The following is a 72,089-nucleotide window of genomic DNA, read 5'->3' on the forward strand; positions in this document are numbered from 1 at the left end:
ATGCGACCATGGGCGCCGGGAATAGGAAGGGGGTGAAGTAGTCCAGCGCTGGGCCGATTGGTACTCTTATTCTGCGCACACACTGGACAGGCAGCAACAAAACCCCGAGTATCCTCGGCCATGGCAGGCCACCAAAAACGTCTGCGAAGAAACGCCATAGTCCGAGCCCGCCAGGGTGACAAGCCATCTTGCTGGCGTGGGACCATTTGAGGACAGCAGGACGAACCGACTCAGGCACAAACAACCGACCGGGTGGACCGTTACCGGGACCGGGCTGAGTCGAGGCGCCAGCACCTCCTCCTCAATCTTCCACATAACTGCTCCCACGACGCAGTTCCGGGGAGAATAGTCTCGGTCTTGGACCCACTCTCCTCCGTCTTGGAGAACATCCGGGACAAGGCGTCACGCCCTTGCCGTTCTTAGATCCAGGTCGAACGTCAGGGGCAAACTTGAATCGCTCCGAAAAACAACGCCCACCTGGCCTGACGGGAGTTGAGACGTTTAGCCGATTGCACGTAAGCAAGATTCTTGTGATCAGTCCAGACAATAAACGGTTGCTCCGCCCCTCCAACCAGTGGCGCCACTCCTCCAAGGCAAGTTTCACCGCGAGAAGCTCCGGTTACCCACATCGTAATTCCTCTCTGCAGGCGGGCGACGAGGTAGTAGGCGCAGGGATGGAGTTTACTGTCCGTGGAGCATCGCTGCGACAGGATGGCGCCAACTCCCACATCAGACGCGTCCACTTCAACGACGAACTGACGGGCCGTGTCCGGTTGAGAGAGAGAATCGGTGCGTTGGTGAATCGCCTCTTCAAATCCAGAAAGCGCTCGATCCGCCTCCGGATTCCACTTGAAGGTCCTGATACTGGAAGTCAAGGCAGTTAATGGAGGCGGCCACACGGCTGTAATCCCGGATGAATCTGCGGTAGAAATTCGCAAACCCCAAAAATCTCTGGAGTTGCAATCTCGTACCGGGCTGGGCCCATTCCAGAACCGCTCTAACCTTCTCCTGATCCATCCTAATCTCACCCCTGGAGATGATGTACCCGAGAAAGGATGTAGTGTGGGCGTGAAGCTCGCACTTCTCGGCCTTCACGAACAGGCGATTCTCCAACAATCGCTGCAGAACCTGCCGGACATGCTGGGACGTGGTCGGAAGGTTCCTTCGAGAAGATCAGAATGTCATCCAGGTAAACAAACACGAAGAGACCGATCATATCTCTCAGGACGTCGTTCACCATACTCTGGAATACCGCTGGAGCATTGGTCAGTCAAACGGCATCACCTGATACTCGAAGTGACCCATCGGTGTATTGAAACCCGTCAACCACTCGTCCCCTCTCTGATCCGGACCAGGTGATACGCATTGCGTAGGTCTAGTTTGGTGAACACCGTAGCACCCTGTAAGGAGTCGAAGGCAGAACTCATCAAGGGCAGGGGATACTTGTTCTTGACCGTGATGTCATTCAACCCCCGATAATCAATACACGGTCGAAGAGAGCCATCCTTCTTTCCCACAAAGAAGAATCCTGCCCCCCAGGGGTGAAGACGAGGGACTAACGAGACCAGCAGCTAGGGACTCCTTGATGTAGGTCTCCAACGCCCTCACGTTCAGGTCGGGAGATACTGTATAACCTTCCCTTGGGGTAGACAGCTCCAGGAACCAGGTTGATGGCACAATCATATAGTCGGTGGGGAGGAAGTGACAGAGCCTTCTGCTTACTGAAAACTTCCCCAAATCGTGATATGTCTCGGGAACCAGAGACAAATCTGGGGGTTTAGCCTCAATCACCTGACTGGGAACCGAATGGGGGCAGGCAGTCTTGAGACAGTTAGCATGACAATCAAGGCTCCAACTCGTTACCTTGCCCGTCACCCAATCGACGTGGGATTGTGTTCCTTCAGCCAGGGGTATCCAAGGACCAGAGGGACATGGGAAGGCGGCAGAATGAAAAAATGAAATCATCTCAGAATGATTCCCCGACAACCGCATCTTAACCGGTTCAGTCCTCATCGTGATACGTGCCAGACTACTGCCCGTTCAGAGTGGTCGCTTCAATGGCTTCCGGCAATTGCTCCTTGGAAAGCCCCAGCTGTTCCACCAACTCGGCATCAAGAAGCTTCCGTCGGCACCTGAATCGAGTAAAGCGTTAAGCGCTAAGCTCTGATTCCTGTTCACAAGGGTAGCCGGGAAGCGGGTCTGACAGAGGTACTGAGAGGTTGAAACTGGCTCGCTAAAAGTCCTCCCAACTTTAGCGAGCCGGGCAGTTTGACGACCGCCGGGAACAAGTGGAGATGTAATGTCCCGAGCGACCACAGTAGAGGCAGCAGTTGGTCTTACGTCTATGTTGACGCTCCTCCTTGGTTAACCCGTGCCGCCCCCACTTGCATGGGTTCAGAATCGGGAGAGGTCCTCTCCACTAATCCTTAGTGGTGGAGAATGATCGACGTGTTCTGGTCCACCACCCGACCCGACTGGGAACTGAGAAGCTGATCGATTGGACGGACCCCATTGCTTCTCCCTCCTTCGGCTCTCGGACTCGATTATCCACCCGAATAGACAAGGCTACCAAGCTGTCCAGGTCACTAGGCTCCGGATAGGAGATCAACTCATCCTTGAGCTGCTCCGACAGGCCCTGGTAAAAGGCCGCTTGCAAAGACTCCTCGTTCCACCCACTCTCCACAGCCAACGTCTTGAACTCGATCACGAAGTCGGCCACGCTGCGGAGTTCCTTGGTGAAGAGAAAACAGACGCCTAGCTGCGTCCCTCCCTCGGACGGAATGGTCGAAGAGCTTCCTCATCTCGGCCGTGAACCCCTGGTATGAAGCCACATGCAGGGATCCTGTCGTTCCCAAACGGCTGAAGCCCACTCCAGCGCCGACCACGCAGCAACTCAATCAAAAAGGCTATCCTAGCCTTGTCAGTGGCATAAGAGTAGGGCTGTAGATCGAACACTAATCCACACTGCATAAGGAAGGAACGGCATCTTCCCAGCTCCCCCTCATATTTATCCGGCGTCGGAACCTTGGGCTCACGGAGGGACACAACTTCAGAAGCGGCAGGCGAGATGGGTGAAACCGGTAGTGGGTCCTCCACCGGACACTGGCGTTGGTTCTGGACCTCCGTCAGGCCGGTAGAAAGGTTCCGAACTGACAACGCGATCTCCTGTAGTACCATGCTATGACGGCCCAACATCTTCTCCTGCTGGGTAATGGCATGGCGAACAGAGTCCAGGTCCGCTGGGTTCATATTTGGCCGGATCGTTCTGTCACAGTTCCCTCAGCCAGAACCCAGAAGCAGACCAGGACAAGGAGAGTTGAACGAAGGTGAGGGTTTATTTAGATACAACAAAAGGTGCAGAATAATCCAGGGACAGAGCGGGCGGCGTGGATGAGTAGTTGGGGGTGCAGCACTAGGTCCAGTGATGGCTCGGCAGCCGCCGACCATCAGGCAGAGGTGGGGTGAAGGTTCCGGACGTGTGACTGCAGGTGGAACAAAAACGGAGGTAAGGACACAAAAAACTCAACAAAGTACAAAACAACAAAACTCACGCTAGAAACTCTAAACTGATACACAGAACACCTACTGTTCATGGCTAACGATCCGGCAGGAACTGGATGTTTGGCCAGAGCCTAAAAAGGGTGATGATGAGGGCCAGGTGTGCAGATCGCTGACGGGATGCAGGTGCGGAAAACCAGAGAGCTCCCCGGAGCGTTCCCGAACCCTCGGGAAACTGGAGACTACGAACCCAAAACACTGGTCACCAGACAGGACCCGACTCAGACTGCCGGGATCGTTACACCATCATTTGCCCAGAAGCAAAAAGAAGGGACACTACACTGTTCATGGAGGAACACATTGTTAACCTTTGTGATTTTGTTTATTCAAAATACATATTTCACCCAGAGGTGACACATAATTGTGAATCATACATAATGGAAAGGGAAAATACAGTGGCTTTGTAGCACGATGAACCACTAGCAAAGGCTATGGGACCTCATGTTTTATGAGGCCTTCCTAAACCTCTCTCTTTCTCCCTCTCTTTGAGAAAAAATATTGCCTATCAATTGAAAGATTAGGCTATTACAAGGATTTAGCAAAGTTGTAAAAGGGGCAAAAGGACAAAATAACCATCAAAGATAAAATACCAAAATATAAACCACAACTAAGCCACATAATGAGGCCCACTTGATTTTAGGATACGTCATTTTCTTCTCTTGGATCAATTGTTTAACCACTATGGACATGACACACTAGGCTACAACCGAGAAGTCCTAGCCTCCCACCACCCAAATTGGAGTGTCTAAAAATAGAACGCACTGTCACAACTGTTGTGCCGCATGCATGGGGTCCGACCCATAGTGAATGAATCACTGCCATATCATCCCTTACGGCCAATCCTGACTCCTCCCGTTATCCACATAGATTAGAAAATAGTCTATGATTGTAGTTATGACATGGGTGTCTACGACGGGTGTGACGTAGTCCCATGGTCCCTTCATATACCCCGCTCTTGCCCACCTCACACCATTCAAGTTTAACTGACTCTCATACAGAACTCACTGAACTACAGTGCGTGAAACCATCTGCTACTCTACTCACCTGCTATAGAACGAACTGAACTGAAGCATCATTTCAACAACAAAAAAAAGCGACATTCTTCTCTGAGCCTATCTCTTAAGAAGCAGCGACTACATTTGTCAAGCCACAGCCAATTAAAAACCATTAGCCGGCCGCGGTGCAGCAGCAAGGGCTGTAATTCGGACCATTTAATTCATCATTGTCCTAACAAGAAGTGGTTCTTCACAATTTAGTCCAAAAAGTATCCAGGGAACGTTTTTTTAAACTCCTCTCTCCAAATTTTGAACTTTTACCACAGCAAGAGTGCGCGCGCGCTTGGAATCGACCGGCTAAACCTTTTTGCAGATAATTTCACACATCCGTCTGACTTTCGGTATAAAAAGGCACACACGGAAACCGCCAGCATGTCAAGCAATAATACACATTACTACGACGACAGCCATCCACCACAGTACTACCAGGGCACCGACAACTTTGAAGGGGACGAGGAAGACGAGATGCCGGCTACAGAGAAGGACCTTGCCGAGGATGCGCCATGGAAGAAAATACAACAGAACACTTTTACCAGGTGGTGCAACGAGCACCTCAAGTGCATCAACAAGAGCATCCCCGACTTGCAAAAGGATTTAGGCGACGGTTTAAAGCTTATCGGGCTTCTGGAAGTTCTGAGCCAGAAGAAGATGTACAGAAAGCACCACAATAGACCCAATTTCAGACAGATGAAACTGGAAAATGTGTCTGTGGCTCTTGAATTCTTGGACAGGGAACACATCAAGTTGGTGTCTATTGGTAAGTGATAATTGAGCTTTTGGGGCAATGTTTTATTTATTATTATTCATCTTTGAGAGAGAGGGAGAGAGAGGGGCTGAGAGGGAGAGGAGGAGAGGGAGTTCAACCAAACTCTGCTGCGTAATCTGGACAGAGGGAATAACAGAACAGAACAACACGTGCCTCTATTTATTTTAACAAAATATATCAAAATAATAGCTTTTTTACTGATTCATAAATCAATTTTCTTTAGGTTACAATATAGACTATACAGCAATGAATTTATTAATTATTAATTAATCAATGGATATACATGAATTATAGACTGTCAGCGTCATTTCAGAAAATATTTGTACTTCACATAATACTCAGTAGAGTAATAATATGTGTTTACACAATAGTGGATCTTAGATTGACGACCACATATTATTGAGAGACCGATTTGAAACATTCAGCAAAGTGACTCAGCCTGAGTCTAAACATCCATCCATACTACAGTATTATGGCACCTCTGTAAATCCAGTTTGCAGTAGAGGTGCCTGGGTAAAATCGCTGAGGAAGCCAAGCCAAGCCAGTAAAAAAGCCATATTATGTTGTGATAATTAAGTTGTTTGCTCTATAACCCATTCGTTCATACGCCACCGTGAAATACAATAAGACCTAGACAACAAAAAGACAGCAGTCACACAGTGACAACAGCACATACGTTTGTTTCATCTCAAAACCGGAGAGCAACATCTGTCCGGTGAAGTCCATAAAGCAAATATTCCATGTAACAAACAGTTATATCACCTGCAGCATGGTGAAGGAAGATTTTGAACCACAGAGTTACCGCAAGTCAGCACGTAGACAACAGGAGCACTGCCTCCGGTATTCCAGCACCATTTCAACTTAAACATTTAAACATAATCAAATCAACAACACTATACATGCTTAGTTTAATACACTGAAAACAAACTTAAAGATACCAAAAACAATTTAGTCCAATCAATGTTGCTAAATATCATGTGGCTGTCCATGGCACTGATTTCTGTGTGTGTGTGTGTGTGTGTGTGTGTGTGTGCGTGCACGTGAAAGTAAAACAAAACGGTCTACGGCTCTGTCATACAGCTAAAATGCTTGCTAGCCTAAATTCCTTGCATGGGCAACAATGAACCAGCTAAGTTAGCTAGCTAGTTAACGTGAGCCTACTAAGCTACATCTAATAAGCTACATATTGAACTTCAATCATCTCAGGCCAGTGGCACAACATATTAATTTATGGTTTGATCAGAATCGCCATTAAAATCATTGGCCTGTACAGAGAATTAAGTCATCCATGGCTTAGGAAATTGACTTTAAGGACTGGACTGTAAGTGGAAGCAATGAAGTGGGGGGCGGCAGGTAGCTTAGTGGTTAAGAGCGTTGTGCCAGTAACCGAAAGGTCGCTGGTTCTATCCCAGAGCCGACTAGGTGAAAAATCTGTCGATGTGCCCTTGAGCAAGGCACTTAACCCTACTTTCTCCTGTAAGTCGCTCTGGATAAGAGCGTCTGCTAAATGACTAAAATGTAATGTAAATGAAAGAGCTGATTTAGCAAGCTAGCTACTGCAGGACATCAACACAAGCTGACCAGAAACAGACAAGTTTTTCTGAAAATTATATTTAGCTTAGGAAGTGATTTGATTGGTGTGAAGCCAAATCCAAACTGGCCTCCCTTGGGGGGCGTTAAGCTGCATCAGGATAACCCACAGTTGAGCTCAGCTCAAAGCTGATTGGCTAATTATTTTATAAAAATGTTTATCAAGGGAGGCCAAATGCTTGCTGGCATCAATCAATAAAATGCTACGGCGGTAACATGTTATACTCTTTTGGTCCAGACAGCATCAGATACATGGGCTACACATACTAAGACAGAGGGGAGCTGTTTCCCTCGCTCGGATGATTTCTCCAGTGAGATTCAGCCACTTGCGAATTTACGGAAAATTATATAAAAACACAGAGAGAGACAATATATAAATTTAAAATTTTTTATTTTGTAAAACATTTTTTATTGGTCAAATATTTGGGGGGGCCTGGCTTCCCTTGGCATCCATGAATACACACCACTGCCCGTTTGTCAGGTGCTCTACTGATGCATGACTTTCACAAAGTGGGCATGGGTCAGTCATCTCTCTGGAAACTCTTACAGCAGAGGTGCCATTGAGATCACTGCCCCATGTCAGGGCCAAGACTGAAGCCATCCATCCTGGACTCTCAAGGTTGCAAATGTTTTACTCAAACTACTGTGGTAGGCAGTGGCAGGCCATCGCTCTGGGCTCTGGAAATTCAGCAGGACCATGTTAATGAGAATGACACACAACGATGCTGTGCACGCGTTCACAGACAGACACACACAACACACACACCCCTATCACTCTGCACACACTCCACACCTCATAATCACACTCACTAAAGGTCAGAGGAGTGAAGCCAAAGGCTAGAGGGACAGGAAATGGGTTTATGTCGACAGCCACTAACTCTACGGCCTGCTTAACACTAAAGTAGCCTGCTGGTCCCAGATCAGTTAGGGCTGTATAGCCAAATCCTATGGTCATTATTTTGTATATCAGAGGAATTATGAGAAAGATGATAGGAGTTGGCTATAATGCAAAACTGATCTAGGACCAGGCTAGCTTAACAGTGGGTGCATGGCCAGAATCCTCCTGGGATAGTGTGGAGGTTATGAGGTGAGGTTTAGGCTGGCTGAATGCAGAGAGGTAGCTAAACCCTGGGATGAGTGATTGAGGCATAGATGCTGAACCTTGGACTCTGTGGACCCTGGACTCCCTTAGCAGCAGCCACTAGATAGACATAGACACATACAGTACTTCAAGTGGGCAGAGCTGGTTGCAATAATGTCATTTTATACTGGACAGGTTGTGTACTGGTAGAATAAGCAAGGGACACACTTAGCAGTAGCTTTAGATAAACAGTTATCTCGGTTAACCCAGAGCTAAAATCTTGCGTAACGGGACTATGAGAAGAAACGGGACTATAAGAAGCCTAGCTAGCGTTTTCCAGCCTCACATTTCACTTAGTAGAAGGGTTATTAAACCCATGACATTGATGACTGATTACTCTCCCCACAAGGCCCAGTGAAATTCCCAGTGTAACCGTCGCTTTGAGCGTGTGGTTGTAAAGGGCACGGCATGTGTGTCGTGATGCCCAGGGGGACTCTCTATGGAGAGCGACGGACCTCATGCCTCTGGAATGTCCCAGCATCCTGCAGTATAGTGTCAGCAAAGAGGTTAGGGGTCATTCACACAATGCCCACCTCGAAGTGAGTGTGTTGGGGAGTGACAGGCGGAGAAGGTGTCCATACTTGCGACCTTGTCAGCTTGACAGAAACGGGACACGATAACAGCAGCGCTGTCATTCCTCTCCTGACGTCTGCCTCTTGAGACTTGATGCAGCAGCACCAAGCCCCGGGTGAACAGTGAACACAAGCCTTTAAATAACGTTTCTGTGTTGTCACAGCAACCTACAGATACTAAATGAATTGATACTGAGCACGTCACTGGCACACACTTTTTGCCAGATGACTGTTTGACCACATGGCACACGGCTGTCCATAAAACCTGATATGGCAGTATTAAAACCACATCAAGCCATGCAACCCCTCCACCACACCACACCACATGCCACAAAACACCACCACTGGCGTATGCCAGTCTGTATAATGGGCCTTATTAAATAGTCATTAAGCAGAGTAGAATAAATAATCATAGACTCAGAAATAAACAACTCACATGACCAGCCTCTCCACTTGCTATTGCCTACTAATTGTCTACTGATTGGTTGATGATATCATTGGAAACACTTACACTGAGTATACCAAACATTAGGAACACCTTCCTAATATTCAGTTGCCCTCAGAACAGCCTCAATTCATCGGGGGATGGACACTACAAGGTGTCGAACGCATTCCACAGGGATGCTGGCCCATGTTGACTCCAATGCTGTGTCAAGTTGGCTGGATGTCCTTTGGGTGGTGAACCATTCTCGATACACATGGGAAACTGTTGAGCTTGAAAAACCCAGCAGCGGTGCAGTTCTTCACACAAACCAGTGCGCCTGGCACCTACTACCATACCCAGTTCAAAGGCACTTCAATCTTTTTTTTGCCCATTCACTCCCTGAATGGCACACATACACGGTCCTTAATGTTTTGTATACTCACTGTATCTTCCTCTATCTTGTTTACTACAAAACATAGAAACCTGCCATTTTCACATATATTGATGTTGGGGTGGTGCTGGAGATTATGAATATGAAGTTGAAAAATGTCCCTTATATGTATATGGAATGTATTAGCCTTTTGCACAATGGTTTTGGATACACTTTACTCTCTCCAGTTTATTGTCTACTCTTAATCAAAGTAAGATGTTATTGTTTGGTTTATGTATAGTCTGTGAGTGTGGTTAGTTTTTAAGAGGTACCAAGATAATTGACTATTCTAAGGATACACTGGTTAAGTTTGTTGGCATGATTACTGGTCTCTTTATTGTCCTACTACTTAGTGCATCTTCCTGGATTTATCGCAAACTAAAGGTAACTGATTTTCCAAAGTACTTTCAAAGCAATTGAAATCCAAGTGCTGTTGACTTTGGGAAGGATTCCATATCAACATACTGTATGTCCTCAGCTGTTGAGCTGTTGTTGTCTCTGGTGCCCAACCATGTCCATTGAATCTGTCTGTCTGTATGTGGAATACCAGGGATACTCAGTCACTCTCCTGTTGGAGAGGAGTGTCTGGGGTGGGGTGAGAGAGTGGAAGTCAGGTCAGACTTGATAGATGTGATAGTAAGTCGCTCTGGATAAGAGTGTCTTCTAAATGACTAAAATGTAGATGTAATCTCAAGGCCATTTTGTTTATCTAAAGACTCAGATACCAAACAGTCTATTTGGTCTGAGAAAAAACCATACACGTAACATTGCTTGTTGCCATGATGAATGGGAACCCAAATCTGATCCTAGATCTGTGTTTCTCTCCCCTCCAGACTCCAAGGCCATCGTGGACGGGAACCTGAAGTTGATCCTGGGTCTGATCTGGACTCTGATCTTGCACTACTCCATCTCCATGCCCATGTGGGAGGACGAGGACGATGAGGAGGCCAAGAAACTGACCCCCAAGCAGAGGCTGCTGGGATGGATCCAGAACAAGGTGCCTGAGCTGCCCATCAACAACTTCCACCGAGACTGGAGGGATGGCAAGGCCCTGGGAGCCCTGGTAGACAACTGTGCCCCTGGTTAGTTCATGTGGATTTCTTGTTGCCCGTATATGTCCTCAGGACACACCTCCCTCCCACACACAATATTCTCCCATGGGAACTTTAGTTACTGGTAGGAGAATATCTCTTCATCAGAACACAGTCACATACAAAACATCACAAATGCTCAAGATATCAATTTCTGGTCGAGGCACAAATCCTTGTAACAACTCGCAATGCTCAAGATACCAATTTCAATTTGAGGCAGAAATCCTATGTAACATCTCGCAATGTTAAAGATACCAATTCCAATTTGAGGCAGAAATGTTTGTAACATCTTGGTATGGTCAAGATACTCATTTTTGGTCGAGGCAGAAATTCAGTGTAACATCTCGGTATGCTCAAGAAACCGATTTCCCTAACTGTGCCCCTGGTAAGAACTGACTCCGGAACAGTTTGGTGCTAGTTAATGTGACTAAAGGAGAATGGTAGATCCCTGGTAAGTGCTGTGCCAGGTCATCTCATCTTCCATCAGACACATGGCTGGGAAGTTACTGTGGTGAGATGTCAGGGTCAGCTATGAGTCAGTTGTTGTATTCAATACGGTATCACTTACACAGCCTGGCAGTGGCAGTAGGCCTCGGTGGCCCTGTTTAGCCAGTGGGACAGAGAGAGAGGAATACATTACATTTACATTTTAGTCATTTAGCAGACGCTCTTATCCAGAGCGACTTACAGTTAGTGCATACATTATTTCATTTTTTTCATACCCCCTGTGGGAATCAAACCCACAACCCTGGCGTTGCAAACGCCATGCTCTATCAACTGAGCTACATCCCTGCCGGCCATTCCCTCCCCTACCCTGGACGACGCTGGGCCAATTGCGCGCCGCCCCATGGGTCTCCCGGTCACGGCCAGCTACGACAGAGCCTGGATTCGAACCAGGATCTCTAGTGGCACAGCTAGCACTGCGATGCAGTGCCTTAGACCACTGCGCCACTCGGGAGACGCGTGACAGAGTGACAGAGACAAGGACAGAGCGAGAGGGAGGGAGGGAGAGAGAGAGAAGAGAGAGATTGAAAAATCAACAGAGAGAGAGAGAGAGACAGACAGACAGAGAAAGACAGGAGAGAAAGAGCTCTAGGACGTCCCTGCCAACTGTCCTAGACTAAGTGAAGGAGCTCTCTTCAGACTCCCCACACAACACCCCCAAATTTGGGCACGATTCCTCTTCATCTGTCAAGGGAGATGTGCTTATATGCTTGGCACGTCTTTAAAAAGCAGGCCGTTCTGTGCTAGAGACTGATGGCACGAGGAAAAGCTTTGGAGCAGGAGTGGAGATTCACAGAGATGACTCGTCGACTTGAAACGCCTCCAATTTGACCAGAAGTTACAGCACACTCTGACCCTCTGACATGCAGCTTTAAAAAGTCTCCTTTTTGAGTTATAGAACAGAGAGAGGAGTCTAGAAACACTGTGGTTGAATGTTTACATGACGTGATACAGCGGCTTTCAAACACCTAACTAGCTACAGATGAGACCATACAAGGCCCTTGTTCCTTACTGAACATGTAATAGCATTTAGGAAGTTGACAAATCCTGCCCTGCTCAAATCGTTAAGAGTTAGTTTGTAATGTATCTATACTTTACAGACATAGTTTTGGTACAGCAGGAGAAATCAGGTAGAACAAGAGTCTTCCCCTCCTTTGTTTTAGAAAGTATTTCTCGTGTATGCCTGACAATATTCTTCAGTGTCCAATTGAAATGTAATAGAATTGAAATATCAATATGGGTGGAGGAGGCTGGGCTTAAGTCCAAAGCTGAAATCACCTGCAACTTGAAACATGAATGTTTTACTTTGGCGAAATGTCAGACATTAGTTCCACTGTCGTAATGCATTCCTTTCAGAAGACCCACCCATCCTCCCTCCACCCAACAATTGCTGACTTTTTAATCATAATGTTATTCTCAGTTACGGTGAATAACTATGACATAATGAATGTCCTCAATGTCCAGCGTCAGATCAATGTAATGTAAACGTTGTTTAAACGTCACAGTAACGTTACAGTAACACAGCAGCTCCACGGCGTCAATAATAACGTCATAATAAACTCCTGTTGCGCTCTGGGTTCTTTGAGTCAGTGAACTCACTGCATCGCTAACAGCTAATTAAGCATTAGCAGCACAATGCACGTAAGCACATAGAAATAGAATTACATTGCGGTCCACACATCATAGACCCATTGACTTGAATGGGAATGCTCATTCTAGTAAGTCTATTTCTAGTTGTTAGCCTGTCTGCTTTAGCCCTCAGTGTCCGGCAGGGAAAGTGAAAGGACGTCTGTTGCTTTCGTTGTTTTGAAATCGAAGCACTTCCATTGAGGACTAGCTATACACCTATCTATACAAACTGGAGGAGAGCAGCATGGGTAAATACATGGTCTCACAGGGTGGTAGGGTGTTAGTAGTAATTAGTAGGAGGGTAGTAATGATGATAATCTTAGTTGTTTCTGTAACCAGATAAGACACTGTTATGTAATTGTTAGCGGATGCCATCTTAACCCTGATTCCATTCTAAAACCCCTGTCTCTCCCTCCTTCTTCCCTCTCTACTTCTCTCCTGTCGTTTCCCTCTCTCTCTCCCTGTAGGTCTGTGCCCTGACTGGCAGGCCTGGGACCCTAACCAGCCTGTGGAGAATGCCAGAGAGGCCATGCAGCAGGCTGACGACTGGCTGGGCGTGCCCCAGGTAAGACACACTACTCTGGGGACAACTGTCCACGGAAAGCCCCTTGAGGCTTGTCAGATTTGTAGTTTAACATGTGAAAATGCAAGTTCACATGTGAAAGTAAATCACATGTATAAATCACATTTGCAGTTTCATATGTAAGAAAACTCCACATGTGAAAATCTCACTTTCACATATGGAATTGCATTTTCACATGTAAAAATCACATTTACAGTTTCACATGGAAGAAAACTCAAATGTGGTGGTGAAATAGCGTTATTCTCCTCACACGTGAAAAGGTGGTGTTAACATGTTGCAGTAGCAATGTTATGTAATGCCATTCTGGAAGAAGGTAACTTAGCCTAACTGAGTATAATAATTAAAGTGCTTTAAAAATAATGATTTCTTATTTCTGAGCCATCCATTTGGAGTGTTACTCCTGGCAGGCAAACTCTCTTTTTCATACATTGGTCAGTGACCGTTGGAAGAAGCCCAGTGAAGAGAAGCTAGCGCTCCGTGTCTCCTTATTTACCCTGTTTAACATGTAAAACTAGTGCTGTCAGAGTTAATCAGTTAACTCAAGTTAGCTTTTTGTAATTTAAAGCTAAAAACAACAATGAAACTTTGAGGTTGAGTTTGAGGTTAAAGAAAGTGTGTTTATCAATTTACCTGATTTTGCTAACTGTTACTTTGGACAAAAATAAGAAGTCAATATTCTTGTAATGCTTTTTGTATAAGAAATCTTAAATTAATTGTGATTAATCACAACAAATCCTGCAATGAAGTCAACTTCATTTTTTAATCATTTGACAGCCCTAGTTGACATTAAAATATAAAAATGCACATGTGAAAGTGTAGTGGACATGAGAAGACCTGGGTTCTAATCCCACCAGTTATAAAAGCACACATGAGAAATGTATATTATCACATGTGAAATGTTGGGAAACCACGTCTGTTTTTCAGATGTGAAAGATGTATGTGAAATGTCACACATGTCCGAAAACCACGTGTGTGACTTATGAAAATGTCACCTGATTTTTTTTTTTGTAGATCAAAAAATATATAGGTGACATTTTTATAGGATTTGTTCACACACGGATTCACACGTGTCCGAAAACCACATGTTTTTTCACGTGTCCTATTCACGTGATTTGTCACGTGTTTTTTTGTAAGGGCACATTGTGGAGCTAGTGAATGAAATGTAATGGATGTTTTGGTTAACACAGGGACAATACGTGACAAGGTGTCTTATACTGTCTACTATGTTTCACTTTTACTGTAGATGTATTTCTTTGAGTGTTGAGTAGGTGCATGATTATAGCCTTGCTTATAGATTGAGATGCTGAGGTGTAGATTTGCCAAATTCATTTCCAAGACTGACACTGTCAGATGTACTATTTGAGTGGGTGTTTATCTACTTGTTCACTTGTTTATCTGATACACCGCGTGCATAGTCTCAGTGAAACGGCAATTCGTGACATGGCATCACCCTAGGGTGTATATTGAGCTGGCCTAGGGTGTAGATTGAGCTGGCTTAGGGTGTAGATTGAGCTGGCCTAGGGTGTAGATTGAGCTGGCCTAGGGTGTAGATTGAGCTGGCCTAGGGTGTAGATTGAGCTGGCCTAGGGTGTAGATTGAGCTGGCCTAGGGTGTATATTGAGCTGGCCTAGGGTGTATATTGAGCTGGCCTAGGGTGTATATTGAGCTGGCCTAGGGTGTATATTGAGCTGGCCTAGGGTGTATATTGAGCTGGCCTAGGGTGTATATTGAGCTGGCCTAGGGTGTATATTGAGCTGGCCTAGGGTGTATATTGAGCTGGCCTAGGGTGTATATTGAGCTGGCTTAGGGTGTGTATCATAGTGAGAGAGAGCCTTGGGTGTCATGGATTCCCAGGCCCCAGGCCTAGGGGGCTGAATTCTCCCCGGGCTGAGGGCTGTCTTGTGAGCTGTAGATGAGGTGTGGGAGAGTGCTTGGCTCTGGGCTAAATCATGGTTTACTGAGGCCACAGTCGTTAACCCTGCTGTACTGGGGTCAAGATAGACAGAGAACTTTACACCACACTGTGATATGGCCAACAAACAGGGAGGGAGGGAGAAAGAGGGAGTGGAGGAGGAGGAGGGAGACAATGAAATAGTATAGAAATAGTATCTATGCAATGTGGAAATGTGCCTTCACATTGGTATACAGAACACACAAACAATAGAGAAATCAAATGTATTTTATGCCATTTCTTAAAGACTATTTACAGTAAAGACCAGACAACAACTTTAAGGGTGAATACATATGTGCTTTGATCTATTCTCCCCATGGGGCAAAAGGGTTTAAGTCAAGTAAGACAATTGTGGCTATATTGACCCCTAACCCAGTGTTTCCCAACCTTTTTTTAACCGTGGCACACCTTGATGGGATAAAAAATTCTGCGCCACACCAAAAATTTCCCTATTAATTAATTTAGTGGTAATGACCTCCTTCTCATCAGATCCATACTGCAAATCCTCTATTTTCTGTGACAATTTTTTTTTTACAGATTAAATTGTGTTTATTTGAACTATTGTCATAGTTCTTTACTCATGATGATTAATCTGTGTGTACCTCTTTAAGAGCGTCCGGTGAATCCCCACTAGGAAGATATTTGTTTAGCTCTGGTAAAAAAGGTATTTCGTTTTTAACGGTTTGGGCTACAGACGAGCGGTTTTGTGCATTGGGGTGCAATCACGGACACAAAGCGTTTGTTTTGTTACAGCTAAGCCTAATCAGACTTGCCTGTGCTAATGGTTCTCACAGGCAAAGTAAAATGATAGCCTACAAATGACTTTGCTCATGATGCGCTCCCCTCAAATGATAATGTAACAACAGCCTGAGCGCACCAGACTTGAAACAGCGATACAGACGTAACCATATACCATTCAATGTATTATCTGAGCGGTACTGTTACTCCCAAGTCAAAATTCCATATGCATTCCACAGGAGTGTGAGTGTTCCAAAAAACTATCAAGATCAGGAAACCTTTCGCGGCACTCCTGAGTTCCTCAAGGCACCGGTTAAAAACTACTGCCCTAACCCATGACCTTCTGCTTGTTGACTAGGTAACTAACCTTTCACGCTCTCCTTGTGGCCTAGGTGATCAACCCTGAGGAGATTGTAGATCCGGAAGTGGATGAACAGTCCGTGATGACCTACCTGTCCCAGTTCCCAAAGGCTAAACTGAAGCCTGGCACTCCCCTCAAACCTAAAGGGGTTCAGCTGTACCCCAACAAAGCCAAGGCTTACGGACCAGGTGGGTACCACTGGGATAGGGACCATACTTTAGCACAGTGGTGTGTTGAATCTAGCACTGATTTTGTAGATAAAGAAAATGTTACTTGCGTAAGTCTTGAGGTTGTTTTACCTACTTTATTGAATGCACTGATTGTAAGTTGCTCTGGATAAAAGCATCTCCCCGATGACTAAAATGTAAAGTAATGTAAGTGAATCAGGATCTCTGATAAGCATTATGTATTGTTTCATATACTGCCCATAGACTCAAACACCTCTAACGCTCTATTTTCCACATATTTTTCCTAACTATAAATTCTGCTGGAAATTCGTGGACATTGGACAATAAAGTGATATTCCTCTCTCTCCCATAGGTATTGAGCCCCATGGAAACATGGTTCTGAAGCCAGCAGTGTTCACAGTGGAAACTCTGGAGGCAGGTCAGGCTGAGGTGCTGGTGTATGTCACGGATCCTGAGGGACACACTGAGGAGGCTAAGATTGTGTTCAACAACGACAAGAACAGGACCTACACCGTCATTTACATCCCCAAGGTTGAGGGCGCCCACAAGGTAACTGATCACTACCATCAATGTCCCATGTAGATGTATTTTCCTTAACTTTACATTCTTACTTGACTTGACTTTACTATACACACATCTCATCATCACAATATACTACTAGCCCATTGGAACTCTTTAAAGGAAAACTTAAAGGCCCAATGCAGTCAAAATCAATTGTTTTGTATCATATTGTACAACAGCTGATGAAACTAACACTTTAAAAGTGTGAAAAGATTTGATCAGTGTTATTTCCTGATAGTTGCTGGTTGAAAATACAATCTACACAGGACCTTCTAATCACCAGGTTTGCATGGGCAGGAGGTTTAGATGTCCATGGTGACATCACCATGCAGTAAATTGGTTAATAAACCAATAACAAAGTTCCAAACCTCTGCCAATAACAGCTAGTTTTCAGTTTTTCCCTCCCCACTCACACCACTCCCAGACTGTCTATTTCTGCCCATTTTAATGTAAATCTATTACAGTAAGCTAATGAATGGTTACCCACAAACTATTTGAATTATTATTTTATTTTTTCAGTCTGCATTGGGCTTTTAAAGGAACATTTTACTGGTTCTCTCCTCAGGTGAAAGTGCTGTTTGCTGGGCAGGATATTGATAAGAGCCCCTACACAGTGAAAGTGGCCAAGGCCATAGGTGATCCCAACAAGGTCCAGGCCAGAGGACCAGGGCTGGAAGCTACCAGCAACATGGCCAACAAACCCACCTACTTTGACATCTACACTGCAGGTAAGGAGTGAGGACACACCAGACAAGGAAAACATTAGTAGCAGTGATCAGATGAGTTCCTTGCAAAACTGGTAAAACTAGAGAAGGAATTTACTGAGAGGGCCCAAAACAATGTTCCACGTTTCCTTGTTTTGATCACATGGTTGGTTAACAGTGTTTTGATTGGTGTCTTCCTGTTATCCTGTCTAGGTGCTGGTAATGGTGATGTGAGTGTTGTCATCGTGGACCCTGAGGGGAAGAAAGACACAGTGGAACTGATCTTGGAAAACAAGGGGGACAGTGTTTTCCGTTGCACCTACCGGCCCATGTTGGAGGGCCCCCACACCATCCACGTCCTGTTTGCCGGTCAGGAGATCCCTAAGAGCCCCTTCAAGATTCAAATCGCAGAGGGTGAGTTAGCACTGAGCCAACTGTCACTAACAGTCACCAACTGCCACTACACAAATTACTGTTGTTGACACTACTGTCGCATTGTGTCATTCCGTTGTTGATCTATCACTCTCTAGTTCCACAGTTGTTTCAATCACTCGCCGCAGCCAACATGTCACCACGACGACGACCAGTCAGTGTTATGTTGAAGTTCAACCAACTTCCTGTCTGTGATTTTTAGCTCCTCCCTCTATCGTGGGTCCTCTTCCAGTTCAGATAATACCCCTGTCTGCCTTCACCTCTCCCGGTGGGGAGAAGGGCCCAGAGGGCAAGAAGGGGGGTGTCCCTACCCCCAGAGGCAGACCAAGTTAGTATGGGTTGTCTAGGTTGAGGCCTGCGCCCGTTGTGCCCACTGGTATGCTAGCCGGTCCCCACCATCCCTATGCACAATGTCTTGTGCCCTATGCCATTTGCCCTATATCCTGCAGATGCCCTGTATGCTTCCTGTGACAGGGGAAATGCCATGCCCTCTGAGGGCCAAGAAAGAGTGCCTTGCTTGGGCGGTTGCTGCCTTGCCTGTGGCAGCTTGATGTTGGAGACAGATATCTCATACATCTCTATTATGTAGCGAAGTGAATGTTCTTAACTTGTAGGAAACTTTCCAGGAAAGTGATTTTAGTCTAAGTGAGTCAGTGCTTCCCAGATTGCATTATGAAATGTTTTGGCTTGTTGTGTTTCCTTGATTTTGGGTTAGCGTTCCTAGGTTTCATTGCTTCAAACTATTAAGTATAACCAAGCCTGCAATCAATGTTTCTATTAGACTGAAATGTTGTTAAGTCAGTTGATGCCTGGAAGCTCCATTAATTTGTTCATGCTGCAACCAATACATTATTGTTTTCATATATGTGTATTATACAATGTGAGTGTACTACATTCAGCATTGTGCTATTCCTATACTGCATTGTGTCAAAGTTCAAATCTGGTATCCAATGGAATTGATTGACTGATTATGTTCATTGTCCTTAATGAGGAAATTCATTACAGCATCTTGCCTGCATCATGTTTGCATACGACATTGTATCGTATGTGAATGCTCCTGCCAGCTCCATTTGGTCCTATACTGCTAGGTTAGTCTGTCAATCTGTCAGTCTGTGTACCACTCTCCTTAACCACCCTTTTCCTTCTCTCCAGCCATCAATGCCAACGCGTGTCGTGCCACAGGCCGAGGCCTTCAGCCGAAGGGGGTGAGGGTCAAGGAGGTGGCAGACTTCAAGGTCTTCACCAAGGGAGCCGGCAGTGGAGAGCTCAAGGTCTCAGTGACTGGACCAAGTAGAGCCGAGGAGCCAGTGAAAGTAAAAGATATTGGTGATGGTGTCTATGAATGTGAATATCTTCCTAACCAGACTGGTAAATACACCGTCAACATCACCTGGGGAGGACAGCCCATCCCACACAGGTAAGGGCTTTCAATAAGCTGTTGTAAATGCTTATAAAGGTGTATAAATGCTTATTAATTATAATGCTTTTTAATGTTTTATTAGTGTTTGTTAATGATTAAATACTCATTAATAATAGCATATAAACTATTTATAAAAGTTATCATAATGTGTTACTTTACTACACTTCCCAATGACCAGCACCTACATAGACTACTCCAACATACCCTCCTTTCCTGAGCTGTGTAGTTGTAATCATGACCTGTTTCTGTGTGTTTTTTCCAGCCCCTTCGATGTGGAGGTGAGTGAGGTGGCAGGCCCTCAGAATGTGAGAGCTTGGGGTCCTGGTCTGCTGACCGGCCGGGTGGGCAAGTCAGCTGACTTCGTGGTGGAGGCCATCGGCACGGAAGTGGGAACTCTGGGTAAGCCAGGACATGAGGGACATGGGGCATTATGGGTAATGTAGTTGAACAAGTAGAGTAATGGATTAGATTACAGTAACAAAATCAAACCTCTTTAGTGGAATTTATCTTTACATTTTCTAAGAAAAGGCACACTACTTCTTCATAGTCACAAGTTCAGTTGGTATTCTAACAGGTGCAGAGGAAAATTACCTATATGCCTCTTGAGGATTGGGAGACTAAAGTCAAACGTTCTGTCTCCAGGCTTCTCTATCGAGGGTCCATCCCAGGCTAAGATAGAGTGTGATGATAAGGGTGACGGCTCCTGCAATGTCCGCTATTGGCCCACTGAGCCAGGTGACTACGCTGTCCATGTCATCTGTGATGACGAAGACATCAAGGACAGCCCCTTCATGGCCCACATCCTCTCTGCAACCAATGACTGCTTCCCTGAGAAGGTTATCTCCTCCCACCACTCCAGCCTAGCTCCACCGTTACAGGAGTAGTCTTTATGACACACAAAAACACACTGATGTACAAACAAACACACACACATTTAATCGTACCTCTGTGCACCTCGCATTAAAGTGTACCTCTCTGCTGCAGGTGAAAGCTTTCGGTCCAGGCCTGGAGCCCACTGGGGTCATCATAAACAAACCAGCAGAGTTCACCATCGATGCCCGTGAGGCTGGCAATGGCCATCTGAAGATCTACGCAAAGGATACAGAGGGCGTCACGTTCGACATTAAGATCGCTGATAAGGGAGACGGGACCTTCTTGTGTGTGTACGTCCCCACCAAGCCCATCAAACACACCATCATCATCACCTGGGGAGATGTCAACATGCCCAACAGCCCCTTCAGGGTGAGTAGGACCGACCCACTGGGATCCTGTGTGTTATTAAACCGCAATAGCCCACTGAGCTAAGGGCATTAGGTCAGGGACGGGGAGCCAATGCAAGTCTTCAGGTCTCAGACAAGTTTACACAAGCCCAGCCTCTGTCTGAATAACATTGCGTGTGTCTGTGTGTATAGGTGATTGTTGGAGAGGGCTGCCATCCAGACAAGGTCAAGGTGTATGGTCCAGGAGTGGAGAAGACAGGACTCAAGGCCAACGAGCCCACCTACTTCACTGTGGACTGCGCAGAGGCTGGACAAGGTATGTGTGTTAATAGGAAATACTACTCAAAGTGTTCTTCTGCTTGTTCCTGTAGAAGAACCCTGTAGGGTTCCAGGTATAACCTTTTCACCCTGTTAGAACCTTTTTAAAACCCTTTCTTCCATAGAGAAGGCAGTTGAGCATTGTCTTGCACTTCTGCCAATACCAACCTAACTTTAGTGCCTGCAACTGTAGAAGATCAGAAAGTTATTGATACTGATAGGCACAGTATTATGGGATTTCTTCATAAGTAGATATACAATTAATTACTAATGTGTATCTATTGACCTCCAACAGGAGACATCAGTATTGGGATCAAGTGTTCTCCAGGAGTGGTGGGTCCTGCTGAGGCTGACATCGACTTTGACATCATCAAGAACGACAATGACACCTTCACTGTCAAGTACACCCCCCTCAATGCAGGGAAATACACCATCATGGTGCTGTTCGCTGAAAAGGTGAGACTAAAACTACACTACCCAGGGTCCTTCAGTAGAGAGTTACTGTTACTAGGGACGTCAAACGTTCAGGCTGCTGCACAGACACTATGGAGGCTCTAATCTAGAGCGCCCAGTTAAATTGTGTTTGAGAGCATTTTTAAACTCTCTAAATGGTTAAATCAGTGAGAAATAGATGTCATTGTTGCAATATTTTGTGAGTGGGCAACATATACTATCATCTTAAATTGACATGTTGAATTATTTTGCCAATTACTGTGTATTTTGCGCTTATTTCCCTAATGTGGACATTTTGTGTTACTACCTTACACAACCTTGCATTTTCACCTCATAAAATTGAGTGAAATTACACATCCTTTTTACCTCAGATTGGTCATGTTAGAATAAAAGTTCAGTCATCACGATGACATAAGATTGATTGCTTAAAACAGATCAATATCTTTGGTTTTGTACCTTTGATTTTGTCACATGTGCTGGGATGCGCAGGACTTGGGGCGGTCTCTCTATAAAAGTTGCTGGCCACACACCAATATATGGTTTTGACAGTCAAACGATCAGTTAAATAGCAGCCAACCGTTGTCACTATTGATATCCTATGCCGCGTCGTGATATGTTTAAGTTAACTAACAGAAAAAGTGGTCTGTTCCCCTTTCCATGATGGCAGCCTCCCGAAATCAACATCCGACATTCTAAAATATAGATATAAGCCTTCTACAAGTTCTCATCTAACCAACCATGTATAGGTTATTCCAAGTTTCCGTGTGGCCTTTGAATAGTGTTAGTTTAAACAGCGCAACACCCCAAACGTTTGTCCCCTGTTCTATAGATTTCGGCGTGATATCGATGGAAGTGATTAACAAAAAAAAAGTGTTGTGTTACACTTACCGGGTTGGCGACCCACTTGAATACAAATGCAACACTTCAAAATGTAGCTAGCTGTCTTCTACAAATTGTCCTCTAACTAACCAGTAATGTACACATTATTTCCAGATTCCGTGTGGTTTTTGAGCTGTCTTAGTTTTAACAGGACGTGCAACCTCATCTACCCCCTCTAGCGCAGTTGAACTCAACGTGATATTGACATGACTGATTGACAAATAAGTGTTGCATTTCTCTTTCCGTTTTGGCGATCCCAAATCAAAATGCATCACTCCAAAATGTAGCTGACTGTCGTCTGCAGATTGTTCTCTAACCAGTGATGTAAAAAATATCTCCAGTTTCTATGTTTTTTTTTAGTTGTGTTAGTTTCAGCAACGCGTACAACCTGATTTCCCCCCTGATCGATAGGGTTTTTGGTGCGTGTGCAGTTTATAAGGTGCTCGTTTACAAAAACACAAGTAATATGATTACTATTGTTGCACATGTACTGTATGTGTAGATACTACATTTTATATTTCATTTTTCAATATATCACGAACTGCTTTTGCATATTGGTTATTAATTTGGACATGTTAAAACTTTGACATTGGGCTATTTATCAAAATGTCTTGTCAACAGGAAGTTACGTTTTAGGAATATAAATTGAACTTTCAACATTAATTTCCAATGGTATTGTACTTAAGCAGTTAAAAACTGCTGAATGAGTCCAAAGACGTGCTACTATTGAAGCATTTTGATGATATACCAGAAATTACCAAAACGGGTTTGCCGTGCCTACTGTTACTATGTGGTTTAGCATTAGAACTACACTACCTGTGCTGGGGGATTTTGAAGGAGTCAGGCGCAGGAGGGTAAATCACAGAATAACAGGATTTATTCCGGAATACAGAGTACGCAGTAAAGCGTCAAAACAGTCCAGTGCACAAAACAGGCGCACTGGAACCAACAAGGCAACACAGGGAAAATAACCCGGCGAATACAAAATACAAGGAGCTCCACCGAGCTTCACTATCCTCACAATAAACTATCACACACAAAGACAAGGGGGCAGAGGGAACACTTATACAGGTACTGATGAGGGGATATGAACCAGGTGTGTGTAATAAACAAGACAAAACAAATGGAATGATGAGATGAGGGGCGGCAGTGGCTAGAAGGCCGGTGACGACGAACGACGAAGCCTGCCCGAACAAGGAGAGGAGGCAGCCTCGGAGGAAGTCGTGACACTACCAGTCAAAAGTTTGGACACATCTATTGATGAGACAGCCTATAGGGAGGAGGTCAGAGACCTGGCCATGTGGTGCCAGGATAACAACCTCTCCCTCAATGTGATCAAGACAAAGGAGATGATTGTAGACTACAGGGAAAAAAAAGAGGACTGAGCACGCCCCCATTCTCATCGACGGGGCTGTAATGGAACAGGTTGAGAGCTTCAAGTTCCTTAGTGTCCACATCACCAACAAACTATCATTGTCCAAACACACCAAGACAGTCGTGAAGAGGGCACGACAAAGCCTATTCCCCCTCAGGAGACTGAAAAGATTTGGCATTGGTCCTCAGATCCTCAAAATGTTCTACAGCTGCACCATCGAGAGCATCCTGACTGGTTGCTTCACTGTCTGGTATGGCAACTGCTCGGCCTCCTACCGCAAGGCACTACAGAGGGTAGTGCTTACGGCCCAGTACATCACTGGGTCCAAGATTCCTGCCATCCAGGACCTCTATACCAGGCGGTGTCAGAGGAAGGCCCTAAAATGTGTCAAAGGTTCCAGCTACCCTAGTCATAGACTGTTCTCTCTGCTACCACACTGCGGTACTGGAGCACCAAGTCTAGGTCCAAAAGGCTTCTTAACAGCTTCTACCCCCAAGCCATAGGACTCCTGAACAGCTAATCATGGCTACCTGGACTATTTGCATTGCCCCCCCCCCCCCTCTTTTACGCTGCTGCTACTCTGTTTATTATCTATGCATAGTCACTTTTACTCTACCCACATGCACATATTACCTCAATTACCTCGACTAACCGGTGCCCCCGCACATTGGCTCTGTACCGGTACCCCCTGTATATAGCCTCCCTACTGTTATTTTATTTTACTGCTGCTCTTTAATTATTTGCTATTTTAATTTTTTACTTATCTATTTTTTACGTTGTTTCTTTTCTTAAAACTGCATTGTTGGTTAAGGGCTTGTAAGTAAGCATTTCACTGTAAGGTCTACACCTGTTGTATTCGGCGCATGTGGCAAATAAAATGTGATTTTATTTGATTTTATTTGAATGCCAAAAGTGTGCAAAGCTGTCATCAAGGCAAAGGGTGGCTATTTGAAGAATCTCAAATATAACATATATTTTGATTTGTTTAACACTTTTTTGGTTACTACATGATTCCATATGTGTTTTCATAGTTTTGATGTCTTCATTATTATTCTACAATGTAGAACATAGTAAAAATAAAGAAAAACCCTTGAATGAGTAGGTGTGTCCAAACTTTTGACTGGTACTGTATAATAGTTCTAACTACTACTCCTTAATGGCACAAAAGTTTCCGTAGTTGTGATCTGTATTCGATTAGTTTTTGAGTTTTTATTAAAAAGTGTACAGCAACAAAACCATTCCATATTTGTGTTACAGGAAATCCCCATTAGTCCGTTCAGAGTGAAGGTGGATCCTTCCCATGATGCTGGCAAAGTGAGAGCTGAGGGCCCAGGACTCAACAAGACAGGCGTGGAGGTGGGCACTCCGACCCACTTCACCATCTTCACAAAGGGAGCAGGCAAGGCCAAGCCAGAGGTCCATTTCACAGCAGCAGAACTGAAGGGAGAGGCTGTCAGGGACTTTGAGATCATAGACAACCATGACTACTCCTACACCGTTAAGTACACCACTGTTCAACAGGGTCAGATGACCATCTCCGTCACCCATGGAGGGGACCCCATTCCCAAGAGCCCCTTCAATATTACTGTGGCTCCTCCTGTAGATCTGGGAAAGGTCAAGGTTACAGGACTGGACACCAGTAAGTTCTCAACATTGTACACAGTAACTTTATAACATAAAGCCCAAAATGTAATTAATTTGAAAACTTGATCTTGTTTTCTTATTTTTTTCTCTTCATCTTCGGACCATGTACATCTGACATTGCCCTAGATTATAGCTATATACTGTAGCTAATTCTTATCTGCGATGGTGTTGTCAATAGTTTGAATGAGTAGCTGTTAAAACTGATGAAAAGATGATTTAAACGTGTTTGTTCTTGTTATTTTACAGAGGTGGAAGTCGGCAAGGACCAAGAGTTCTACATCAACACCCAGGGAGCCGGAGGACAGGGCGAGGTGGCTGTCAAGATGACCTCACCCTCTGGCCGACCAATCCCTTACAAGCTGGATTTGGACACAGCCAATGGCGCCCACTCGGTGAAGTACATCCCCCCAGAGGAGGGGCCTTACAAGGTGGACGTCAGCTATGATGGCAACCCCGTCCCTGGATCCCCCTTCGCTGTGGAGGGAGTGATGCCTGCTGACCCATCAAAGGTAAACGTGACCACAACATTTGACCCTATTAGCTTCAGTGGGATCTGTTTTCATGTAAGGCTCATGAAAAGACAGTAACTGTCCGCTGACTGATACTCTGAAATGCAATCTGAACTGAAGCTTAATGAAGCATTATGGATGTTTTTTGTCCTTATGGTCACACAACTGGCATCAACTTCTTCTTGCTTCTTTATGAACATTATGAGTCTCTCTAACATCTATTAACTTTATCCTTCAGGTGCGCGCATACGGCCCAGGCCTGAAGGGAGGCATTGTGGGTAAACCAGCCCTCTTTGCCATTGACACCAAAGGAGCGGGCGCCGGCGGGCTGGGCCTGACTGTGGAGGGACCGTGCGAGGCTAAGATCGAGTGCCAGGACAACGGGGACGGTACCTGCTCAGTGTCCTACCTGCCTACTGAGGCTGGAGAGTATGCCATCAATATCCTGTTTGGAGAGCAGCACATCCCTGGGTCTCCTTTCAAGGCGGCTGTTAAGCCATGCCTGGACCCCAGCAAGGTGAGATGAGATGATGAGATGACAATTTATTGAATATACTTTAAGCCTTCGATATGCCTAGTTATTGATTTATTGATATGCCTATTTGCGATTTACTGATGCACTGTTCATGTATTTAGGCCGATTATATATTTTTTATATTTTCATTTTTTTTTTAAGGATTGTATGACATCACATTTTAGATTGTATGTATGTTTCTGCATATGTAAAAATATCAAATAAATCTAAACCTCAACCTATCCCTAAACCTACAGGTAACAGCCAGTGGTCCAGGCCTAGTGAAAGCCAAGGCAGGGGAACCAGCCTACTTCACAGTGGACTGCACCAGTGCCGGAGAGGCTGAGCTCACCATCGAGATTGTCTCTGAGTCCGGGGCTCAGGCCGAGGTCCACATCCAGAAGACAGCCGAGGGGACCTTCTCTGTCACCTACATCCCTCCTTTCCACGGCACACACACTGTCACCATTAAGTACGGGGGTCATGTGCTTCCCAAGTTCCCTGCGGTCATCCAGGTGGAGCCGGCTGTTGATACCAGCAGAGTGCAGGTCTATGGACCAGGGGTGGAGCCCAGAGGTAAGGAGGAATAGGTGTGGAGTGGTCTATCTCTGCATGCATATTGCCCTAGCCTAGGTAAAGTAGGCAAAGGCTGCTATAGCTAAAGGCCACAAACTATTTAACTATAATTTGGTAAAGGCCTCTACCTAAGACTAGCTAGCTACTATACACAGTAGTTTACGAGCAAAACAAAGCATAGCTTACTGATAAAGGCCATATAGCTAAGGCTACTATAGCATACTGGCAAAAGATACTATAGCTAAAGTCTACTTTAGCTTACTGGAAAAGGTTACTCTACCTAACACTACTGTAGCTAACAATGACATGCTAACAATTACAGTCGCTAACCATTTTCCCTACGATCATCTACGTCTATAGGAGTCATCAAGGAGGTTACCACTCACTTCATTGTGGATGCCCGCAAAATGACCAAGAGCTGCGGTGACCACGTGAAAGCATGCATCATCAACCCTTCAGGCACCAACACGGACACCTACATCACAGACAAGGGAGACGGAACCTTCAGAGTGGAATACACTGCCTATGAGGACGGTAAGAACATGTAGAAGATGACAACTTTTCTGATAGCTTTCTGATAGCTAAAGTTAGGTTGCTTGGTAGGATATGTTTAGTAGCTATCCGGCTCCAAGGACCATAAAGTGACAAAGTAGATGTACACAGCCCATCACGTTACTTGTTCTTTCATTCAGCTTTGTTCAACAAGGAATCCTAGAAAAGAGTGATAGAGAGATAGTATCAACAGGTGTTTGAGCGGAGGGTTCATTTAGGACTAGATAGATAGAGTAGATAGAGAGGGTATAAATACAGAATGAGGCAGAGGAGGTGATCTGAGGGGCTTAGAGAAGGGAGACAGAGAGGGGAGGTGGGTGTTATAAATAGAGTTAGTGCTGGAATAGAACATAACCTCAGGTATGTATGATCTGCTCTGTCCTGCTCTGAGCCTCTTCTCTCAGATACAGGAGTAATGGCTAGCTGGAGGTATTAATAGAAGAAGCCCTGCACAAAAAGCTCTGACTGTGTCTTTGATATATATAACTTAATTGCCCTGCACAGTAAAACCAGCTTGGCCATCATACAAAATCATGTACAGTATATCTGCCATGAAATCACCTGTAATCATGTGTATCTGTCTAGTGAGAGCACACACACACAGCACTGTGATATATTGAAACCCTCTGGTTGGTCTGTCTGTTCCAGGTATGCACCTGATTGAGGTGCTGTATGACGAGGTGGCCGTCCCTAAGAGTCCTTTCAGGGTGTCAGTGGTGGAGGGATGTGACCCCACCCGGGTCAGGGCCTACGGGCCAGGACTGGAGGGAGGACTCATCAACAAACCCAACTGCTTCACCGTCGAGACAAGGTACAATCACGGCCAAGGAAAAGATTGCATACACACATCCTATGTTTCTGAGCAGGTGCTGGGTATCAAATAATATGTTCAGCAAATGCTAAAAAGAGACTGCACGCTGCAATCTATGCTCCCATGTGGTTTATTGGTGACAATGTTTCTAAACATATTTTCTAGTTAAGCACATAAGAACACATGATCACAGGCAAATCATTCACAAATCTAATGTCTTTAAATTCTTCCAATAATGAGAAAGCCTTTCTGACTGTGCCTTCCCTATGAAAGCAATGCAATTGATGTGAAATTACCATTCAAGTTTAACATTGTCTGTGTTCTCTAGGGGTGCTGGTACAGGAGGACTGGGCCTGACCATAGAGGGAACGTCAGAGGCTAAAATGACCTGTAAAGACAACAAAGATGGCAGCTGCAGCGTAGAGTATGTTCCCTTCACACCTGGAGAGTACGACGTCAACATCAACTTCGGAGGACACCCCATTCCAGGTAATGCCTCATACACATACAAGTTCAAGGTTCAAGTTTTATTAGTCGTATGTACAGGATACACATGGTATACATCAAGGATGGGCAACTGATGGGGGTGGGGGCCACAAAACATCTGAACTCATCATGAGGGGCTGCAGTAGCTCGCAGGTCTGCGTACCCACATCCATGTACCCACATCCATGTACCCACATCCATGTACCCACATCCATGTACCCACATCCATACCCCCACATGCAGTCAAAGCCGGCCATAGCCTTTTGGGGCCCCTAAGTAAAAAAAACAACAACATTTTAGAGTGAATTTCCTGCAATTCTATTCATGTTGCCATGAGGCGCAGAGAATATAATTGTTTTTATTTCTTTTTTATAATTTCATGCAATTCTACTAATTTTGCAATGGGGTGGAGAGAATAATTAGCCGTTCAACAGCTAATTTCCTGCAATTCTACTAATTTTGCCATAGGGTGGAGAGAAGTGTTTGTAGTTTTGATTATGATATCTGAGTGAGAGTGACTAACTAAATCATTTGGGGCCTCCCGGTCTGTAATTTTACCATGATTTCTACAAGTTTAGATAGCTGGCTAGACATTGGCTAAATTGAGTGACTGTCAGTGACTAACATAACAATAGAAAAACTGTTGATACACAATCAAATTTCAAAATAGCACCTTGTGTATTCTACTATTCTAACTCTCAACATTAAGTTGAGATCCCGACTGAGTTCCCCCACCTGATTTTTTAAATATAAATACAGTACACTGAACAAAAGTATAAACGCAACATGCAACAATTTAAAAGATTTTACTGAGTCACTGTTCATATAAAGAAATCAGACAATTGAAATAAATAAATTAGGCCCTAATCTATGGATTTCACATGACTGGGAATACAGATATGCATCTGTTGGTCACAGATACCTTTAAAAAAAAGTAGGGGCGTGGATCAGAAAACCAGTCAGTATCTGGTGTGACCACCATTTGCTTCATGCAGCACGACACATCTCCTTCGCATAGACAACTGTTGATTGTGTCCTGTGGAATGTTGTCCGACTCCTCTTCAATAGTTGTGCGAAGTTGCTGGATATTGGTGGGAACTGAAACACGCTGTCGTACACATCGATCCAGAGCATCCCAAACATGCTCAATGGATGACATGTCTGGTGAGTATGCAGACCATGGAAGAACTGGGACATTTTACGCTTCCAGGAATTGTGTACAGATCCTTAGGACATGGGGCCGTGCGTTTCATGCTGAAACATGAGGTGATGGCAGCGGATGAAAGGCATGACAATGGGCCTCAGGATCTCGTCACGGTATCTCTGTGCATTCAAAATGCCATCGATAAAATGCAATTGTGTTCGTTGTCTGTAGCATATACCTGCCCATACCATAACCCCACCGCCACCATGGGGCACTCTGTTCACAACGTTGACAACAGCAAACCGCTCCCCAAACGACGCCATATCTTCTATCTGCCCGGTACAGTTGAAACCGGGATTCATCCGTGAAGAGCACACTTCTCCAGCGTGCCAGTGGCCATGGAAGGTGAGCATTTGCCCACTGAAGTCGGTTACGACGTCGAACTGCTGTCAGGTCAAGACCCTGGTGAGGACGACGAGCACGCGGATCAGCTTCCCTGAGACGGTTACTGACAGTTTGTGCAGAAATTCTTCAGTTGTGCAAACCCACAGTTTCATCGGGTGGCTGGTCTCAGATGATCCCGCAGGTGAAGAAGATGGATGTGGAGGTCCTGGGCTGGCGTGGTTACATGTGGTCTGAGGTTGTAAGGCTGGTTGGACATACTGCCAAATTCTCTAAAACGATGCTGGAGGTGGCTTATGGTAGAGAAATGAACATGACATTTTCTGGCAACAGCTCTGGTGGACATTCCTGCAGTCAGCATGCCAATTGCACATTCACTCAAAACTTGAGACATCTGTGGCATTGTGTTGTGTGACAAAACTGCACATTTTGAGTGGCCTTTTATTGTCCCCAGCACAAGGTGCACCTGTGTAATATCATGCTGTTTAATCAGCTTCTTGATATGCCACACCTGTCAGGTGGATGATTATCTTGGCAAAGGAGAAATGCTCACTAACAGGGATGTAAACAATTTTGTGCGCAAAATGTGAGCGAAATAAGCTTTTTGTGCATATGGCCAATTTCTGGGATCTTTTATTTCAACTCATGTTTCATGGGACCAACACTTTACATGTTGCGTTAATATTTTTGTTCAGTATATATAATTTGTTTTGTGTGTGTAGTTTTGGGAAATTGATCCGCGGGTCTACAAAAGAACGGCCCACGAGTTGCCCATCCATGGTATACACCGTCCAACGAAATGCTTACTTGCAGGTTCCTTCACGACAATGCAACAACAATAATAAATAATAAAAGATAAGACTACTAACATAAAGTGAATGGCTCAGTAGAATAGAATAAACATTTTAGCATAAGTATAATACAGGGAGGAACTATTGATAGTCCAATAATTGATAGTCCCCACATATACGCACATACAGACACATACGCTTACACACTGCATGGAGAAGAAGAAGCAGAATCATCACGAGAATACAAGTTTCAAGTTTATTTGCTATGCATAATAAATACAGTGAAAATCTTACCCGAGCTCTCACGATAAAAACACCATAAAAACACAATATCCAATACTTCTCAATATCTCTCTCTCCTACATTATTATTATTTATTATTATTAATATATTATTATTATTACCTTCATCCCTATCATCCTAATAAAAAAGCTGACCTCTCTGTGACCTCGCTGTGTCTCTCTGTGTGTCTCCTGCAGGCAGTCCGTTCCGCGTGCCAGTGAGGGACGTGGTGGACCCCAGTAAGGTGAAATGTTCAGGCCCAGGGTTGGGTGACGGAGTCAGAGCCCACGTACCTCAGATCTTTACTGTGGATGCTACACAGGCAGGACAGGCAAAACTGGAGGTCCATCTCACAGGACCATCAGGTAAGAGGAACTCTACATACTTTACTCACGCATGCACACGCTCAAGCATAAAAAACACCCATAAACACACACACACATACACATGCATGTTTGCATACACTGACTTATTTGAAGGTAGCTAATCTGTCCTCTTTTCCCCATAGGTTCAGAGCCTGTTGCTGTAAAAAACAATGGTGATGGTACACATACAGTCAATTACACCCCAGTTCAGGATGGCCCTTACACTGTGTCAGTTAAATACGGAGACCAGGAGGTTCCTCGCAGGTGAGACAGACTGGACAAAACTAGATTTACCAGAAACCCTTACTGTAATATCCTCATTTACTTTTCTGTAGGCAATTCATACATTTTCATTAGGGTCATGAAATATTATTGTATTTTTTCCCCCGCTCTCTCTCTCTCTCTCTCCATCCACAGTCCATTCAAGGTGAGATCTCAGCCTGGTCATGATGCCAGTAAGGTGCGTGCCAGCGGTCCAGGTCTGGACAAGTCAGGTGTGCCCGCCAGCCTGCCAGTGGAGTTCACCATCGATGCCCGCGACGCAGGAGAGGGACTGCTCACTGTACAGATACTGGTGAGTACACCCCCCCCACACACACATACACACACCTCACACACATTAACATCCTCTCCCCCTGTAGGATCCTGAAGGCAAGCCAAAGAAGGCTACCATCTATGACAACAGAGATGGGACCTACACAGTGTCCTACGTACCAGACTCCACCGGCCCTTACACCATCATCATCAAGTATGGAGGAGATGAGATCCCCTCCTCTCCCTACCACATCTCAGCCCTGCCCACTGGAGACGCCAGCAAGTGTCTGCTCACTGGTACACTTCTCCTTTTCCCTTCTCTTCTCTTTTATCATTTATTTTCAATAATCTGACCATTTTCTCTCTTCTTATTTCCAGTGTCTATCGGAGGACATGCCCTGGCATCAGGTCTGACTAAGATGCAGGTGCACGAGGAGGCCATCGTCTCTGTGGACGCAAAGGCTGCTGGGAAGGGCAAGGTGACCTGCTCGGTCACGACCCCAGAGGGGGTGGAGCTAGACATGGATGTGCAGGAGAACCGTGATGGAACCTTCGACATCTACTACACCGCTCCAGAACCCGGCAAATATGTCATCACCATCCGCTTCGGAGGACAGCACATACCCAAGAGCCCCTTCCATGTTACGGTGAGTACATGTTAGTAACATAGATTTGTGTGTTAATTAATATATATACTTTATGTGGCGCTGAGCACATATGAACATTTGAGTCATTTCGCAGATGTTCTTACCCAGAGCGACTTACAGTTAGTGCATTCATCTTAAGATTCTGTAGCTAGTTGGGACAACCACATATCACAGTCATAGTAAGTAAATTTTTCCTCAATAAAGGAGGGGAGTGCGACGGGGGGTGCTGATTATTTAAGATACTCTTTCAAGAGGTAGGTTTTCAGAATATGGGTATGGACTCTGCTGTCCTAGCTTCAGGGGGAAGCTGGTTCCAGCATTGGGGTGCCAGGACAGAGAAGAGCTTGGACTGTGAAGAGCAGGAGTTGTCAACCGTGATGGAGAGGTCTTTGAGTGGGCAGGCCTTCCCCGGGAAGAAGAGCAGCTTTGTCTTGTCAAGGTTGAGCTTGAGGTGGTGGGCCGACATCCAAGCTGAGATATCTGCCAGGCACGCAGAGATGCCTGTCGCCACCTGAGTGTCAGAAGGGGGGAAGGAGAAAAGTAGTTGAGTGTCATCCGCATAGCGATGATAGGAGAGACCATGTGAGGATATGACGGAGCTGAGTGACTTGGTGTATAGAGAGAAGAGGAGAGGGCCTAGAACCGAGCCCTGGGGGACACCAGTCGTGAGAGTATGTGGTGCAGACACAGATCCTCTCCACGTCACCTGGTAGGAGCTGCCTGCCAGGTAGGATGCAATCCAAGAGTGTGCAGAGACGCCCAGCCCTGAGAGGGTGGAGAGGAGGATCTGATCTTTCAAGGTGTCGAAGAAAGTGGATAGATCTAGGAGGATGAGAACTGAGGATAGAGATTTAGCTTTGGTAGTGCGGAGAGCCTCCATGACACAGAGAAGAGCAGTCTCGGTTGAGTGACCCGTCTTGAAGACTGACTGGTTAGGGTCAAGAAGGTCGTTCTGAGAGCGATAGTGAGAGAGTTGGTCAGAGACAGCACGCTCAAGTATTTTGGAAAGTTTTTGATGTCAAAGGAGTCGAGTGTTGGTTTCTTAAGGAGGGGAGCGACTCGGGCCATTTTGAAGTCAGAGGGGATGCAGCCAGTGGTCAGGGATGAGTTGATGAGTGAAGTGAGGAATGGGAGAAGGTCTCCAGAGATGGTCTGGAAAAGGGAGGAGGGGGTGGGGTCGAGCGGGCAGGTTGTCGGGCGGCTGGACCTCACTAGTCGCAGGATTTCATCTGGAGAGAGAGGGGAGAAAGAGGTCAAGAAGTAGGGTAGTTCTGTGTGTGGGACCAGTGGACTCAATAGGCTGAGTGAATGAGGAGCGGATGTCGTCAACCTTCTTTTCAAAGTGGTTGACAAAGTTGTCTGCAGTAACGGAGGGTGAGGAGGTGGATAATTAAGGAGGGATGAGAAGGTGGAAAATAGTTTCCTAGGGTAAATTTAGAGTGAAAGAAAGTGGCTTTAACAGCGGATACAGAGGAAGAGAAGGTAGATAGGAGGTAGTGGAAGGATGATAGGTCCTCTGGAATTTTAGTTTTCCTACAATTTTGTTCAGCTGCCCACACCCTGTTCTTTAAGCTTGCAATGAGTCACTCAGCCACGGAGCAGGAGGGGATGGCCGAGCTGGCCGGGAGGAAAGGGGACAGTGCAAGTCATAGGATGCGGAAATGGAGGAGACTAGGGTTGTAGAGGCAGAATCAGGAGACAGGAGGGAGAAGGATTTAGCAGAAGGGAGAGATGATAGGATAGAAGAGGAGAGAGTAGTGGGAGAGAGAGCGAAGATTGCGACGGCGAAAGACCATCTGTCTAGGGGCTGAGTGGCTAGGTTAGGAGGAAAGGGAGACAGGAAAGGAGCTGGGTTGCAGTGAGATTAGTAAGCAAACAGCCTCTAGTAATGATGAGGTCAAGCGTATTGCCTGCCTTGTGAGTGGGAGAAGACTGGGAAAGGGTGAGGTCGAAAAAGGCAAGGAGGGGAAAGAGAGAGTTGGAAAGAATGAATCGAAGGCAGACGTCGGAAGGTTGAAGTCACCAAGTACGAAGAGCGGTGAGCCATCTTCAGGAAATTAGCTTATCAAGGTGTCATGCTCATTGAATAACTCTCTAAGGGCACCTGGTGGGCGATAGATCACAACAATGTTAAGCTTGAGTGGGCAAGTGACAGTTACAGCATGGAAATCAAATGAGGAGATGGACAGGTGAGAGAGGGAGAAAAGAGATAATCTCCAATTAGGAGAAATGAGTAGCCCTGTGCCACCACCGCGACGACCAGATGCTCTCGGACTAAGAAAGAAAACGTAGTCAGATGAAGAGAGAGCAGCTAGTGTTGTCTGGGGTGATCCATGTCTCCAGCAGGGCGGAAAAGTCAAGGGACTGCAAATCGTCAGTTCTAAACGCTGCCAGAGACCAGGAATTCCACATCGGTTGTGCGCACAGGGTACACTCAATTAGAAAGTCTACAGGGAGAGGAGCGAACTGGGATAGAAAATACACACATAGTTGGCAAAGTTACAAAATAAAATAAATGAGATCGTCTGAAAATAACTAGGTAAGATACTCATTTTGTTTTACATTTACATTTTAGTCATTTAGCAGACGCTCTTATCCAGAGCGATTTACAGTTAGTGCATTCATCTTAAGATAGCTAGGTGGGACAACCACATACAGTTGAAGTCGGAAGTTTACATACACTTAGGTTGGAGTCATTAAAACTCATTTTTCAACCACTCCACAAATCTCTTGTTAACAAACTATAGATTTGGCAAGTCGGTTAGGACATCTACTTTGTGCATGACACAAGTAATTTTTCCAACAATTGTTTACAGACAGATTATTTCACTTATAATTCACTGTATCACAATTCCAGTGGGTCAGAAGTTTACAGGTGTACCTGTGGATGTATTTCAAGACCTACCTTCAAACTCAGTGTCTCTTTGCTTGACATCATGGGAAAATCTAAAGAAATCAGCCAAGACCTCAAAAAATATATTGTAGACCTCCACCAGTCTGGTTCATCCTTGGGATCAATTTCCAAACGCCTGAAGGTACCATGTTCATCTGTACAAACAATAGTATGCAAGTATAAACACCATGGGACCACGCAGCCGTCATACCGCTCAGGAAGGAGACGCGTTCTGTCTCCTAGAGATGAACGGACTTTGGTGCGAAAAGTGCAAATCAATCCCAGAACAACAGCAAAGGACCTTGTGAAGATGCTGGAGGAAACAGGTACAAAAGTATCTATATCCACAGTAAAACGAGTCCTATATCAGCATAACCTGAAAGGCCGCTCAGCAAGAAAGAAGCCACTGCTCCAAAACCGCCATAAAAAAGCCAGACTACGGTTTGCAACTGCACATGGGGACAAAGATCGTACTTTTTGGAGAAATGTCCTCTTGTCCGATTAAACAAAAATAGAACTGTTTGGCCATAATGACCATCGTTATGTTTGGAGGAAAAAGGGGCGCTTGCAAGCCGAAGAACACCATCCAAACCGTGAAGCACGGGGGTGGCAGCATCATGCTGTGGGGGTGCTTTGCTGCAGGAGGGATGGTGCACTTCACAAAATAGATGGCATCATGAGGAAGGAAAATTATGTGGATATATTGAAGCAACATCTCAAGACATCAGTCAGGAAGTTAAAGCTTGGTCACAAATGGGTCTTCCAAATGGACAATGACCCCAAGCATACTTCCAAAGTTGTGGGAAAATGGCTTAAGGACAACAAAGTCAAGGTATTGGAGTGGCCATCACAAAGCCCTGACCTCAATCCTATAGAAAATATGTGGGCAGAACTGAAAAGGCGTGTGCGAGCAAGGAGGCCTACAAACCTGACTCAGTTACACCAGCTTTGTCAGGAGGAATGGGCCAAAATTCACCCAACTTATTGTGGGAAGCTTGTGGAAGGCTACCCGAAACGTTTGACTCAAGTTAAACAATTTAAAGGCAATGCTACCAAATACTAATTGAGTGTATGTAAACTTCTGACCCACTGGGAATGTGATAAAAGAAATAAAAGCTGAAATAAATCATTCTCTCTACTATTATTCTGACATTTCACATTCTTAAAATAAAGTGGTGATCCTAACTGACCTAATACAGGTAATTTTTACTAGGATTAAATGTCAGGAATTGTGAAAAACTGAGTTTAAATGTATTTGGCTAAGGTGTATGTAAACTTCCGACTTCAACTGTATAACAGGCATAGAAATACATTTTTCCTCAATAAAGTAGCTATTAATAGAGTCAGAGATAGAAAAGGGGGGTCTGGTGAGAGAGTGGTGTGGAGCATTCTGGGGGACAAAACTAACATTGGGTAATCCTTCACTTAATGTTTTATAACTTGCATTTATCATGTATGAATCTTTATAATGTCTTATAAGGGTGTAACAACATTTTAACTGACTCAAAAAGGCTGCATTAAAGTTCAATTTGTACTTTGTATAGACATAGCTTGCTATAGTTACTCATACATGTATGATATTATATTTTTGCTGACCATCATATTTCTTTATTTGCCCTTTTAGGCAACAAAGGAGCCCGTTGTCCATAGGAAAGGCATGGATCAGTTCCGCCCTCTCAACCTGGTCATCCCATTCACCGTACAGCAGGGACCGATCACAGGTACAGGGACTTTTCCGGAATATTTTCCAAATTTCCCAGGTTTTCCCCCAAAAAAACAGTTAAAGGATTCCCTCTCTGCTTATGCAAGGATGCAAAAATTCCTTCATGATTCCAGGAAATCTCCATCCGGGATTTGGGGGAAACCTTGGAAATGTGGGAAACTTTACAGAATTTGGTCATCCTAACAGACACTCATTAACACATAAAACAGTACACAGGTACAGTTGAAGTCAGAAGTTTACATCTTAGCCAAATACATTTAAACTCAGTTTTTCACAATTCCTGACAATTAATCCTAGTAAAAATTCCCTGTCTTAGGTCAGTTAGGATCACCACTTTATTTTAAGAATGTGAAATGTCAGAATAATAGTAGAGAGAATGATTTATTTCAGCTTTTATTTCTTTCATCACATTCCCAGTGGGTCAGAAGTTTACATACACTCAATTAGTATGTGGTAGCATTGCCTTTAAATTGATAACTTGGGTCAAACGTTTCGGGTAGTCATCCACAAGCTTCCCACATCCTGACACAGCTGGTATAACTGAGTCAGGTTTGTAGGCCTCCTTGCTTGCGCACGCTTTTTCAGTTCTGCCCACACATTTTCTATAGGATTGAGGTCAGGGCTTTGTGATGGCCACTCTAATACCTTGACTTTGTTGTCCTTAAGCCATTTTGCCACAACTTTGGAAGTATGCTTGGGCTCATTGTCCATTTGGAAGACCCATTTGCGACCAAGCTTTAACTTCCTGACTGATGTCTTGAGATGTTGCTTCAATATATCCACATAATTTTCCTTCCTCATGATGCCATCTATTTTGTGAAGTGCACCAGTCCCTCCTGCAGCAAAGCACCCCCACAGCATGATGCTGCCACCCCCGTGCTTCACGGTTGGGATGGTGTTCTTCGGCTTGCAAGTCCCCCTTTTTCCTCCAAACATAACAATGGTCATTATGGCCAAACAGTTCTATCATTGTCTCATCAGACCAGAGGACATTTCTCCAAAAGTACGATCTTTGTCCCCATGTGCAGTTGTAAACCGTAGTCTGGTCCCAAGGATGAACCAGACTGGTGGAGGTTTACAATTGTTTTTTCTGAGGTCTTGGCTGATTTCTTTTGATTTTCCAATGATGTCAAGCAAAGAGGCACTGAGTTTGAAGGTAGGCCTTGAAATACATCCACAGGTACACCACCAATTGACTCAAATGATGTCAATTAGCCTATCAGAAGCTTCTAAAGCCATGACATCATTTTCTGGAATTTTCCAAGCTGTTTAAAGGCACAGTCAACTTAGTGTATGTACATTTCTGACCCACTGGAATTGTGATACAGTGAATTATAAGTGAAATAATCTGTCTGTAAACAATTGTTGGAAAAATTACTTGTGTCATGCACAAAGTAGATGTCCTAACCGACTTGCCAAAACTATAGTTTGTTAACAAGAAATTTGTGGAGTGGTTGAAAAACTAGTTTTAATGACTCCAACCTAAGTGTATGTAAACTTCCGACTTCAACTGTACCTGTAGATAATCTTACTGCTTCAGACACAATGACACACTCACTTCCCTTTCCTGTAATTTCCAGGTGAGGTGCGTATGCCCTCCGGTAAGACGGCCCACCCCCACATCACAGACAACAAGGATGGGACCATCACAGTTAAATTCAACCCTACTGAGAAGGGTCTGCACGAGATGGACATCAAGTATGAAGGAAACCACATCCCAGGTACAGTACACTTCTGTCTGTCAAAACCAGAGGAGAAAACACCTTGTGTTAGCCTGTCTTCAAACTAAACCCAGACTCAATGTAAGCAGTTATGCTCAATTAAGAGACTTTCTTATGTTCATATTTCTACAAATTTTTTCAGCTCAGGTTTTTAAACAGGCATATTTACGTATATGAACGTTAAATAAACATTGATGAACATTGAACAAACTTTTTTCTGTCTGTCCATTCCTCCATTATCTCTCTCCCCCTCACAGGAAGCCCCCTCCAGTTCTATGTGGATGCTATGAACAGTGGTCTGGTGACAGCGTACGGCCCTGGTCTCTGTCACGGCACCGTCAACAAACCTGCCACTTTCACCGTGGTCACCAATAACGTTGGAGAAGGTACTTCCAATAACTATTTATGCAATTCTTTATTCTTATTTCAACCAATACTTTTGTAACACAGTTAATACTTTTTAGTATTGACTTGTATTTTTCCCTCTCTGTCAACAATGACGGGAAAACATTTCTCCATCTAATCCTATGTAGACAGTTGAGTAAAACCCCATCTCTCTCTCTCTCTCTCTCTCTCTCTCTCTCTCTCTCTCTCTCTCTCTCTCTCTCTCTCTCTCTCTCTCTCTCTCTCTCTCTCTCTCTCTCTCACTCTCTCTCACTCACTCACTCACTCACTCACTCACTCACTCACTCACTCTCTCTCCCTCCTACCACCCCTACAGGTGGTCTGTCCCTGGCAGTGGAGGGTCCTTCTAAGGCAGAGATCACCTGTAAAGACAATAAGGGTGGAACCTGTATTGTATCCTACCTGCCCACCTCACCAGGAGACTACAAGATCATCGTCAAGTTTGACAACAAACACATACCCGGCAGCCCCTTCACTGCTAAAATCACTGGTGAGTGGGTCTGGACCAGAACACTCAGGGGTGTACCCACATACAGCCACAATACCACTCATACTTTCGCAGTGAAATCATTGGTACATTGATAAATCATATGTGTTTTAGGGCGCTACATAAAATTATATTTGGGATGGTTAGTAAAGGGTTAGCAAATTATTTGTAAGTGTAAGTAAATGGTCAGTCATTGTGAGTGAATGTTAGTAATTGTTTGTCCATGTTAGTAAATTATTAGTTAATGGTTAGTAAATGGTTTGTAAATGGTTTATAAATGTTATGTAGTTAGTAAATGTTAATAAATGGTTTGTCAATCTATTTTCCATTTCTCTCTATCCAGGTGATGACTCTATCAGGACGTCCCAGCTCAACGTGGGGACAGCAGCAGACTTGTCACTGAAGATCACAGAGTCTGACCTGAGCCTGCTGACGGCTAGTATCAGAGCTCCATCAGGCAATGAAGAGCCCTGTTTGCTCAAGAGACTTCCCAACAGACACATAGGTGAGATACTACCCACTAACCTGGCATGAGGCTGTGATTTTCAATAACATGGCTCTGGTGGGTAGAATAAATGGTTTGGTTTCCTTACTCTGAAGCAAAGTAACCTTTCTCGCCGTGCGAACCATCAGTCTTGGGACTCTCGACAGACGGACAGAGAGCACTGAGTTCAACTTTCTGGAAGCATAAAACGATGACAGCAATGTCAGAATGTGTGAATCCTTTAACTAATCCCTGTTTAAATACTCTGTTCCAATATCTACTTACACACTCCTTTCCTCCATCCCTCCATCCGCAGGTATCTCCTTCACCCCTAAGGAGGTGGGAGAGCACGAGGTGAGCGTGAAGAAGAGCGGTAAGCACGTGACCAACAGCCCTTTCAAGATCCAGGTTGGCCAGTCAGAGATTGGCGAGGCCAATAGGGTCAAGGCTTTTGGTAAAGGACTGGTGGAGGCCCACACCTTCGAAATGGCTGAGTTCTTTGTGGACACTAGGAATGCCGGTAAGGCTGTAGGAGCATGTTAGCCATATTAAAGGAAAGATTCACCCATTTTGAATGTCATAGTTTTTGTGCATCTCTGAGCGATGTTCTGTCGATTCCCAGGGTCATTTCAAGTGTTCAGGTGTATCTGAGCTATTCGATGTTCAAGCAGGCAGAGATACAGCCGGGATGACGAGTTTTGCATCAACATTCAAAATGGGTGTATCTTTCCTTTAAGCTAATCTAACCCATATCTGCTAAAGTTCATAGACAGATACACCCATTGCCTTACATCTTTAGCTCTTTCTGCCCCCCCCCTCTCCTCACTCTCTTTCTCAGGTTATGGTGGTCTGGGGTTGTCGATCGAGGGTCAGAGTAAAGTGGATATTAACTGTGAGGATGTGGAGGATGGGACGTGCAGAGTCAGTTACTGCCCCACAGAGCCAGGCAACTACATCATCAACATCAAGTTCTCTGACAAGCACATCCCAGGTTAGTGTTTCTTTGTCTTACTTCAGTTCTGTAAATGTAAATATGATTTTATGAAAAATGTGTGAAATTAGTAAATTAACTTGGTTTAGGTGAGATTGCATTTCATTATCGAACAACATTGTCAGTCACTGTTACCTGTCATTTTTTTGTTGTTGCACCAATTCCGGTTTCAGACCTCTCATTGGCTGATCCTCTGCCCCTACAGGAAGTCCTTTCACAGTGAAGGTGACAGGAGAAGGAAGGATGAAGGAGAGCATCACCAGGAAGAGAACTGCCCCCTCCATCGCCTCTGTAGGCAGCGCCTGTGGCCTCAACCTCAAAATCCCTGGTGAGCACAGCCTGGTGCGCGATATCTAATGTTAAGGAAGTCTCTGGTTTTTGCTCACCTGAATTAGAATACCTCATGATAAGCTACAGACAGTACTATTTACCAAGAGGTTCCATCTATAGAACGATATGGTATGGCATATAGAAGCAAACCGGATGGACATCATGAAAAGGATCGGAGAGGTTGAGGGTAGAGGAAGTTCAGGAGTAAAAACAAACAAAATAGAATTATTGTAAAATTGACTGTGTCCATAAAATGTATATACAGTGGGGAGAACAAGTATTTGATACACTGCCGATTTTGCAGGTTTTCCTACTTACAAAGCATGTAGAGGTCTGTAATTTTTATCATAGGTACACTTCAACTGTGAGAGACGGAATCTAAAACAAAAATCCAGAAAATCACATTGTATGATTTTTTAGTAATTAATTTGCATTTTATTGCATGACATAAGTATTTGATCACCTACCAACCAGTAAGAATTCCGACTCTCACAGACCTGTTAGTTTTTCTTTAAGAAGCCCTCCTGTTATGTATGTATGTATGTATGTATGTATGTATGTATGTATGTATGTATGTATGTATGTATATATATATTTGCGAGGGAAAAAAACATATGGGGGATTGGAAGTGATGCAGACAATTACATTGATGGAAGTTACAATCTATCTGCAATATTAAAGCTGATCTACCCCCTAAACAAACAAAAAAAGAAAAAAGTGTTTTCATCTATATGTTTCGTAGCTGTCTATTTACCACCACAAACCGATGCTGGCACTAAGACCACATTCAACGAGCTGTATAGGGCCATAAGCAAACAAGAAAATGCACATCCAGAGGCAGCGCTCCTAGTGGCCGGTGATTTTAATGCAGGGAAACTGAAATCAATTTTACCTCATTTTTACCAGCATGTCACCTGTGCAACTAGAGGTGACAACTCTAGATCACCTTTATTCCACACACAGAAACCATAATCAGACCATAACTATATTCTCCTGCTTCCTGCTTACAAGCAAAAACTCAAACAGGAAGTACGAGTGACGCGCTCAATATGGAAGTGGTCTGATGAAGCGGATGCTAAGCTACAGGATTGTTTCGCCAGCACAGATTGGAATATCTTCCGGGATACATCCGATAACATGGAGGAGTTTACCACATCAGTCACCGGCTTTATTAATAAGTGCATCGACGACATAGTCCCCACAGTGACCGTACAGTACGTACATACCCGAACCAGAAGCCATGGATTACAGGCAACATCCGCACTGAGCTAAAGGCTAGAGCTGCCACTTTCAAGGCGCGGGACACTAATCCGGACGCTTATAAGGAATCCCGCTACTACCTCCGACGAGCCATCAAATAGGCAAAGCGTCAATACAAGACTAAGATCGAATCCTACTACGCCGGCTCTGATGCTCGACGGATGTGGCAGGGCTTTTAAACTATCACGGATTACAAAAGGAAATTTAGCTGTGAGCTGCCCAGCGACACAAGCCTACCAGATTAGCTAAATGCCTTCTATGCTCGCTTCGAGGCAAGCAACACTGAGCCATGCATAAGAGCACCAACTGTTCCAGACAACTGTGTGATCTCTCTCTCCATAGCCGATGTGAGTAAGACCTTTAAACAGGTTGACATTCGCAAGACCGCGGGGACAGACAGAATACCAGGCCGCGTACTTAGAGCATGCACTGACCAGCTGGCAAGTGTCTTCACTGACATTTTCAACCTATCCCTGACCCGGTCTGTAATACCAACTTGTTTCAAGCAGAACACCATAGTCCCCGTGCCCAAGAACGCCAAGGTAATCTGCCTAAATGATTATCACCCCGTAACACTCACACATATAGCCATGAAATGTAAGAATGCTGTTCATTGACTACAGCTCAGCATTAAACACCATAGTCCCCTCCAAGCTCATCACCAAGCTCAGGACCCTAGGACTGAACACCTCCCTCTGCAACTGGATGCTGGACTTCCTGACGGGCCGCCCCCCAGGCGGTGAGGGTTGGCAACATGCATCCGCCATGCTGACCATCAACACGGGGGTCCCTCAGGGGTGTGTGCTTAGTCCCCTCCTGTACTCCCTGTTCACCAATGACTGCATGGCCATGCACGACTACAATACCATCATCAAGTTTGCAGATTACACGCCGGTGGTAGCACTGATCATCAACAATGATGAGGCAGCCTATAGGGAGGAGGTCAGAGACCTGGCAGTGGCAGTGTGGTGCCAGAACAACAACTTCTCACTCTACGTTAGCAAGACAAAAGAGCTGATCATGGACTACAGGAAACGGAGGAGCAAGCACGCCCCCATCCACATCGATGGGGCTGAAGTGGAGTGGGTTGAGAGCTTCAAGTTTCTCGGTGTCCAAATCACTAAGGAATTAATATGGTCCACACACACCGACACAGTTGTGAAGATGGCACGACAACGCCTCTTCCCTCTCAGCAGGCTGAAAATATTTGGCATGGGCCCTCAGATCCTCAAAGAGTTCTACAGCTGCACCACTGAGAGCATCTTATAATATAATAATAATATGCCATTTAGCAGACGCTTTTATCCAAAGCGACTTACAGTCATGCGTGCATAAATTTTTTTGTGTATGGGTGGTCCCGGGGATCGAACCCACTACCTTGGCGTTACAAGCGCCGTGCTCTACCAGCTGAGCTACAGAGGACCACAATTGACTGGCTGCATCACCACTTGGTACGGCAACTGCTACAGAGGGTGGTGGGTATAGCCCAGTGCATCACTGGGGCCAAGCTCCCTGCCATCTAGGACCTCTATTTTATTTATATTTTTAATTTTACCTTTATTTAACTAGACAAGTCAGTTAAGAACAAATTCTTATTTACAATGACGGCCTACACCGCCCTATGGGACTCCCAGTCACGGCCGGTTGTGATACAGCCTGGAATCGAACCAGGGGGTCTGTAGTGACGACTCAAGCACTGAGATGCAGTGCCTTAGACCGCTGCGCCACTCAGGAGCCAGGTGGTGTCAAAAATTGTCAAAGACTCCAGCCACCCAAGCCATAGACTGTTCTCTCTGCTACCGCACGGCAAATGGTACCAGTGCACCAAGTCTGGAACCAACAGGAACAGCTTTTACCCCCAAGCCATAAGACTGCTAAACAAACAAGACTGCAAAATAGCTAATCAAATGGCTACCCGCTGCTGCTACTGTCTCTTATCTATCCTGTTGCCTAGTCACTTTAACCCTACCTATATGTACATAGCTAACTCAATTACCTCGTACCCCTGAACATCAACTCGGTACTGGTACTCCCTGTATACCAACCATGGGGCGGCAGGTAGCTTAGTGGTTAAGAGCGTTGTTCCAGTAACCGAAAGGTCGCTGGTTCTAATCCCCGAGCCAACTAGGTGAAAAATTTGTCGATGTGTCCTTGAGCAAGGCACTTAACCCTAATTGCCCCTGTAAGTCGCTCTGGATAAGAGCGTCTGCTAAATGACAAAAAAAAGGTTATTTTTACTCATTGTTATTCTCTGTGTATTTATTCCTCTTGTCACTATTTCAATTTTTTTGTAATTTTTTTTATCTTTAACTCTGCATTGCTGAAAAAGGACCCGTGAGTAAGCATTTCACAGTTAGTTTACACCTGTTGTTTACGAAGCATGTGACAAAGAAAATTTGATTTGATTTTTATTTTATACATGGTCACAATGTGGTCAAGTATTATTCTCATGGTGCTGAAGTACCCCACATTAATGTTACCCCTATCACTCGACTCTCAATCAACTTTCATACAGCTTTCGCTAGCTAGCTTAAAAGCTAAGCTAGCTAGCATGAGTCTTCAAGTATAGCTGGCATCTAAGACTAGCCAAGCACTAACCATTCCTGCTTTCTCTCCACCAATAGGAAACTGGTTCCAGATGGTGTCAGCCCAGGAGAGGATGACTCGCACATTCACACGCAGCAGCCACACGTACACGCGCACGGAGCGCACAGAGATCAGCAAAATGCGGGGCGGCGAGACGAAGAGGGAGGTGAGGGTAGAGGAGAGCACCCAGATGGGAGGACCAGGAGGAGCCAGTCCATTCAGAGATGTTTTTGGAGAGTTCCTGGGCAGAGAGAGTCTGGCTAGCTTTGCTGGGATACCCGCTACAGCCACACCAGGTGAGAATGAATGAAGAAAAAAATACTAATTTACTAACACTCAACTGTTGTACTTGTTTTTCTTTTATTGATTTTACAGATAGGGGCTATATTGAACAAGGTTTTACTTTCAATGTCATAATCGATATGTGGTTGTTTTACCTACACTCTTAAAAAAAAAAGGATTACAAAAGGGTTATTCGGCTGTCCCCAGAGGAGAACCCTTTTGGGTTCCATGTAGAACTCTCTGTGGAAAGGGTTCTACATGGAACCCAAAAGGGTTCTATCTTGAACCAAAAAGGGTTCTTCAAAGGGTTCTCCTTTACGGACAGCCGAAGAACCCTTTTAGGTTCTAGTGTACTTTAGTTGAATGCACTGATTGTAAGTTGCTCTGGATAAGAGTGTGTGCTAAATTACTAAAATGTAAAAAGCCAGTCTGACCCCCCCTATCCCTTGCTCATCCCTCCTCTAGGTGAGACCGCTACCCACGGTAGTATGACGGCCCAGGTGACCAGCCCTGGTGGTAAAACAGAACAGGCAGAGATCATAGATGGAGGGGACAGCACCTACAGTGTCCGCTTCGTGCCCCAGGAGATGGGGGCCCACACGGTCAATGTGAAGTACAGCGGGCAGCATGTCCCCGGTAGTCCCTTCCAGTTTACAGTGGGACCCCTGGGAGAAGGAGGGTCCCACAAGGTTCGGGCCGGAGGCACTGGGCTGGAAAGAGGAGTGGCAGGAGCACCAAGTAAGTAGCCTGACCTGACCTTCTCTGTCTCTGAAAAAATAACACTTAACTGTTGTACATGTCCTTTCCTTTACACTAACTAGCACTGATTTTGCATATAGCACATATATTTTGAAGAATGTTTTACTTTCAATAAGTAATTTTTTACCTACTTTAGTTGAACCAGGTTTCAACCCGTCTCTCTCTCTCTCTCTGTCTTTCCCTCTCTCTCTCTCTCTCTCTCTCTCTCCCCCTCTCTCTCTCTCGCCCTCCCTCCCTCCCTCCCCGTAGCTGAGTTTAGTATCTGGACGCGGGAGGCCGGTGCAGGCGGTCTGTCCATCGCTGTAGAAGGGCCCAGTAAGGCTGAGATCTCCTTTGAAGACAGGAAGGATGGATCCTGTGGGGTGGTCTACATCGTACAGGATCCAGGTGAGATAGGGTACAAAAACCCCATCCAGCTCCAAGGACCAACAATTGAGCAAAGTATTTGGACAGTGACACTTTTTTTTTTTGGTTTTTTTTTTGGGGGCTCTGTACTCCAGTACTTGCAAATTATACATTGACAATGGGGTTAAAGTGCAGCCTGTCAGCTTTAATTAGAGGGTATTTTCATCCATATCGGGGAAACTGTTTAGAAATTACAGCACTTTTTAGGCAACCTAAAGTATTTGGTAAAAGTAAAGTATGTATTAAAGTAGTCAAAAGCTTAGTATTTGGTCACATATTCCTAGCAAGCAATGACTCCATCAAGCTTGTGGCTCTACACATTTGTTGGATGCATTTGCAGTTTGTTTTGGTTGTGTTTCAGATGATTTTGTTCCCAATATAAATTAATGGTAAATAATGTATTGTGTCATTTTAGAGTCATTTTAATTGTAAATAAGAATAGAATATGTTTCTGAACATTTCTACATTAATGTGGATGCTACCATAATTACGGATAATCCTGAATGAATTGTGAATAATAATGAGTGAGAAAGTTACAGAGACATAAATATCATACCCCACAAAAATGATAACCTCCCCTGTTATTGTAATGGTGAGAGGTTAGCATGTCTTGGGGGTATGATCTTCGTGCCTCTGTAACTTTCTCACTCATCCTTATTGACGATTCATTCAGGATTATCCGTAATCATGGTAGCATCCACATTAATGTAGAAGTGTCTAGAAACATATTATATTCTTATTTACAATAAAAGTGACTCCAAAGTGAAACAGTACATTATTTACCATTCATTTCTATTGGGCACAAAATAATCTGAAACAAACCAAAACAAACTACAAATGGAACTAACAAGTTTGTAGAGTCACAAGCTTGATGTAGTCATTGGGTGTTAGTAATATGGGACCAAATACTAAACTTTTGACTACACACATAAGTGAACGTCCAAATACTTTTGGTTCCTTAAAATGGGGGGAACATGTACATAAAGTGCTGTAATTTCTAAATGGTTCACCCACATTGTATCATTTCAAATCCAAAGTCCTGGAGTACAGAGCCAAAACAACAAAAAATGTGTCACTGTCCAAATACTGCTCTAAGAAGCTACATAGCACTAAGAAGCTACATAGCAGTAGACTAGGCAGTAGGTGCTCTAAGAAGCTACATAGCAGTAGACTAGGCAGTAGGTGCTCTAAGAAGCTCCATAGCAGTAGACTAGGCAGTAGGTGCTCTAAGAAGCTACATAGCAGTAGACTAGGCAGTAGGTGCTCTAAGAAGCTACATAGCAGTTGTCCCCAGTTAGAGGGACGAGGACACAGCAAGAAACAAACACACCGACTACAAGGCGTCAGTCTTTCCCACAGCTTATCAATGAAACAGATAAGCTCTCATATTCAGCAGAGACAATGACAGCTATTGATTGGATAATACTATACTGAAATATTTTTTTGTCATTTACACCGTGTTTTTCTCCTTTCCTTCTCCTACATTTCAATAATCTGATCACTGTTCTTTTGGTCTCTAACTCCCTGGTTCCGCTGTGTGCCCTCAGGTGACTATGAAGTGTCAATCAAGTTCAACAACGAGCACATCCCAGACAGCCCCTTTGTTGTTCCCATAGCAACGCTGTCTGACGAGGCATGCCGACTCACTGTCACCAGCCTGCAGGTAGGAACACACACACCAACACACACGCACACACACACACACAAACACACAAACAGAATCACAGAATTACTTATTGTGTTAGAACACTCCTCACAAGGCCATCATTTAGCATAACAATAGTTGCTTGTTGGTCGGGCTTTGTTTGTCCTTGGAAGTGTAACTGGAGGCGTGGGCTGTAGCAGTAACCAAGGCTATTTTATTGTGTTGTTGTTGTTTAATGGTGAGAGGGATGAGAAGGATCAACTGTCCCTCTTCTAATATGTGGGGTCTTACTCATGGCTGACAGTATTGCTCATCACCCCCCAATGGGACAGACATGCACACCTTCTCCCTCTTACTCATCCCGGGAATCTCTCTACTTATCTCCTTATTGTTATTCATATACAAGATGAGTCACAGTCCCACAAACACATTCTACACACACAAGACAAGCTAACAGAGCTTTACCAGATCCTGACCCTGTTTTTCCTTCCTCCTCCCCTCCTCCCCTCAGGAGAAGGACCTAAAGGTGAACCAGGAAGCGTCGTTCGCTGTGCAGCGTAACGGGGCAAGGGGCGTGGTCGATGCTAAGGTCCACACCCCCTCCGGCTCAGCAGAGGAGTGCTACGTCACAGAGCTGGACAGTGGTAAGATAGAAGGATAGGTTTGGTATTAGACATCACAGTTATATGGTTCCTTACTCTGAAAGTAGTCTATGGGCCAGGAGAGACTGTAATTCACTACTCCTACCTTCAGCTAACTACAGCCACCACTAACCAAAATTAAATGGGAGAGATGGGGACAAATGTGTTACTTAATGTTGAACAGTTGGCTGTAAAACAAAACATGAACTTTATACCATTACCATTATATGTATTTAATATATCTAAATCACTCCTATTCCCCAGACAAGAACGCAATCCGCTTCATTCCCCGTGAGAATGGCGTGCACTCCATCGACGTCAAGTTCAATGGCAGCCACATCCCTGGTAGTCCGTTCAACGTGAGGGTGGGGGAGGCAGGACAGGCTGGAGACCCAGGCATGGTGACAGCATATGGGCCTGGACTGGATGGAGGATCCACAGGTACATATCTTCTCCTTATCTTCTTACTCCCGCTGTACACAGACCCTCTGCTACTGACAACACATGTAATAAATCAAATCAAATCAAATGTTATTTGTCACATGCGCCGAATACAACAGGTGTAGACCTTACAGTGAAATGCTTACTTACAAGCCCTTAACCAACAATGTAGTTTTAAGAAAAATAAGTGTTAAGTAAAAAATAGATAAGTAAAAATAAAACAAATAGTCAAATAGCAAATAATTAAAGAGCAGCAGTAAAATAACAGTAGCGAGGCTATAAACAGGGGTACCGGTACAGAGTCAATGTGCGGGGGCACAGGTTAGTTGAGGTAATTGAAGTAATATGTACATGTGTGTAGAGATAAAGTGACTATGCATAGATAATAAACAGAGAGTAGCAGCAGCGTAAAAAGAGGGGGTGGGGGTAGACATTTGATTAGCTGTTCAGGAGTCTTATGGCTTGAGGGTAGAAGCTGTTAAGAAGCCTTTTGGAGCTAGACTTGCCGCTCCGGTACCCCTTGCCGTGCGGTAGCAGAGAGAACAGTCTATGACTAGGGTGGCTGGAGTCTTTGACAATTTTTAGGGCCTTCCTCTGACACCGCCTGGTATAGAGGTCCTGGATGGCAGGAAGCTTGGCCCCAGTGATGTACTGAGCCCTACGCACTACCCTCTGTAGTGCCTTGCGGTCAGAGGCCGAGCAGTTGCTATACAAGGCGGTGATGCAACCAGTCAGGATGCTCTCGATGGTGCAGCTGTATAACTTTTTGGGGATCTGTGGGGTCTGTCATCAATGATTAATATACATACAGTATATTCATCATTGGTTGTAGTGACGTCATTTCAACCCGTTTTGCCTGTTATGACGCTGTCTTAAAATGATGTATTATGAATGCTAGGTCTCCTCACCATGTAGTCTTTCTCTCTCCCTCTAGGTGTAGCCTCAGAGTTTGTAGTGAACACCTGTAATGCAGGGTCGGGTTCCCTGTCTGTGACCATCGACGGTCCCTCTAAGGTCAAGATGGACTGTTCTGAGTGCCCCGATGGCTACAAGGTCATCTACACACCCATGGCCCCTGGCAACTATCTCATCAACATCAAATATGGAGGACCCAACCATATAGTGGGCAGCCCCTTCAAAGCCAAAGTGACAGGTGTGTGTTCGGTGTGTGACGTGTGTGTGCAGCTTGGCTGCCAGAGCTTGATGAAAAGGATGTTTGAGGTTTTTGGTATAAAACGAGACACTCTGAAAAGTTAAAAGTCTCCAAAATGGAGAAAATAAGGCTAGATGTGTTTTTGTGAAGTTACAAAGAATCCCTCCGAGTATGAGGAATCTATGCTGTATGAATATGTTGAGATGGGGAATACAGTAGCCTACAGGTTGGCAGTGTTGTTCTAAGTAGCCTCCCACCCTCTCATAAGAAACCCCCATCCATGGTGCTCTTGTCTGTACTGAGGAGGGGAAGTGTTAGGTTATGTAATGTCTGATTTGAGTCGTGACTGCAGCTCTCCCTCCCTCCCTCAGGTACCCGTCTGTCTGGTGGTCACAGCCTTCACGAGACGTCCTCGGTCCTGGTAGAGACGGTCACTAAGACGTCCAAGGTGGCAGGAGCGTACAGTTCCTTGTCCTCCTCCTCCTCCAAACTGACCTCAGACGCCAGCAAGGTGGTGTGTCGAGGCGGCGGGCTCACCAAGGCTCTGGTCGGACAGAAGAATATATTCAATGTGGACTGCAGCAAAGCAGGTGAGATGGACAGACTCGAGGAATAGATACACACACAAACATGTAACACACACACACATACACACACACACACACACCTCTAGTACCATTCCTAACCCTCCCCTCCTCCAGGTACTAACATGTTGCTGGTGGGAGTGCACGGTCCCAGGACCCCTTGTGAAGAGGTGTATGTTAAACACATGGGCAACCGCCTGTACAACGTCACCTACACTGTCAAAGACAAGGGCAACTACACCGTTATCGTCAAGTGGGGGGATGACAGTGTCCCTGGCAGCCCCTTCAAAGTAGCTGTGCCCTGAAAGAACTCCGATCTCCAACCCTTGAAATATCACCCCTGACCCCAATTTCACCCCCGACCCCCACCCTGCTACGCTGCTCTGCTACACTCCTCGATGGACTACTGTAGAACCCCCTTTCCCAATGTGCACAAAAAAATGCAAAGACGTTTTTCTCTCCCTCTCCCCTATAAGGAAAAAATAAGATTTCAACCTTTATTTAAAAGTTGTGCTAACGTTTTTGTATTAACTCTAACTGTTACTGTTTAGAGAAAAGTTGTAGGTGACTAGTGTGGTGTCATAGAGTTTGAAAGAGGGCACACTTATATTTTTCACATTGATAGTTTCTATAACTGCATGGGCAGAGCGCCCTCTATCTATCTCTATGTGTACTGTCGATGTGTTCCAAGTCATGTTGGTCAAAGTATTTTGATTGGTCCAAGACCCTGTTCCACCAATAGAAAGGGATTGTTCTGTAGCAATGAATGGCTTAATGTGTGAATGTTATAAACAGAAGATAATTTGCTATTAAACAGTATTAAATATCATATGGTTTTGTATGCTTAAAAAAAGAGAATCATGTCTTTTTGTTATATTAACATATTTTTTGGTAAACTCTTTGCAGATATAATAAAGATTTAACTGCTGCCTTGCCAGAACACCAGTGGGTTTAGTTACAGATTTTGACTGAATATGAGAGTGTTCTTATGAACACGCCCTGGAGCATTTCTAGGATTTTAAGATATTTTGGGCTCAGCCCAGAGCCAGTCGGGGGTCCGGGAATGCATGAATTTGGTGCACTTTGACATTTACATTGAGAGATTAGAACATTGAGAGATTAGATATTTTTCCGGTAATTTGCACCTTCCCACCTGCCACAGCAGACACTGCTAGTACTCAATTAAAGTAACAACTGTGGGTCTCTCTACTCTGGAACATTCTCTACTCTGGAACACATTCAGTGCCAGTCAAAAGTTTGGACACACCTACTCATTCAAGGGTTTTTCTTTATTTTGACTATTTTCTACATTGTAGAATAATAGTGAAGACATCAAAACTATGAAATAACACATATGGAATCACGTAGTAACCAAAAAAGTGTTAAACAAATCTAAATATATTTTAGATTTTAGATTCTTCAAAGTAGCCACCCTTTGCCTTGATGACAGCTTTGCGCACTCTTGGCATTCTCTCAACCAGCTTCATGAGGAATGCTTTTCCAACAGTCTTGAAGGAGTTCCCACAAAAGATGAGCACTTGTTGGCTGCTTTTCCTTCACTCTGCAGTCCAACTCATCCCAAACCATCTTAATTGGGTTGAGGTCGGGTGATTATGGAGGCCAGGTCATCTGATACAGCACTCCATCACTCTCCTTCTAGGTCAAATAGCCCTTATACAGCCTGGAGGATACATTGTCCTGTTGAAAAACAAATAATAGTCCCACTAAGCGCAAACCAGATTGGACGGCGTATCGCTGCAGAATGCTGAGGTAGCCATGCTGGTTAATTCTGCCTTGAATTCTAAATAAATCACAGACAGTGTCACCAGCAAATCACCCCCACACCATCACACCTCCTCCTCCTCCATGCTTCACGGTGGGATCCACACATGCAGAGATAATCTGTTCACCTACTCTGCGTCTCACAAAGACACAGCAGTTGGAACCAAAAATCTCATATTTGGACTCATCAGACCAAAGGACATATTTCCACCAGTCTAATGTCCATTGCTCGTGTTTCTAGGCCCAAGCAAGTCTCTTCTTCTTATTGGTGTCATTTAGTAGTTGTTTCTTTGCAGCAATTCGACCATGAAGGCCTGATTCACACAGTCTCCTATGAATAGTTGATGTTGAGATGTGTCTGTTACTTGAACTCTATGAAGCATTTATTTGGGCTGCAATCTGAGGTGCAGTTAACTCTAATGAACTTATCTTCTGCAACAGAGGTAACTCTGGGTCTTCCTTTCCTGTGGCGGTCCTCATGAGTGCGAGTTTCATCATAGCGCTTGATGGTTTTTGCGACTGCACTTGAAGAAATGTTCAAAGTTCTTGAAATGTTCCATATTGACTGACCTTCATGTCTTAAAGTAATGATGGACTGTCGTTTCTCTTTGCTTATTTGAGCTGTTCTTGCCATAATATGGACTTGGTCTTTACCAAATAAGGCTATCTTCTGTATACCACCCCTACCTTGTCACAACACAACTGATTGGCTCATACGCATTAAAAAGGAAAGAAATTCCACAAATTAACTTTTAACAAGGCACACCTGTTAATTGAAATGCATTCCAGGTGACTACCTCATGAAGCTGGTTGAGTGAATGCCAAGAGTATGCAAAACTGTCATCAAGGCAAAGGGTGGCTACTTGGAAGAATCTAAAATCTAAAATATATTTTGATTCGTTTAACACTTTTTTGGTTACTACATGATTCCATATGTGTTATTTCATAGTTTGATGTCTTCACTATTATTCTACAATGTAGAAAATAGTAAAAATAAAGAAAAACCCTTGAATGAGTAGGTGTGTCCAAACTTTTGACTGGTACTGTATTTCTCTGTCCTCAGTTTGATTGAAGGCCTCAATCTGTATTTTTGCCTTGTAACTGATTACTTCTAGAAAGAGAGAAGGAACGACACATGATCACGATGAGCTAAATACTATTTTAAAGCATGAAATATCTAATTGTTACAAAGACTGAATGTATGGGCTACATTTATGAGAATGATTCATGCATTTACCTACCTTATCAATCTTGAAGACGATACACACATTTTTACTTAAAAAAAGTATTATGAGTGAGTGCACCACAAACATATTTCCAGGGTGTTCATGCATCCTCCTCCCAATACAGCCTCTACCAACACCATGGGTAGGGGAAGGGTATCCATCTGCAAAAGTGAAGTTTTTTTTATGTCAAATCAACTCACATTGTTGCTAGCTAGTTAGCTACCTTAGCTGTTGTGCTAGCTAACATCAAACTGAACCATGACACTAGCATATAGACATGCATATTGGTATTAAAAGACAGTAACGTATTCACCTAAAAATAAGTGTTTAAGCAAACATTCGTTAGCTATCTACCTATCACATTAATTGTGTAAAAATACAATAGCTAATGATTAGCTGCAGTAGCTAAGCGCTAGCCAGTCAGTTAGTGGTGCTGACAGATTGAAACTGGTATCAACAAAATGTGTTTCACTCTATCCCATAAAACATGACATTGCTAACTAGGAATAATTTAGCTAATAAAATGTTAAAAGTTTATTAGGAAGTTTAATTAATAAGTTAGACACTCATTGTTAGGTACTGCAGCTAGCTAGATAGCTTGGTTTCCATTTTCCAACAGATGTTTCTAATTCCCTTGATTGGTCATCAACGGTTACTGGTCTTGGAACTCATGTGTTCATCAGAAATGGCTTCTGGTAAACGGTTTGCCACTAGTGGTAATAAATATTATTATTGCCAAAGGTTTGCCTGCAGATTCACCACTAACATTTTGTGGCACACTAGTTAGTTTGCAGCAAATTTGCCACAAACTTGTGGGAAGTTTGCAGTAACAAATTCATTTTTGTAAGGGTAAGCATTGTCTTAATTTAACACTGTTACGGTGTCTATATTGGTCCACAGACTCAACACTTTAGTGTAGATTTAAAGGTCCCAAACAGTGGAAATAATGTTTTTCATCAAATTGGATGATATTTGGATGAAGCCAGTTCATAGTAGTTTGACCCAAGTATGTAAAATGACTGTAGCTGGTACAATGACAAAGTTGATCATAAAGTTACTGGTCCCCTCCCCCCATGTCAAATGCTTGGATTCAGGAGGCAGGCATTACTTCCGGCATTATGCAACGTCGCGTCTTATAATCTTAACTGTACTGAACAAAAATATAAATGCAACATGCAACAATTTCAAAGATTTTGCTGAGTTACAGTTCATATAAGGGAATTAGTCAAATGAAATAAATTCATTAGGCCCTAATCTATGGATTTCACATGACTGGGAATACAGACATGCATCTGTTGGTCACAGATACCTTCAAAAAAAGGTAGATCAGAAAACCAGTCAGTATCTGGTGTGACCACCATTTGCCCCATGCAGCACGACACATCTCCTTCATAGAGTTGATCAGGCTGTTGATTGTGGCCTGTGGAATGTTTTCCCACTCTTCAATGGCTGTTCGAAGTTGATGGATATTGGCAGGAACTGGAACACACTGTCGTACAGGTCGATCCAGAGCATCCCAAACATGCTCAGTGGGTGACATGTCTGGTGAGCATGCAGGCCATGTAAGAACTGGGACATTTTCAGCATCCTGGAATTGTGTACATATCCTTGCGACATGGGGCCATGCATTATCATGCTGACAACATGAGGTGATGGCAGCGGATGAATGGCACGACAATGGGCCTCAGGATCTCGTCACAGTATCTCTGTGCATTCAAATTGCCATCGATAAAATGCAATTGTGTTCATTGTCCATAGCTTATGCCTGCCCATACCATAACCCCACCGCCACCATGGGGCACTCATTGACATCAGCAAACCGCTCGCCCACATGACGCCATACACGTGGTCTGCGGTTGTGAGGCCGGTTGGACGTACTGCCAAATTTTCTAAAATGACATTGGAGGCGGCTTATGGTAGAGAAATGAACATTCATTTCTCTGGCAACAGCTCTGCTGAACATTCCTGCAGTCAGCATGCCAATTGCACACTCCCTCAAAACTTGAGACATCTGTGGCATTGTGTTGGGTGACAAAACTGCACATTTTAGAGTGGCCTTTTATTGTCCCTAACAAACGGTGCACCTGTGTAATGATCATGCTGTTTAATCAGCTTCTTGATATGCCACACCTGCCAGGTGGATGCATTATCTTGGCAAAGGAGAAATGCCAACTAATAGGGATATAAACACATTTGTGCAAAACATTTGTGAGAAATAAGCTTTTAGTACGTATGCAACATTTCTGGGATCTTTTATTTCAGTTCATGAAATATGGGATCAACACTTTACATGTTGCGTTTATATTTTTGGTCAGTGTAATTTAAATGTGAAACGCCTTAAAACCGTCATCACGTGCACATCGTACGGCTGTGTTTACAAACCGTATGATAGCTTGAGCAGAACGTGGCAGAACGATACTGGTAACTAACTCCTTGTGACTTTTAGCTAGGAAGCTACTTACCAGCATGCCGGAAAATGCACACTGTGTTGTGACTGGATGCCATAGTGTTAATTTAACGTGACACTATTTTCAGAAGAATGAAGACATCAGACAGCAGTGGCTGCTTTTCATTTCAGGTGTACAGGCTGCACCGAAAATTACGATCATGTCATACGTGTGCAGTACACATTTCAAGCAAAGTTGCTTTAACAATTGGGGAGAATATTTGATGGGTCTTGACAGGAAGCTAATCCTGAAGACATATGCTGTACCATCATTAACAGTGGATCACAGGATCTTGCAAGTGATGATCATAATGTATGTATCAGAGTTTTTTGAGTCTGACACGGTGGCTGTGGCTGTAACTGTAGCTGTGTCTGCTTTGCCCTGTGAACGGTATATTTTCTGTAACACACCTGATAGTCATGTTTTTTGTTCATCCATCCCTAAGTCCCCTATAATGAGTATGAGAACTGCCAGCACACAGCTGACATGATGGAATGTTGTCCACAAAAGGATTTGCGGTGTGTATAGTATTTGTAATTTACCCCTGAAAATCATATTTTTGTCAGATGTTACTATGGTTTACTGAAGTATAATTACAAGCATTCCATATGTGTCAAAGGGTTTTATTGACAATTACATTAAGTTTATGCAAAGAGTCAATATTTGCATTGTTGACCCTTCTTTTTCAAGAACTCTGCAATCCGCCCTGGCATGCTGTCAATTAACTTCTGGGCCACATCCTGACTGATGGCAGCCCATTCTTGCATAATCAATCCTTGGAGTTTGTCAGAATTTGTGGGTTTTTGTTTGTCCACCCGCCTCTTGAGGATTGACCACAAATTCTCAATGGGATTAAGGTCTGGGGAGTTTCCTGGCCATGGACCCAAAATGTTTACGTTTTGTTCCCCGAGCCACTTAGTTATCACTTTTGCCTTATGGCAAGGTGCTCCATCATGCTGGAAAAGGCATTGTTCGTCACCAAACTGTTCTTGGATGGTTGGGAGAAGTTGCTCTCGGAGGATGTGTTGGTACCATTCTTTATTCATGGCTGTGGCTTAGGCAAAATTGTGAGTGAGCCCACTCCCTTGGCTGAGAAGCAACCCCACACATGAATGGTCTCAGGATGCTTTACTGTTGGCATGACACAGGACTGATGGTAGCGCTCACCTTGTCTTCTCCGGACAAGCTTTGTTCCAGATGCCCCAAACAATCGGAAAGGGGATTCATCAGAGAAAATGACTTTACCCAGTCCTCAGCAGTACAATCCCTGTACCTTTTGCAGAATATCAGTCTGTCCCTGATGTTTTTCCTGGAGAGAAGTGGCTTCCTCACTGCCCTTCTTGACACCAGGCCATCCTCCAAAAGTGTTCGCCTCACTGTGCGTGCAGATGCACTCACACCTGCCTGCTGCCATTCCTGAGCAAGCTCTGCACTGGTGGTGCCCCGATCCCGCAGCTGAATCAACTTTAGGAGATGGTCCTGGCACTTGCTGGACTTTCTTGGGCGCCCTGAAGCCTTCTTCACAACAATTGAACCTCTCTCCTTGAAGTTCTTGATGATCCGATAAATGGTTGATTTAGGTGCAATCTTACTAGCAGCAATATCCTTGCCTCTGAAGCCCTTTTTGTGCAAAGCAATGATGACGGCATGTGTTTCCTTGCAGGTAACCATGGTTAACAGAGGAAGAACAATGATTTCAAGCACCACCCTCCTTTTAAAGCTTCCAGTCTGTTATTCTAACTCAATCAGCATGACAGAGTGATCTCCAGCCTTGTCCTCGTCAACACTCACACCTGTGTTAACGAGAGAATCACTGACATGATGTCAGCTGGTCCTTTTGTGGCAGGGCTGAAATGCAGTGGAAATGTTTTTTGGGCAAAGAGGGACTTTGCAATTAATTGCAATTCATCTGATCACTCTTCATAACATTCTGGAGTATATGCAAATTGCCATAATAAAAACTGAGGCAGCAGACTTTGTGAAAATGAATATTTGTGTCATTCGCCACAGGTCCTAATCCAGGCACTTGTCATCTCCCGTCTGGATTACTGCAACTCGCTGTTGGCTGGGCTCCCTGCCTGTGCCATTAAACCCCTACAACTTATCCAGAACGCCGCAGCCCATCTGGTGTTCAACCTTCCCAAGTTCTCTCATGTCACCCCGCTCCTCCGCACACTCCACTGGCTTCCAGTTGAAGCTCGTATCTACTACAAAACTATGGTGCTTGCCAACGGAGAGGTGAGGGGAACGGCACCTCCTTACCTTCAGGCTCTGATCAGACCCTACACCCAAACGAGGGCACTACGTTCATCCACCTCTGGCCTGCTAGCCCCCCTACCTTTACGGTAGTGTTCTCTGGCAAATGCCAAACGTCCTGCACGGTGTTGGGCTGTAAGCACAACCCCCACCTGTGGACGTCGGGCCCTCATACCACCCTCATGGAGTCTGTTTCTGACTGTTTGAGCAGACACATGCACATTTGTGGCAGGGCTCTGGCAGTGCTCCTCCTGCTCCTCCTTGCACAAAGGCGGAGGTAGCAGTCCTGCTGCTGGGTTGTTGCCCTCCTACGGCCTCCTCCACGTCTCCTGATGTACTGGCCTGTCTCCTGGTAGCGCCTCCATGCTCTGGACACTATGCTGACAGACACAGCAAACCTTCTTGCCACAGCTCGCATTGATGTGCCATCCTGGATGAGCTGCACTACCTGAGCCACTTGTGTGGGTTGTAGACTCCGTCTCATGCAACCACTAGAGTGAAAGCACCGCCAGCATTCAAAAGTGACCAAAACATCAGCCAGGAAGCATAGGAACTGAGAAGTGGTCTGTGGTCACCACCTGCAAAACCAGTCCTTTATTGGGGGTGTCTTGCTAATTGCCTATAATTTCCACCTGTTGTCTATTCCATTTGCACAACAGCATGTGAAATTTATTGTCAATCAGTGTTGCTTCCTAAGTGGACAGTTTGATTTCACAGAAGTGTGATTGACTTGGAGTTACATTGTGTTGTTTAACTGTTCCCTTTATTTTTTTGAGCAGTGTAAATATTTTTACATTGTTTGCAAACTGATATGTGACACGAATTAATGCCAGAATAGCATGCCAAACAGGCCAATTATTATTATTATTATTATTATTATTATTATTATTATTATTATTGTATATATTTTTGGGGGGGCTAAACAGGTAGGGCTCTGCCCTGAATGACAGGTCGCCACTGATCATAAGTCAGAACAGTAAATAAAAGGAAATTAAACGTACTACTCTTAACAAAATGTACCTTTTCAAAAACGTTACAGGCTACGTAGACAGGCTCCTGGATTCCCTCTTCAAGGATGGAACCCTTGATCCAGCGCCGTATGTGGGGAAGCAGTGTGAGCTGCCCATCCTAGGGCCCATGTCTGTCCAGTGTGAGAGGCCTGACAAGGAGGAGGCCATAGCTGGATTTGTCTCCCGCTTCAATCTTGGGGATGACTGAAGCCAAGTGGGTGACTGAAGCCTGTTTGATTGAAGCGGGGTACATGGGTCCCCCTCCTCACCCGCTCCCCTCCCCATCAATCTCTGTAGTTGGTTGCATTTCCTAAAGCCAAAGTAATTCACTTTTCCATGATACGATATCACATTTTGTTACTTTGTATTGTTTTTTTCAAGCATTCGGACGGGAGATGAGTGTTACAAATTGTAAGAATCATTGGGGTCATACATACTGTAGTGTGGCCGGGTGCCTATATTAGGCTTATGGCTTTAATAAATAAAAACATCTGTCAAATGATGTCTCACCATTATTTCTCACCTTTATTTATCATGAGTGTTCATGTTGATCAATATTTTGGCTATGCTGGCCTATTGTAAATGATCAAATAAATGTCTGATTTCGTACATACAATTCTAAGTTCTAGCCAAAGTCTCTATCAAACTACCTGGTTGTAATTCTTGCTCCCCTGTTTAAAGGGGGTATGCTTGAGGCACTCCGCTATTTCTGCCTCAACGGAGGAGATCGTCGCATCCTTGTGGCATCTGATGCAGGCCTCTGTATGGCAATAAAGGACAAGTCAGTAACAAAATACTATTTGATTTCTGAGCGCATCAGACTGAAAGGTGTCTTTTGGCAGAACATTTGAAAAAAGAGCATAAGTGACTGTTTGAACTTAAAAAGACAGTGGCAGAACGCTACAGCTGTTAAGCTGTAAACAGATGCTGAATAAATTATTGTAAAGTAAATCAAACGTTTCTTAGTTAACTGTACTGAGAGAGATTTATTTATAACTAGTCATTATACTGGTAAACCAATGTTATATTATCAGGAACGTAGACAAACAAGTGAAATAAACAGGACAGTTGCCTGTCGAATTAGAGAAGGTAATGTTGTAATTTTCCCTTTGTAGCATGTACTTACTTATTATAATCCTCATGATGCGCAGGTCTGAAAAGGCCATCTTCTTGGAGGCTGATACAGTGCATTTGGAAAGTATTCAGACCCCTGTAAATGTTCAATTTCAGTTTTTTATCTTTAAGAAATTTGTAAGAAAAAAAAAAGAAAAGGTTTTTGCTTTGTCATTATGGGGTATTGTGTGTAGATTGATAAGGGAAAAAAACGATGTAATCAATTTTAGAATAAGGCTGTAACGTAACAAAATGTCGAAAAATTCAAGGGGTCTGACTACTTTCCGAATGGAGAGTATATGAGATCTGTAAGGATAAAAGAGACATGGCAGTATAGCTGTAATACATTGTCGTATTGCAAAGCAGTAAAAATTGTCTTTCACCTGGCAATTGCTTAATGATCGTATGTCCACGTGATGTTCTTTATGTTATCTATTCTGTTGTGACAGCATACCAATTGTTTCCGGAAACTCACCTCTGTTGAGATGCGTCTACAGAATTTCTGGAATTTTAAGGCCAAGTGGCAAACAATAATGCAGGTACTAGGGATGGGGGTTGTGAGCATGTGGGTCTGGGCAGAGGAGATGTAGTCATTATTTGTGTGTAAGTTGTTGTTCATATGTATAAGTTTGTTTTCGGAGTGTAAAAGAAAAGGGGAAAAAGAGGGGTTTGGAAATCCCCAATGGAGGACAGAGGGGTTGGTAGCATCTCTAGTTCCTCGGTTGTAGCTGGAGGGCGGGTGTTAGCGTGAAGGAGCATCAGTTGCTCCAGCTGGTTCTCAATTATGATGACAAAACGCAAAACATACTCACTATATAACATTGAAGTTAGATATTGTGTTTGTGCGGGGAGACCTAGGAAAAATTACAAATAAAATATCAAACGTGAAACCAATTCATTAGTTGCCTGATACAGGGCTCTTAACAAAAAGGGCCCGAGGCCTAACGATATGAATGATCAGATTGGCTCAGATGAGATGAGCCATATCACACAAGTCATGATCATATCAAAGAAGTGAAAGGATATCCCATGACTGTCCACATTATTATAGGGCTTTCCCTATAGAGCTCAATTTTTATGGAATGGTCTGCCTATCCATATGAGAGACGCAGACTTGGTCTCGACAATTAAGTCTTTACTGAAGGCTCATTGTTAATTATTTATGCATAGTCACTTTAACTCTACCCACATGTACATATTACTTCAACTACCTCAACTAGCCGGTGCCCCCGCACATTGACTCTGCACCGGTACCCCCCTATATATATAGCCTCCCTACTGTTATTTTATTTTACTTTACTTCTGCTCTTTTTTTCTCAACACTTTGTTTTATTCTACTTTTTTATAAAAAAATTAATGCGCTGTTGGTTAAGGGCTGTAAGTAAGCATTTCACTGTAATGGCTGCACCTGTTGTATTCGGCGCATGTGGCCAATACAATTTTATTTTATTTTATTTGATCTCTTCAGTAGGTCCTATGATTGAGTGTAGTCTGGCCCAGGGGTGCGAAGGTGAACGGCAAGGCACTGGAGCGACGAACTGCCCTTGCTGTCTCTGCCTGGCCGGCTCCCCTCTCTCCACTGGGATTCTCTACCGCTGACCCTATTACGGGGGCTGAGTCACTGGCTTACTAGTGCTCTTCCATGCTGTCCCTAGGAGGGGAGAGTCACTTGAATGGGTTGAGTCACAGACGTGATCTTCCTGTCCAGTTTTGCGCCCCCTCAGGCTTGTGCGGTGGAGGAGATCTTTGTGGGCTCTACTCAGCCTTGTCTCAGGGTAGTAAGTTGGTGGTCTGTTGATATCCCTCTAGTGGTGTGGGGGCAGTGCTTTGGCAAAGTGGGTGGGGTTATATCCTGCCTGGTTGGCCCTGTCTGGGGGTATCGTCGGACGGGGGCACAGTGTTCCCCGACCCACCCCTGTCTCAGTCTCCAGTATCTATGCTGCAATAGTCCATGTGCTGGGGGGCTAGGGTCAGTCAGTCTGTTACAGTATATCTGGTGTAATTCTCCTGTCTTATCTGGTGTCCTGTGTGAATTTAGTATGCTCCCTCTCATTCTCTCTCTCTCCCTATCTCCCTCCCCTCCCGGAGGACCAGAGCCCTAGGTTCATGCGTCAGGACTACCTGGCCTGATGACTCCTGGCTGTCCCCAGTCCACCTGGTCATGCTGCTGCTCCAGTTTAAACTGTTCTGCCTGTGGCTAGGGAACCCTGACCTGTTCACCGGACGTGATACCTTGTCCCGGACCTACTGTTTTCGACTCTCTCTCTCTCTCTCTACCGCACCTGCTGTCTCGACCTCTGAATTCTCGGCTATGAAAAGCCAACTTATATTTACTCCTGAGGTACTGACCTGTTGCACCCTCTACAACCACTGTGATTATTATTTGACCCTGCTGGTCATCTATGAACATTTGAACATCTTGAAGAACAATCTGGCCATGTAAATGGCCATATACTCTTATAATCTCCACCCGGCACAGCCAGAAGAGGACTGGCCACCCCTCAGAGCCTGGTTCCTCTCTAGGTTTCTTCCTAGGTTCCTGCCTTCCTAGGGAGTTTTTCCTAGCCACCATGCTTCTACATCTGCATTGCTTGCTGTTTGGGGTTTTAGGCTGAGTTTCTGTATAGCACTTTGTGACATCTGCTGATGTAAAAAGGGCTTTATAAATATATTTGATTGATTGATATGATAAGCTATCACAAGAATCAATGTGCAGTATATGCAGAATACTTACTGGATATCATTGGGAACGATTGTTGTGATGTCGGTAGTAATAGTAGTAGTAGGTTTTATTGGTTTCTCACAGTCATAGACTGAATTGTAAACCAATTTACAATCATAACATTAATCATATATATTATCAAATAGTAAAATCCTAAACTAGCAAAACATTTAATATGTTGGGGATGTCGCTGGGAGAGGTTGTTGTGATGTGGTTGGGGATGTATTGTGCACAAATATGGTTACATCCCTGTTAGTGAGCATTTCTCCTTTGCTAAGACAATCCATCCACCTGACAGGTGTGGCATATCAAGAAGCTGATTAAACAGAATGATAATTACACAGGTGCACCTTGTGCTGGGGACAATAAAAGGCCACTCTAAAATGTGCAGTTTTGTCACACAACACAATGCCACAAATGTCTCAAGTTTTGATGGAGCGTGTAATTGGCATGCTGACTGCAGGAATGTCCACCAGACCTGTTGCCAGAGAATTTACCATAAGCTGTCTCCAATGCCATTTTAGAGAATTTAGCCTCACAACCACAGACCACGAGTAACCTTGCCAGCCCAGGACCTCCATATCCGGCTTCTTCACCTGCGGGATCATCTGAGACCAGCCACCTGGACAGCTGATGAAACTGTGGGTTTGCATAACCGAAGAATTTCTGCACAAACTGTCAGAAACCGTCTCAGGGAAGCTCATCTGCGTGCTGGTCGTCCTCACCAGGGTCTTGACCTGACTGCAGTTCGGCGTCATAACCGACTTCAGTGGGCAAATGCTCAGCTTCGATGGCCACTGGCACGCTACAGAAGTGTGCTCTTCCCGATTTCAACTGTTCCGGAAAGACAGCAGACAGTGTATGGTGTTGTGTGGGCAAGCGGTTTGCTGATGTCAACGTTGTGAACAGAGTGCCCCATGGTGGCGGTAGGGTTATTGTATGGTTATGGTATGGGCAGGCATAAGCTACAGACAACGAACACAATTTAATTTTGTTAATGGCAATTTGAATGAACAGAGATACCGTGAGGAGATCCTGAGGCCCACTGTCGTGCCATTCATCCGCCGCCATGACCTCATGTTTCAGCATGATATTGCACGGCCGAATGTCGCAAGGATCTGTACACAATTCCTGGAAGCTGAAAATGTCCCAGTTCTTCCATGGCCTGCATACTCACCAGACATGTCACCCATTGAGCATGTTTGGGATGCTCTGGATCGACGTGTACGACAGCGTGTTCCAGTTCCAGACAATATCCAGCAACGCCATTGAAGAGGAGTGGGACAACTTTTTACAGGCCACAATCAACAGTCTGAGGCAAATTGTGGTCACACCAGATACTGACTGGTTTTCTGATCTACGCCCCTACCTTTTTTTTAAGGTATCTGTGACCAACAGATACATATCTGCATTCCCAATCGTGAAATCCATAGATTAGGTGTCACACCCTGGCTATGGGACTCTAGTTGTTGAGCCAGGGTGTGTTTGTTCTATGTGGTGTGTTTCTATGTTGGGGGTTCTGGTTTGTTGTTTTCTATGTTTGCCTTAGTGACTCCCAATCAGAGGCAACGAGTGTCAGCTGTTCGTTGGTTGTCTCTGATTGGGAGCCATATTTAAACTGTCAGTTTTTCATTCGGGTTTGTGGGATTTTGTTCCGTTAAGGTTTGTGTTGTGTATAACTTCAGGACGTCACGCATCGTTGTTTATTGTTTTTGTGTCGTGTTCAGTACAAATAAAGTATGTACGCTTATTACGCTGCGCCTTGGTCCGCTTCCTGTAACGATCGTGACAGATTAGGGCCTAATTTATTTATTTCAATTGACGGATTTCCTTATATGAACTATAAGTCAGTAAAATCTTTGAAATTGTTGCATGTTGCATTTCTATATTTGTTCAGTGTAGGCTATTTGAAAAGTAAAACAGTAAGACCTAATAATGAGCCACTGAGCTACCTGTAAATGTATTTAATCATCCAAGAAATCAATTTACTGCTGTCTTTGTTGGAGCCTTCCTTGTGACATTGTATATGCACTATTCTCCAGTGGCTCAGAGCTTTAGAATAGTCATCTATACCATAAAATAAAATTTCAGTTGAAAAGGGAAATGTTGTGATTTGTTTAGCATGAAAGTTTACTTCTAAGGCACAACTATGCTTATTACCTCAAGTTTGATAAAAAATACATTTTAACTCTAGATTAATTTGGTACGAGTGAAATGGAGTAATTCAGCCACTTGTTCTTGTCTGGGTCGTCCCCCCTCTTGACACCACTGAAAGGTGAATTCGTCTCCCAGTGTCTGTTGGAAAGAAGACTGATGTAGGTTTTCCTCTAGGATTTTGCCTGTGCTTAGCTGTATTCCATTTATTTTTATTCAACAAATGACAAGCATACCCCTAGCATGATGCAGCCACCACCATACTTGAAAATATGATGAGTGTTACTCTGTGATGTGTTGTGTTGGATTTGCCCCAAACATAATGCTTTGTATTCAGGACAAAAAGTTGTTTTTTTTGCCAAATATTTGGCAGTATTACTTTAGTGCCTTGTTGCAAACAGGATGCATGTTTTGGAATATATGTATTCTGTAAACGTCCTTCTTTTCACTCTGTCATTTAGGTTATAATTGTGGAGTAACTACAATGTTGTTGATCCATCCTCAGTTTTCTCCTACCACAATCATTAAACTAATGTAACTGTTTTAAAATCACCATTGGCCTCATGATGAAATCCCTGAGCTTTTTTTTTTACACATCTAGCAATCGGTGCCCTTCTTAGTGAAGCATTGAAAAACCTCCCTGGTCTTTGTGATTGAATCTGTGCTTGAAATTCACTATTCGATTGAGGGACCTTACAGATAATTGTATGTGTGGGGTACAGAGGTACGGTAGTCATTAAAAAATCATGTTAACCACCATTATTGAACACAGAATGAGTCCATGCAACTTGTTATGTGATTTTTTAAAGCACATTTTTACTCCTGAACGTATTTACTTATTTAGGCTTGCCATAACAAAGGGGTTGAATTCTTATTGACTCAACACGTTTCAGCTCTACATTTTTTATTAATTTCTAATGTTTTCTACAAACAAATTTCCACTTTGACATGTTGAGGTATTGTATGTAGATCATTGATACAAAATCTAAATGTAATACATTTTTGATTCAGGCTGTAACACAACAAAATGTGGAAAAAGTAAACGGATGTGAATACTTTCTGAAGGCACTGTATGGCAATTAATATGTTATTAAACCCCCTATAGTCGATTTCAGTGGCCCCCAGAAATCTGCGGAGCTAGAGCGGTGTTTGGCAGACCATGAGACATCCCCAAAATCGGTCTTCTCACAAAATCGTCTGTATCGTCCTGTAACGTGTATGCTGGGAGTCGGGAAGCTAGTACAGAGAGTGAATTTAATAATAAATTAAAGATGGAACTAAACAAGAAACACGAGTAGCGTACAGACATGTAACACAAAAACAGAGTCAATAACACCTAGGGAAGGAACCAAAGGGAGTGACATATATAGGGGAGGTAATCAGGAAGGTGATGGAGTCAAGGTGAGTCTCATGAGGCGCAGGTGCGCGTAATGATGGTGACAGGTGTGCATAATAATGAGTAGACTGCCGACCTCGAACGCCGGAGAGCGAGTATACGTGACAGTACCCCCTCCCTGACGCGCGGCTTCAGCTGCAGGACGCCGACCAGAGGGATGGTCCCAGGGACCAGGAGCGGGCCGATCGCTTCTGCTGAGGCGCGGAAACCAGTCGAGCCGGCTGAGGCATGGGAGCCCGACGAGCCGGCTGAGGCATGGGAGCCCAACGAGCTGGGTGAGGCATGGTAGCCTGCTGAGCCAACCGAGGCTTGTGAACCTCTCAAGCCAGCTGAGGCATGGGAGCCTGACGAGCTAGCTGAGGCATCCCCGGTAGCTTCGGCAACGGAAGCTTGACGAGCCAACCGAGGCTTGAGAACCTGTCGAGCCAGCTGAGGCATGGAAGCCTGACGAGCCAGCTGAGGCATCCCCGGTTGCTTCGGCAGCGGCACTCGGACCCGACGCCACCAACAACAACAAAAAATAACTCCCTGATGCTTCCCTTTGGTGAGGTGTTATTCTGTAACGTGTACGCTGAGAGTCGGGAAGCAAGTACAGGGAGTGAATTTAATAATAAATTAAAGATGGAACTAAACAAGAAACACGAGTAGCGTACAGACATGAAACACATGGGCAAAGAACCAAAGGGACTGACAGATATAGGGAAGGTAGTCAGGAAGGTGATGGAGTCCAGGTGAGTCTCATGAGGCGCAGGTGCACGTAACGATGGTGACAGGTGTGCGTAATAATGAGCAGGGACTGGGAGATTAGTCAGGATCGAGGGAAAAATGAATGGAGCAAAGTACAGAGAGATCCTTGATGAAAACCTGCTCCAGAGCACTCAGGACCTCAGACTGGGGCAAAGGTTCACCTTCCAACAGGAGTGACCCAGCCAGAGCCAGGACTTGAACCCGATCTAACATCTCTGGAGAGACCTGAAAATACCTGTGCAGCAACACTCCCAATCCAACCTGATAGAGCTTGAGAGGTTCTGCAGAGAAGAATGGTGTACCAAGCTTGTAGTGTCATACCCAAGAAGACTCGAGGCTGTAATCGCTGCCAAAGGTGCTTCAACAAAATACTGAGTAAAGGGTCTGAATACTAATGTAAATGTGATATTTCCGTTTTGTATTTTTTATAGATTTGCAAAAATTTCTAATTTCTGTTTTTGCTTTGTCATTATGGGGTATTGTGTGTAGATTGATGAGGAAAATAACCTATTTAATAAATTTTAGAATAAGGCTGTAATGTAACAAAATGTGGAAAAAGTCAAGGGGTCTGAATACTTTCCGAATGCACTGTATATACAGTAGAAGAAAAATATACTACTAACACATAATAAATACTACAGTTTTACAAAGGGAATACTTGCATATGATGTGTTTGGTTGGTGCAGTGGGGTGTGTGGGGTCACTTTGATACAAGGGAGGGGAGTTGTTATGTGTCCTTTCACATCTCGTTTTGAGTGTCATCATCTTCTTTGTATCGAAGTGGTATTGTCTGTGAGATAAAGATGAAAATGGTATTACACGTTCATGGGCAATCGTGTGTATTGTCTGAATTCCTACTTTAGCAGCATGGTGTAGAATATGAGACATCTTACAGACACGTTAGCTAGCTAGCTAGCTAGCTACAACACACAGGTATAGTTACTCCAAGACTAATATGCGTCATCAAGCCAAATTCATTCCTTTACTCTTTGCCATCATCATCAAAACATTTCTCCAGTTTTGCTCATAATGAGAGGCACCGAGGCTAGTTAGGCTAGTTCGCTAGCTAGCTATAACGTTAGACTACAGTACATTTTAGGTATAGCAAACAACACAGCTAGCTAGCTAGCTTGGCTTGTAGTGGTTCTAGCAAGCCCAGTTATGGCCGAATCGATCACCAAATTGTACTGTACTGAACAACACTGCCTCGGTTAAAACCAGTTAAATATAACTAACTGTAATACAAAAATTTAATCTACGTAATCCCCAAAAGTAATTATTTATCATGAGAGGGCCATAAACAATAACTAGTAATGCTGCATACTCAAAGGTTAAAATCTCACCTTTCAGATATAGTTTTTTAGAAATTGCTGAGGTTTTGTCATTTTTGAGGATACAAGCTCAAGTACAAAGTACAAATGTGATAAAAATATGAAATATTTTATATGACATATTTCCTATTCAACAAAACTATGAACAAGGCCTGAAATGACTTATATGCTTTCTTAATATAATTAGTATAATCCAATTATAAAACAACTAACTATAAGATTTCACCTTCCTTATAGCTGTAAAAAAACATATTTGTATTGTAGTATCTGAGGTTTTCATATTGTTGGTTAGATGAACTTTACTCTACATTGCTGAAACATCTGGAAAGTGTGATTATGGGGGCCCCCTAAAACAATGGAGATTCAGATATGTGGAGGCCAGGGATTGGTCTATTGCAGGGTTCTTCAATTCCGGTCCTGGAGGGCCGAAACACCTCTGTTTTTCATCCTCTCCTTCTAATCAAGGGCTAATTCAGACCTGGGACACCAGGTGAGTGCAATTAACTACCAGGTAGAAATAAAAAACAGAAGTGTTTCGGCCCTCCAGGACCGGAATTGAAGAACCCTGGTCTATTCAAATCACGCCACCTTATGTTACATGGAGCATAGGATATATATACCATGTTTTAACAAAGGGATGGGGAGAGTGATCATATTTGGGATTGGTTTTGTTGCTCTCCAGATTCTGCAGAATCTGTAAATTGATGCTGAAATCTTTGATATAATAAACCTTTATAATCAAAGTACAGTGTCAGCGGATTTCTTATCAACACATCATCGCCACATCGTTGTTCGGACACCACAGAAATTGGCGCCGAGGATTTTGGGACGAGTTGCGTCTGTTTCAACGTTCCATCATGGGCTCCGAGCTGACTCCCGCTCCAGAGGCCGGCAAATAAGGTGAGCTTTCTCACAACTTTGGGCGCTGGTCAGTTCGTGTGGCTGTGTGTGCATTGAGGGGATGCACCGTGAAGAACCTGTGTGTGCCATGCTGTGATTGCTGTGTGATGAGATTCCATTCTAAATTTCTAAATTTGTTTGCGTTGGAAACAACGCAAACAGGTGGGAGTGTGAATATAATACAGGATCTAAGGAAAAAAGGAATTGATAACACTGGGCCCAGGGAAATTTGGCTTGAATAAAATTAAAGGGAAAAAGGAATAAAATAAAGGAATAAGATAAGGAACTAAGGAAAAAAGGAATAACGTTTAGGACATCGCTGATCTATGGAAGCCCTCAAATGAGGCGATCATTAGATGGGCCGCAAATCCTGGAAAGTCACTAGGTGAATTTTCGGGTCTGTTCCAAGGAACTGGAGATTGTAGAATACAAATTCAATTGTATGTTACCTCTCGGTATATAGTTGACGAGCTACTGTAAATGTTGTTATTTCTTGATGATGTTTTGATAGTTTAATTAATTTATAAAAGTCTGTTAGCATAGAAGCTAACTTCGGCTAAAGTTAGCTCCAGTTAAGCTAGCCTGTCGTAGTCATGGCGACAGGACCAACGAACGTTCACACAGTGTAAACAAAGGGAAACATTGTAACTTGCTGTTTTTAGGGATATGTTGAGAATTACATGATGAAAATATATCTATGAGATAAGATGATAATGAATACCTTTTTACACAATTTGTACAAGTTTTGTTTTTGTATGTTGGCAATTAAAAATTGTCTAAGAGTAGCCAAGTCAGTTGAATGAGAGAGAGCCAACTGAAAACTGTATTGAATAGAGAAGCACCAGATAAACTATTTTAAATATTCAAGGTTTCAGACTTCCTTCATTCTTCTCACCATACCCTATCCAGGTCCCAAGGTTTAAGAGGGTACACTACACTACTAGACCATGTGTGTTGTGGTTTTCACTATGAGCTAAAGGGGTTTAAGAGGGTACTAGGCCTATGCTTTACCATT

At 44.1% G+C, this 72,089-nt stretch overlaps 1 protein-coding gene across 1 annotated transcript; it reads left to right on the forward strand.

Moving 5' to 3' along the window:
* The first annotated feature begins 4,551 nt into the window (after positions 1–4,551).
* Positions 4,552–52,930, forward strand: LOC121577088 (filamin-C-like). Its single transcript, XM_041890859.2, has 42 exons — positions 4,552–5,370; positions 10,370–10,618; positions 13,228–13,325; positions 16,425–16,581; positions 16,934–17,130; positions 17,708–17,870; positions 18,060–18,260; positions 19,431–19,695; positions 19,961–20,097; positions 20,341–20,534; positions 20,683–20,940; positions 21,111–21,234; positions 21,532–21,692; positions 25,201–25,582; positions 25,834–26,096; positions 26,335–26,613; positions 26,868–27,186; positions 27,547–27,720; positions 28,387–28,549; positions 28,878–29,038; positions 31,852–32,019; positions 32,163–32,283; positions 32,437–32,593; positions 32,661–32,850; positions 32,932–33,200; positions 37,718–37,814; positions 39,397–39,537; positions 39,795–39,923; positions 40,259–40,432; positions 40,773–40,934; positions 41,230–41,433; positions 41,752–41,904; positions 42,110–42,232; positions 46,119–46,376; positions 46,828–47,100; positions 47,371–47,508; positions 49,074–49,189; positions 49,683–49,815; positions 50,077–50,253; positions 51,188–51,406; positions 51,778–51,996; positions 52,108–52,930. The coding sequence occupies exons 1-42, from the start codon at positions 4,986–4,988 to the stop codon at positions 52,293–52,295; spliced, it is 8,139 nt and encodes a 2,712-aa protein (XP_041746793.2). The 5' UTR covers positions 4,552–4,985; the 3' UTR covers positions 52,296–52,930.
* The last annotated feature ends 19,159 nt before the right edge of the window (positions 52,931–72,089 follow it).

The sequence above is a fragment of the Coregonus clupeaformis genome, chromosome 11 (assembly GCF_020615455.1).
Source record: "Coregonus clupeaformis isolate EN_2021a chromosome 11, ASM2061545v1, whole genome shotgun sequence".
NCBI lineage: Eukaryota > Metazoa > Chordata > Actinopteri > Salmoniformes > Salmonidae > Coregonus > Coregonus clupeaformis.

Excerpts from the sequence above, each read along its gene's own strand:
- LOC121577088 (XM_041890859.2), top strand. The coding sequence starts at position 4,986 with ATGTCAAGCAATAATACACATTACTACGACGACAGCCATCCACCACAG. Across the intron at positions 17,131-17,707 it reads AGGTTGAGGGCGCCCACAAG|GTGAAAGTGCTGTTTGCTGG; the intron begins GTAACTGATCAC and ends TTCTCTCCTCAG. Across the intron at positions 32,851-32,931 it reads CAGCAAGTGTCTGCTCACTG|TGTCTATCGGAGGACATGCC; the intron begins GTACACTTCTCC and ends TCTTATTTCCAG.